We start from the raw sequence: 72,089 nt of genomic DNA, 5'->3' as shown, positions 1-72,089 counted from the left end.
GAATGACCATGCTGGAGTGTGAAGTTGGGATGATAGTATGTAGTATCGCAGGCTATGGAATCCATTACAAGGGACTTCTATCTAAACCAGTCCCATACCTAAATTTGGATAGTCAGACTTGATGTGGTAAATTCCTGATCTCGGGTTAGTTGTGTGCCCCAACCGAAATCCTGGCCATTGCAAAGGTACACATAACAAATAGTTGCGCACTACCAGCCCGAGTGGATAGTGAATGAATGAATGAATGAGTATGCAACTCCTGCTCAATAAGTTCACATATCAGTACTGTTCATCTCTGGGATCATCACCGGGGTTTAGTACACTCTAAATGGTACTGCCGCTCTCCCGGCTACACAGTCCAAGTGAGAGTAAGAAACCTCACTATCCGCCTGGCCAATAGTCTGCCAATACCTATCCGGCACGTCGATAGCGGACCTATTCACGAGCTGGTCAAACTCAGCCTAGTATTGCCCCCTACGCTCGGGCGAGTAAGGCCACACCCCCTCCCAACCGACCACGACACAGTGGGAGACACGGCCTCCTGGTATTCGGCACTCGGGCACTTATGTATCCACTCGGTCTCGACGTTGGGGCGTCCTCTGGTACCAAGAGGGTTTAGGGATTTTCACTCAGGGCCATCTATGGCAGCCCGATGCTAGAACAAATTTTCGGTACCCCGTCTGGCCATCCACGATATGCCTGTGGAGGCTACGGCCCTGATGTCGCTAGGGCGTACAGTAATCATAATGCAAGATGCATGAGTTATACAATCCAGTCATGCATCAATCCTGCGCATACCGTGCGCTCATGTGAGATAACCTCCGCCTATCAGGGAGTCTCATAACAACATGCTCAATGACATATGCAATGATCAACCTCATCTCATAACAAACATGCAGATGATGCGTATGGGCATGTATCATGATGTTATGCTGTCACATACTCATAATCGGTATCAATAACCGGCATTGACAATCGATCTCGACAATGTGGACATTTAATCAGCATTGCCCTCAAGGAATGACCCACATAAAGCCTAATATATAGTAGACTCATAACCTCACATAAGGACCTAATATATAACACCATGGGCCTTACTCAAGGGCCACATATACACAACAGGTGGGCCCTGCTCATGGGCTTCAAATACATGACATGTGGGCCCTACATATGGGTCACGAATACATTAAATGCGTTATACATTATGGGCCTAATACATATCACAATGGCCTTGCCCATAGGCCACAAATACACCACAAAGGGCCTTGCCCATGGGTCATGAATACATCACAGTAGGCCTCGACTACGGTTCGCATATACATCATAAAGGTCTTGACAATCAGAATCGGCTTCGATACTCGGCCTCGACAATCGAGATTGATCGATAATCAAAATCGGTAAATCGGTCACGATAGTCAGCCTCGATCACTAATCAGAATCGGCAAATCAGTCACGACAATCAGATCGATCGATAATCAGAATCGACAAATCGGTCATGACAATTAGGATCGATCGATAATCAGAGTCGGCAAATCGGTCACGACAATCAGATCGATCGATAATCAGAATCGGCAAATCGGTCACGACAATCGGATCAATCGATAATTAGAATCGGTAAATCGGTCACGACAATCAGATCGATCGATAGTCAGAATCGGCAAATTGGTCCCGACAATCGGATCGATCGATAATCAGAATCGACAATTTGGTCACGACAATCGGATCGATCGATAATCAGAATTGGCAAATCGGTCACGACAATCGGGATCGATCGATAATCAGAGTCGGCAAATCGGTCACGACAATCGGATCGATCGATAATCAGAATCGGCAAATCGGTCATGACAATCGGATCGATCGATAATCAGAATCGGCAAATCGGTCACGACAATCGGGATCGATCGATAATCAGAGTCGGCAAATCGGTCACGACAATCGGATCGATCGATAATCAGAATCGGTAAATCGGTCATGAAAATCAGATCGATCGATAATCAGAATCGGTAAATCGGTCATGACAATCGGATCGATCGATAATCAGAATCGGCAAATCGGTCACGATAATCGGGATCGATCAATAATTAGAGTCGGCAAATCGGTCATGACAATCGAATCGATTGATAATCAGAATCAGTATATCGGTCAAGACAATCGGATCGATCGATAATCAGAATCGTAAATCGGTCACGACAATCGGATCGATCGATAATCAAAATCGACAAATCGGTCACGACAATCAGAATCGTTCGATAATCAGAGTCGGCAAATCGATCACGACAATCGGATCGATCAATAATCAGAATCGGCAAATCGGTCACGACAATTGGATTGATTAATAATCAGAATCGTAAATCGATCATGACAATCGGATCGATCGATAATCAGAATCAATAAATCGGTCACGATAATCGGATTGATCAATAGTCAGAATCGGCAAATCGGTCACGACAATCGGGATCGATCGATAATCAGAGTTGGCAAATCGGTCACGACAATCAGATCGATCGATAATTAGAGTCGGCAAATTGGTCACGACAATCGGATCGATTGATAATCAGAATCGGCAAATCGGTCACAACAATCGAATCGATCGATAATCAGAATCATAAATCGGTCACGACAATCGGATCAATCGATAATCAGAATCGGCAAATCGGTCACGACAATCAGAATCAATCGATAATCAGAGTCGGCAAATCGGTCACGACAATCGGATCGATCAATAATCAGAATCAGCAAATCGGTCACGACAATCGGATCGATCGATAATCAGAATCGTAAATTGGTCACGATAATCGGATCGATCGATAATCAGAATCGGCAAATCGGTCACGACAATCGGATCGATCGATAATCAAAATCGGCAAATCGGTCACAACAATCGGGATCGATCGATAATCCAAATCAGCAAATCGATCATGACGATTGGAATCAATCGATAATCAGAATCGGCAAATCGGTCACGACAATCAGATCGATCGATAATCAGAATCGGTAAATCGGTCACGACAATCGGGATCGATCGATAATCAAAGTCGCCAAATCGGTCACGACAATTGGATCGATCGATAATCAGAATCGGCAAATTGGTCACGACAATCGGGATCGATCAATAATCAGAGTTGGCAAATCGATCACAACAAACGGATCGATCGATAATTAGAATCGGCAAATCGGTATTAATGAGATGGCCTAACAAGGCCTAAGGGAAAGTCACAATGTGGATATTTAACCAACATTGCTCCCAAGGAGTGGCCCACATAAACATCATTACATACATCATGGCAAAAATCACATATCTCAGCGGGCCTTGAATATATAACAGGTGGGCCCTGCACCTGGGCCTCAAATACATAACAGGTGGGTCCCACTACATGGGCCTCAAATATATTACATGGGCCTCGAACATGGGCCGTATAAACATCACAATGGACCTTACACAAGGGCCTTATATACATCAAGTGGGCCACATAGCACGGGCCTCATAGACATCACAATGGGCTGGAGATCTATGCCGCATATACATCACTATGGGCCTCATCATATGGGTCGCAATTGCATCAAGGTGGGCTTTAATGGATGGGCTACACCAATGGGCCACAAATACATCTAGATGGGCCCGAAATTTACATCATAGGTTATGCAGCAAGTACATAACTGGTGTGAGGGTATTTAGCCCACACATGCATCAAGGCAAGTCCTACCGTCCAAGGCCTGGACGGTGGAGATACATGCATTACGTGGGGTCCACATACATGGCAAGTATATCAAGGTGGAACCCATACAGATGGACGGTTGATACAAACATCAAGGTGAGCCCCACCCCTAACACACATGCAGGGTGGTCCCACACGAGCCATGAGCTCTTCAAATCGCAGGACTTATGGATTCAATGCACGTATCATGACAGGGCCCACAGGCCCTGCTGACATCAATATGGCCAACTATATAGCTACCATGGAATGCACCAACCAATCTACATTAAGATAGGTGGGTCCCACTTGGGGTCCACCATATCGTTGATTTTCCATCCAACCTGCTCATAAGGTCACAGAGACCTATTCAAAGAAGAAAAACAAATATCATAATTATCTAAAACGCCTGGGAGCAAAAAATTTCAATGGTAGACGTTCAATCCTTGCTGTTTCTTGGTGTGGACCAAATGAGCTCCGTGCACGGCTGATTTTTAGGGTGCCCAAATAATTAAAGGGGGCCCATCAAATGGGCGGTGTTGATGTTCAAAACGCATCATGGTGGGGCCCACAGCTGGGGCCGTGGGTCTCTGCCTACCCAGCGTCCACGCAGACACTGATGTGTCTCTGGTCAGCGGCACCTGCAGCTGCTGCCTCACCTAATGTTTTAATTTTTTTTTTTGGATTTTACTAAGTGGGGCCCACATCCGAAGAATATGACCCAGCCATTACATCCCAAGCTCAAGACCGACCAAACAAGCCCAATTTTCGCTATATTTTGGCCCATCAAAACATTAGGGTGGATTTCAATGGTAGACACACTACTTGTTATGCTATGGACCGCTTGAGAGTCAGATTAACCTCATTTTTCGGCTCAACTCCTAAAATGATATAAGAAATAGGATGGATGGCATGGATTAAACTTATACATCGAGGTGGGGCCTGCATGGACAGCCCTTCTCAAAAGCTTTGAATCCAAAGCTAATATTTGTGTTTTCAGTGAATGTCCAGCGTCCAGGGACGCTGGACGGTTTGGGTTATAAGGTGGGCCCTGCTCACGTGAGCCACCAAATGGTGGATGGTGTGAATACAACACATATATAAAGTGGGCCCCACTTACAACTGGCTTGGAATCAAATACATGCTTCATGGTGGGGTCCATCTGGGTGGCCACACAGCCATATTATCACACAAAATGATAGAGAAAGGGAGAGAGAGGGAGAGAAAGAAGCACCCACCTTTGATCATGGACTCTTCCTTCCACCGCCAACATGATCTAGGGCTCCAAGGGGATGATTTCAACGGTCGAGATGTTCTTAGGATTGTTGAGATATGAGGTGGGAAGTGGGCCACACATGGCTTCTCATGGAGGGTTGAGACGTGGGGTGCTTGTAAGGCCCGTATCTTAGATCGTATCGTTCCTTAGGCTTCCGAGGCCCTCCCCGTCGAATTTTGACGACCCGCGATCTATTACTGGCTTTTGCACGCAACCTTGAGTGTCACCCTGTAATTTCGAGTCGGCTTGACCTAAGACCTATGTCATTGCGACCGCATCGTCGCTACGGTTCCAATGCTGTGTCTCATATGACAATCCGAGTTGTACATCAAAAGATGTAGGCCATGCTTTATTTGGACCTTGATCGCATTTGTGGGACCCACCTATGGCATGGCATGCCACCCTATGCGTGCTTGACATCATCATCTTCATAATTTTCTACCCACCTATGGCTAGTCTAAACCCCTAACTACCTATCGCTAGTCTAGACCCCTAGCCACCTATAACTAGTCTAGACCCTTAACCCCTCCCTTACATTCATTATGACATACATTTATTACATCTTTCTCTCTCTTATCTCTCTCTCTCCCTCTTTCTTTCTTATTTCCTAGCAAGAGAGAGCTCCTAACGTCCATTAGAGCTCTCCATTTTCAACCCTTTTGCAAGCTCTCCACCCCTAAATCCAACCCTCCAAAATCAATCCTAACCATTGAATCTTGTTCCCTTGGAGCTCTAGATCACATTGGTGGAAGAAGAAGTCCAAGATCTGAGGTGGGTGCTTCTCTCTCTCTCTCTCTCTCTCTCTCTCTCTCTTTCATTGTTGATGGCCCACCTGAAGATGTACATATTGAATCCATGCTGGCCATTTAGTGGACCACACTACAACCTATTGGTGGAGCCCACCTTGCTGTCCAAACTTGGATGGATGGAAAATAAAAATAAAAATGTCATACTCATCAGGTGGGCCACGTACATGTGGGACCCACCATGATGTCCACGTTCATCTATGCTGTCCAGCGTCCAGAGATGCTGGACGTGATAGGGATGGCTAACATGGAGTGCGTGCACTGACTGGGGTATGTACTAACAAGCTAACAAAAAAGAAAATAATAAAATAATATTTAATACATATGAGTGAGATTTTGGGGTGGGCTGTTCATGCAGGCCCCACCTTGATATATTAATTTAATCCAAGCCGTGCATTCTATTCCCCAGATTATTTTAAGCGTTGAGCCAAAAAATGAGGTTAATCTGACTCTCAGACGGGCCCTAGCATAGCAAACAGTGTGTCTACCACTGAAATCCACCCTGTTGTTTTGATGCACCAAAAATATAGTGAATATTGGACTTGTTTGGTTCGTCTCAGGCCATGGAATACAATGGGTGGTGTGGATTTGCCTGATGTGGGCCCTACATGCAAAAAACCACACAAAAACCACTTTTTTTTTTAAAAAAAAATAATGGCAGTAGCAGCAGCGTCAGAGGACACCAGCGACGTCTTGTTGCGTAGGCGGACGGGCCAGGGACCATGGTTCCAGCCGTGGGCCCCACTATGATGTGTGTTGTATATCCACAACGTCCATTTTGTAGGCCCCCTCCAGGTAGTGGGCCACCCCAAGAATCATCCATATACAAAGCTCAGGTGGCCCACATCATAGGAAACAACAGTGATTGAACGACTGCCATTGAAACCCATTTTTTTGGGTTCACAGAAGTTTCGGAACATCATGAAATTTGTTTTTCCTATTCATATGGGTCCATGTGACCTTTTCAACGGATTGGATGGAAAGTAAACATTATGGTGGGCCCCATATGGGACCCACAGTGATGTACGTGTTTTATTCACACCGTCCACGGACACCACATGTTTGTGTTGTATCAATGCTGTCCAGGCATTCGCTGGACGGCCAGTAGGCCCCACCATGTCTGTGTTATATCCAACCGTCCTTCTATCTAGTGGGCCACACATGTGGACCCCACCATGAGGTATGCCGTCCATTTCTATGGGACCTACCATGATGCATGTGTTGCATCCAAACCGTCCAATCCTTTGACAAGCTCTTCCTACAAGCTTGAGACTAAAAATAAGTCAGATCTAATGTTCAAGTGGACCCCACCTTACTGTATGTATTCTATAATCACACCGTCCGTGGAATGAGTGTCCAGAGGCTGGTGTTTGATTATATATATAATAATATATAATAATACCTAATATAAGTAATAGTAGTATATAATATTATATAAATATTATATGATGTTATATAGTGGACCCCACTTGGGACCCACCTGTGATGGGATTAGATTGGCAGGTGTACCACACACTAGCCTATAGCTACTATTAAAGCAACAGGTTATGTGGAGCCCACCTTGGTGGCGTGTGCACCCCATGTGTGGGACCCTCTTTGACACATGTGTTATATCCAAACCATCCATCTAATTGGCAAGCCATCTTAGGCACTAAGAATGAGGCTGATTTATCAGGTGGACCACACCACAAAAAACAGTGGAGAGACGAACGCTTACCATTGAAGTCATTTTTGGACCATAGTAGTCTTGGGTTATTGATATTTATTTTTCCTCCCAACCAAGTCTTTGTAACCTTACTAACAGACTAGATGAGAAATAAATTTGATGGTGGGCCTTGGAATTGTAAACGGTGAAAATCATTATCTCCACTGCTATTTGTGGAATGGTCCAGATCCTTCAATATGATCTTTTTTTTGGGAATGTATGAGGTCCACCTTGGTATATACATAAGGCCCATTTGAGGAGGTTCACCTTTGAGGTGTTTATGGCCCATCTATGAGGCCCACCTTTGATGTGTTTGTGGCTCATCCGTCAGGCCCACTTTGATATACTTGTGGCCCATTAGTGCGGCCCATTGATACGGCCCACTTGTTGTATATGAGGCCCATCGGTGCGGCCCAATGATGTAACCCATCGTGATGTGTATGCTATATAGGCCGTTCTTTGGCTGGACCACTGGTAGGCCCAGCTGTGATTTGTGGGCCCACTTGTTACATGTGCAAGGCCCACCTCTGATGAATATTCAAGGCCCACCTGTTGGCTATTTAAGGCCCACTTGTTGGATTTTTGAGGCCCACCTGTTATGTATTTTCGGCCCATATGGCATGGCCATTTAATGTTTTGCAACCCATTTAACGAGGCCCATTATGATGTGCATTGGGCCCATGGGTTGTGGTCATGCGATGTATCTGAAGCCCATGTGCGGGGCCCACTTGTTGTGTATGTAGCTCTTATATGAGGCCCATTGTGATGTATTCGTGGCCTAAGGGCAAGACTCATTGTGATGTATATTAGGCCCATAGGTTATAGCCCAATGTGATGTATTTGAGGCCCATGGGCGAGGCCCATTGAGATGTATCTGAGGCTCATTGTGACATGTTCGTGGCCTATGGGCAAGGCCTACTGAGATGTATTTTCTGCCCATATGTCATGGTCCATTGTAATATGTATAAGGCTCATGTAACGCAACCCGTTGTGGTGTATATTTGGCCCTTGAGCGAGGTCTATGGTGATGCATATTAGGCCCTTGTGTGAGGCTGCGGGCCCACTATATGTTTCTATGTAGGCCACTCCTTGGGAGCAATGTTGGTTAGATATCCACATTGATGGGCAATGATGGCCTTGTTAGGCCCATTCTCATCATTCCCTTAGTGGGTTAACCCAAATAAGTGGGCCCCATTCACCGTAGACAGATGGCTCCTTGCTATCGGATTTGATATAACCATGGCCGAGTGCCGATCTTTATATTATGGTTGATCGGCTGATCATTTATGGACCCCGCTTTGTTTATCTGTCGATTATTGGTGCCATTACCGTGACTGAATTGCCGATTTCGATTATTGACCGATTCCGATTGTTGTGGACGATTGCCGATTAGCGATCGAGGCCGTTTATCATAACCGATTGCCGATTCCGATTGACGTGACCGATTTACCGACTCTGATTATCGATCAATCCCGATTGTCGTGGCCGATTGCCGATTCCGATTATCGAAGCCGATTATCGATCGATCCCGATTGTTATGGCCGATTATCGATTTCGATCGTCGATGCCGATTATTGATCGATTCCGATTGTTGTGGCCAATTGCCGATTCCGATTGTTGAGGCCTAATGAGATGTACATGCAGGCCATATTTGAGGCCCATTGTAATGTACATTCGGCATGTGCTTAAGGCCCAATGTGATGTATATTAGGCCTATGTGATGAGGCTCATTGTGGTGCATTTGAGGGCCAGGCGATGGAGCCCATTGTGTTGTATTTTAGACCCATGTGAGAGGCCCATCATGATGTGTATTGAGCTCTTGAGTAAGGCCCATGGCGTTGTATATTAGGACCCTGTGCAAAGCCATGAGTCCACTATATATTAGGCTCTATGACGGCCATTCCTTGGGGCAATGTTGGTTAAATGTCCACATTGTCGAGGCTGATTGTTGATGTCAATTATTGATACTAATTATGAGTATGTGACAACATAGCATCATGATACATGCCCATACGCATCATTTGCATGTTTGTTATAAGATGTGGTTGACCATTGCATAAGCCATTGGGTACGTTGTTATAAGACTCCCTGATAGGCGGAGGTTGTCTCACATGAGCATACGGTATGCGCAGGATTGATGTATGACTGGATTGTATAACTCATGCATCTTGCATTGTGTGTTGTGATTACTATACGCCCTAACGACATCAGGGTCGTAGCCTCCACAGGTATGCCGTGGATGACTAGATGGGACACCAAAAATGTTTGGTTTTAGCATACGCACGCTATAGATGTCTCTGGGTGAAAATTCCTAAACCTTCGGGCTAGGAGACGCCCCAACGTCGAGATCTAGTGGATACATGAGCGCCCGAGTGCCGAATCCAGGAGGCCGCGTCTCCCACTGTGTCGTGGTCGGTTGGGAGGGGGTGTGGCCTTACCCGCCCGAGGGTAGGGGGTAATACTAGGCTGAGTTTGACTAGCTCGTGAATGGGTTCGCTATCGACGTGCCGGATAGGTATTGACACTGGTCAGGCGATAGTGAGGTCTCTTCCACTTGCATGGTTGCGCGTCAGTGGGCGGCGATTTGCATGTAGAGTGTACTAGACCCCGGTAATGATCACAGAGATATATAGTACAGATTTGTGGAGTAGGCGTTATATGCATTCATTCATTCACTATCCACTCGGGTTGGTGGTGCGCAACTATTTGTTACATGTGCCTTCGCAATGGCTAGGATTTCGGTTGGGGCGCGCGACTAACATGAGATCAGGAGTTTACCACATTGAGTCTGACTATCCAAATTTAGGTATGAGACTGGTTTGGATAGAAGTCCCTTGTGATGGACCCCATAGCCTGCGATACTACGTACTATTATACCGACTTTACACTCCAGCTTAGTCATTTCATTTGCATATCGCATATTGCATTACATTCGCAGGCATATGGCATTTTGGGTTGCTATGTTTCTGCACTTATGTGGCCTAGACGGACTTAGCAAGATTTACATATTGTATTATATCTTCGACATCTTATATTTGGCCCTCTATGACTTATGGACTTGTCAGTATTTCCGCTTATTCTGTTATCTTATGATTTGTGATCTTGTTAGTATTTCTGTTTACTCTGATAATTCATGATCTTGTTAGTATTCCTGCTTATTTCGACATTGTACGATTTATAGATTACCAGTATTTTCGGTATTGTATGACTATGGCATTGTATTGAATACTTGACACTTACCTTGTGCACACACTTACACCACCCTCTAAGCTTTCTATAAGCTTATGCACGATAGATGCGTGCAGTAATGATAGGTTGCAGCAGTGTTGAGCTTAGAGTGTGCAGCGGTCTTTTGGAGCTTGACTTTCGATTTACGTATTTCCCTTTCAGTATTGTATTTAAATGTTTATATTAGTGGATATGTGATGATGATGTTGTCTTTGTAATTTGGGTAATCTTGTGGTTATGCTTATTATGAGTTAAATGTACAAAAAAAATCCTCCTTATAGGATCCTATAATCGGAATCTAGCATATGGACGCTAGGAATCGAGAATGGGGTACTACGGAGGCTATTGGCACGGGATTCGGCGATCGGGATTCTTGTGAATCCGATTTCCGGGTTTGGGGCGTGACATTGCTTGTTTTGGAGAATGAGAGAGATGAGAGAGAGGTGTAAGAGAGAGAGAGGGAGGTGATGTGAGTGATGGAGTGATGGGGAGTGGGATGGTGAGTGATGGGTGAATGTACTTAGTTGTAAGAGAGAGTTGACTTTAAGAGAGGGGTGGTTGTACTTGACATTGATTGGAGTGATGTGATGTGTTGTAGAGATTCCCTTGGTGTTTGCAACATGTGTCGTTTTTCTCGAATTGAACGCGGGCCCACAAATCCTGGCACAAGTATCGCCTCGGCGAGCGAGACGCGGCGTCAGAACCGCGGCGACGGCGCGGTCGCAAGGGTATAAGTCTTGGGTTGAGTTGACTCTGGAATACGAGACATGACTCAGGATCACGCGCTAATGCCGATAACAGATCGTAGGTCGCCAGAATTTGACCGGGAGGACCAAGGAGGCCTATGGAACGATACAGGCTAGGATGCGGGTCTTACAATTTGGCTAACTCAAGTTTTAGTTCAGATAGCCCGAGTTTTTCTCGGGCTAGCCTGAGTTCGCGCTTCACTAGCTGAAGGTTAGGAGATTTTGCGTGGATTACGTAAATTTGAGTCGGTTTCTGGATTTTTCCAACTCAATGCGAAAGTTGGGGTTCCCCAACTATAAATACGAGTTCCTAGAATGCTCCAAAGGATCTTTTAGGGTTTGAAAAGGGAGAGAAGGCCTAGGTGGAGCACCGACAATGTTTTTCCACTTCGATTTTTCATAGTTCCAGTAGATCTTTCTAGTTTTTCTTTTGTTTTTCTTATAGGATGTTAGTATTCTTAGGCTAATCACTTAACTAAGGCTAAGGAATGAAACTTATAATTTATTTTGATGTTTAGTTTATTTTGATTCAAGTATATGTTGAACTTCTATTAAGTTTTGGTTTGAATTAAGATATATTTTCAGTTTTTTATGATTTATTGTGATTGAAATTACAATGGACGCCGTGAAGGCTTTTGACATGATCTTATTGACTTTGGAATTATGTGATGTGTAGAAGTCATTGTCACCATCGCCTCCTAGACATGGTAAGATGATTGAATCCCCTACCATTCAACTAGTTTGGCCGGTTAGGGGACGTGGATTTCCTGCGAAAGCCTTTCGTAGGAAGATCCTGCACTGTGAACTTAGGTGGGGCCCGCTGTGATGTTTGTTAGGAATCCACTTTGTCTATCTGCTTTGTGAGCTAATATTAAGAGATTAGACTAAAATCGAATAGGATCCAAGACTCGAGTGGGCCATACTAAAGGAAAAGGTAGTTAGGAAAATTCCTACCAATGAAACTTCCCTAGGCTTGACAATGATGTTTACATGCCATCAATACCGTTAATAACGTCATTCCTACTTGGATGAACTGAAAACATAAATATTAGCATGATTCAAACTTCCATGACCCCATGAATATTTCAATTGTGGACGTCCACTCATCACATTTTCGGCCCACTTGAGAACTGTATATTGTTCATTTTTGGCCTTATGTCTTAAAATGAACTCAAATAACGTATGGACGGTGAGGATTTATCACAAACATTCCAGTGGGCCCCACCTGCGTTTCCAGCGCAGGAACTTCCTACGAAAGGCTTTCGCAGGACATCCGCGTCCCCGGTCAGGAATCATGTCCTGCGTACTAACAGCTAACACGTGCGAAAAAAGCATGCATACGAAATATCGAATCCGTTCATCAGACCAATCCTCGATATGTAGATACCTCTGATACAAAAACTCATACAGGTATTCTAATCAAGGAATCACACCCATGGAATATAGATGGACGGATAAAGAACATCAACGGTCCACATTCAACGTACGACTACTTCTGCCGGAAGAGATCATCGAGCTAATTTTCAGCCCAGGCCACCTACCCGAGCAGTTCGGATCCCTTCACAGGCGTGCGATGTTGCCACGTATGAGGGGCGAGTAAGAGGGAAGTACACTCGCCCGAGTCCGCTTCAAGTGTTATGTTCTCTTCGCTGCTGCCTCTTCAGAGCATTTCAGCTGAGAAGATCTCGTCTAGGGTTTCTCTTCTGCACACGAGTCGGTTGGAGTCGACTCAGTTTAGAGTTTTTGTTTTCTCTGTAACATGACTCGGATTGACTCGGCCCGAGTTTAGGGTTTTTTCCCTTTCAGTAACATGACTTGGTTGGACTCGGCTCAGATCTCTGCGGAGAAGAAGAATGGCGATCCAGCTTCCATTTCCTCACTTCAGCTTTCCCACAGAGCTCTCTCCGATGTAAGAAAAATCACGATTCCTCCATTTCTCAATCGCTTTCGCTTCAGGTTCGTTGAAATCCCGATTCTGAAAGTTTCTTCTCTCTCCCTCTCTGTCTCTCTGTCTCTCTCTCTGTCTCTCTCTCTCTCTCTCTCTCTCTCTCTTCGATGACAGGTTTCGTGCTTGAAAGATTTCGCTAACTTGGAGAAACTCGATATCAGCTTTAACAATCTCTCTACGCTCGAGGTAAGGGCCTTTCTCCTGTAGGCATTGGATGAGATGGTTAGAATCGTCCAATCGGTGAGGTTTTTGTTCAGTGGCCCCTGAAGTGTGGGGTGGGCCTGATGGATGGTTCAGATTGATTGTCTGGACTGTCACTGTTCTTGTGTCCACCCATGACAGCAATTAGTTGGTCTCGTTTTTGATTGGTGGCCCATGGAGGGTGGGATGGACCTAATGAACGGTTTAGATTGATTGATTGGACTGCCTGTGTGTCCCTATTCAACTGTGACCACTGTAACTCATGGTGCCGCCAGGGCAATGGGTCGGTGTGGTTTTGATAGGTGGCCCATGAGATGTGCGATGGACCTAATGGACGGTTTAGGTTGATTGGTTTGACTTTCCCTGTGTCACTATGCAACTATGACCACTGTAACTTGCAGCGCTGTGGGGGCAGTGAATTGGTGTGATTTTTGCTTGGTGGCCCATAAAGTGTGGGATGGACCTAATGGATGGTTCATATTGATTGGTTGGAGTATCTGTGTGTCCCTATGCAACTATGGCCACTATAAATTGTAGTGTTGTGGGGGCAATGGACTGGTGTGATGTTTGCTTGGTGGGCTATGAAGTGTGGGATAGACCTAATGGGCGGTTCAGATTGATTCATTGGTCTGTCCATTTGTTCATATACAACTAGGAGTACTATAATAATAGGGCTGTTGGAGCAATTGACCATCGTTCCGAAACCTGAAAACTGGACTTGGCTTGAAAGTCCGTTGGGTCGAGTTGACTCGAGGACTTGCCTGAAGACTCAAAAGGATTTTGAATGTGAAAACTTGATAATTAGGAATCATTTTTAATAAAAAAAAGTGTGTGTGTATATATATATATATATATATATATGATATATATATGATATATATGATATATATATATATATATATATATATATATATATATATATATATATATATATATAATGACATGGACCACATGAGAACTTCCCATGAGATCGAGCTGTGTAGGCGTAGTCGTGTTGGAGTAATCCTGGGGAGGGGAATCGAACTCGCATCTGTGGGGAGCACACCCACAACGCCTGCCGTTCGCCCAAACCTCGTACGGGTTAATATAAAAATGTATATAGCATGCATACATTAATAAAGTTATAAAAACTTGGGAAGAACTCAACTCGGACAAACTCGATAAAACTAAATGGAAATGAGTTTCTTATTAAGTTGATTTGAAATCCAATCTCGAAGCCAACTTGGTTTTGAGTCAAATTTGTGAGTTTTTTAACAATGGTTCTTACAATCAATCAATATCTTAACCAACCAACCAAAATCATTCAATCGTTATTTTTCTTGCTCTTCCTAATGCAACCAAATGGCCACACAAACCCATTGATCAAGATTTGAAGAAAATGCCCACATCTCACGCGTGCACGCTCCGCACGTGTGTATAAGAAAAGGACTACCTTCCTTTTTTAGCCCATCACCACTTCCCATTTCTTTCAAATCTCTAGATTAGGAAATCTGCTCTTTCTTTCATATCTTTATTTTAGGCAGGGAATAATTTTAAATATTTTCTTATCTCAGTATCTTCTTATTTTAGGCTTTTTCTTAATTAGAATGCTTTGTATGTAGGTGTTTTCCTATTTTCATGGAATTTTAAATTCCATATCGTTTATTACAAATTGTAAGGTTGATTATAAATAGGATTTATGGCCTATGGAATAAGAAGAAGACTTTTAATATTCTCTTTATGAAATTCTCTTATTTTCTCTATGGTAGCTATTGAGGGGGGGTTGATCTCTAGTTCTAGACTAGAGGACTGTTGAGCTTGCTCACAGTCTTGCATTTGTGATCTCTAGCATTCGGCTAGAGGATTGTTGGAGGTGAAGTGATCTCTAGTTCTAGACTAGAGGACTGTTGAGCTTGCTCACAGTCTTGCATTTGTGATCTCTAGCATTCGGCTAGAGGATTGTTGGGCCTTTTCCTACAATCTCTTTCTTTTCTTATCGATTTATTTGCTTTCCCTTTTGGGTTTGCATCACTTCCCTAATCCATAATTAAGCGATCCCTATTCTTGATACTTTTTTTTTTTTGGCAAAACCATTCTATAACCTTCAATGTTACATCTTATAAAAAATTTAAAATACAATGGTATTTATTTATTTTATTTTGTATCACTCTTTGCAATAAGGACATGGTCATTTTGCGCCTTATTGACACTAGACATGTGGCCGCATCTGTGTTTTCAATACGTCCAAACAGTGTGCATATAAAACTTTTTCATGTTTAGTTATTATTATTATAGTAAATATTTGTGTTACATTTTTATATAAAGACACATAATGTTTAGTTTTATAGTTTCTTTTTTTGGAAGTTTTTACAGTCAACGATTGTAGTGTACTGCTAAAAGAGAACTCATCTTCAAGGAGTTGCATGTTTACTTCAAATATAATGTATGCACACATGCCAACATGTCATGTGCATCGAGCTGTGCAAAAGGTTGGTCCCACCATGAAGATCGCCCAATGCAAAAATTAGGCTGGTCCACTCATCAAGCGGGCCACATGTGTACCATCATTTAATTTTGTACAGGGTTGTCCTAGTGATGAGTGGACTGGTTTGATATATGTCATGCTATCTTCAAATTTTTGTAAGTGCAAATATGGTTTCAAATGCCATCATGCCTGACATCACTACAGATGTTTGGCATGAACTCGAGTGCCTGTCACAACATCCACATTTGTGTCCAAGTTACCCAAGCATCTATCACCATGTTTATTAGGCAGGTGTTCATCAGTAGAGATTTTAGTTTTTGAACTTTGGCTCCACATCACCCAGTAACTAACTCCAGCTCATTGTGCTTTGAACAGGGATTACGATCATGCATCAATTTAAAGTGGTTATCTGTTGTACAAAACAAACTCCAAAGTCTAAGGGGCATCGAAGAGCTTTCCAAGCTGACGGTATTAGTGTGGTTTAAAATATTCTCCGTGATGATACTCTTTGAGATGTGCATAGTGCTAAGTCAAGAATATCTCTTTTTTTATTTTTTATTTTTTAAGTATATCTTCAAATTCACATTATTTATTGTGTATCCAACAATTGTGATAAATGTTGATGTTTAGTACAACATACAAAATGTCCCCTTTCCTTTATCATTTTTCAGATCTATGTCATATCTTTTTAGCATTGCTACAATGCAATAGCCAATACATCTTGCATGTTGTCCAATATAATATGAGCCAATACTATCAGCCAGCCTTGAAGCTGAACCTTATGTCTTAGTGACTGATAATTTGATCCTTGATGAGCAGTCATAGGCATCACTCTTGAATTACTGTTGTATTCTTTTCTCGCTTGTTGGTGGGTTTCTTAATAATTGTTGTTACCGCTCAAAAAAGTAAAAAAAAAATCACTCTTGTTGTCAGTTGCATTTAGAGCGTGTTTTGATTGGGGGTAAACTAGGGGAATGCAAGGGAAAGAAAAATTGTGACATAAGTGGATGGTAAATTGACATTAGCGCTAGGGGAAGGAAACCTTTTGTACTTGTTTGTTTTGTTGAAGAAAAGTCTTGGTTAATGCTTTCCCTTTGCATTTTCCATTGTTTGGATTACAATCCCGAAACCTTTTTTTCCCTCCAATTTTGCCATTTAAAACGTCACATCAAAGGAAAATCTCTTTTACCAACTTTGACTTTTTGGAACAAATGTTGGACTCTCTTATTGAGGTGGGAAAGGTAAAGGCAAACGGCTTGCTGCGGGATCCTCTGCTTCTCAAGCAAAGTGCAAACGTCTTGCCAATATAAATTGAATGCTTCCTCTAGTTTACCCTCAATCCAAACATGCCCTTAATGTAATTTGCCTTTGAAGTTTATATATCCAATTTGGAAACAATTCACAACTTAATAAAATAAGCCTCCAAGGTTTGAAGCGAGTATGGATGGCAAATTATTGCATTTTACGTGCATAATATCAGATTTGCATTGGATAGTCAGTCATGTAATTTTGGAACTAGTCCTGGATTACGACAACTGAATCAGAACTCTAAAATGCGACTTAAACAGGCAGTGGATTAATGGCCTCATGACTGCTGCTTGTATCCTTTTCATAAAAAAACTCATGCTGTTTGTATTCTCCTATTTGTTTCCTCTTCCGTTTTGGTTCCCATCCATGCTGCGGGGTTCATTATACGACCTGTTTGGATAGTGGGAAAAGAAAAGAAGAGAAAATTGCGATGATTATCCAATGATGATTTCCCAAGATTTCTACGAGCACTATTGAAACATGGATTCTCATGGATTCATTTTTTTGTGGCTTTATTTGGATGGCAAGTGAAAATCTTAAAAAGCGCTCATCAGAATCACCTTGTATCTTGTGCGTGAGAATTTGACTATGGTGTTTGGATAATGATTTCTTTATGAAATCCAACATTTCCTATGTTTAGACAATGATGATTTCCCAAGATATCACGAGCACTATTGAAACATGGATTCTCATGGATTCCTTTTTTGGGGGCCTTGTTTGGATAACAAGTAGAAATCTTAAAAAGCTTTTATCATAGTCACCTTGTATCTTGTGCGTGAGAATTTGACTAGGGTGTTGGATAATGTTTGCGTTTTGAAATCCAACATTTCCTTTGCTATCTAACATAGTGGAATGTCCTATCATGGGAAAGTCATCAATTTTCTTTTCTTTCTTTTCTTTCCTGCTCTCCAAACAAAAGTAGGCATTATTTCTATGAATAATATCTACAACCTTCTTTTAGATGTCATTATGCAGGACTACGTTTCTTTGCACTTTTAATTGGCAAAATGTTGTTTCCAAAGTGTACTCAGTTTTATATTCTTTGATCCTCAGGTATTAAATGCTGGCCGAAATAAGCTTAGATCAATGGATGAGGTCATATCTCTCATAAGCTTGCGGGCGTTGATTTTGAATGGTTGGTTTCAGGATGTGCATTTTTTTTTCCCCTCTCAAGTTCTTCACTCAAATCAGGTGTGGAAGAAAATGAAACATACCTAGTTATTTTGCTAACTTCTGCTGGCCACTTTGTTGGCAGATAATGATATTGCTTTCATATGTAACCTTGATCGATTGAAGCACTTGAACACTCTTGGTAAGATTCTCAAGCTGGTTTCTAATACAAACACTTTGATTCATGCTACCATGCTTTCATTCCTGGATCTCCTCAATCCGGTTAGCAAATTTTGAGGGGTAAACCTCTTGAGATTTCTCCCTTTGACATCAAAGAAATCACCTTCTATGAGTTCTATCATCACCATCACCAGGAAAAAATTAGAATAACTCCTTAACCCCCGTCCAAAGAGCTCTCATCTCATGATCTCAGCTATTTGAGTTGCATGACCCAAATAGTCCCGAAATTACTCTAGTAGAAGATGAGGCCTATATTTGGAGAAATAGGCTATGAGAGATATTGGTTGTACTTCATCCTTAAAGAAAAGAGAGGGATTCATCCCTTCTTATCATAAGGCTTATAACAAAAAAAGAAAAAAAGTATGCATGCTCTTTTAGTTAAAAGACTTACCCTAAGTATGGTAGTCCTAAGGTATACTGAATAGTATGGTTTACAAAGAAACAGTATGGTACAACAAAGGATATGAACTTTTGGTGCTCCTTGTCTATTCCTCCAATAAAGATATATCGAGAAACTCCTTGGTTGTTTTGAATGATACCACCATTACCTGCCTGGCCTATGTTACCAGTGAAGCTGCTGTTGAGAGTGTGTTAGAACCCTTGGAGGAGGGCTGATGTAGGACAATTAACCACTTGCTCTAAAAGCTCGAACTGTTAGAGTATGGCGAATTAATCCCTTTATCTCATAGCCCAGGCCCCACATCTCATGGGTTAGGACCTCGGCCGAACCCCCTTCGTGGGCCCCAAATCACATGGGCTGCCCACCCCGAGTGTGTCCCCGCATCCCACGGGCTACCCCACTCGAGCCCGGTGTGAAATGCGCATTACTCACCTCTGGTAACGAGTTTCGAACACGAGACATCCCCCGTGGGCCCTAAATCGCATGGGTCACCCACCCTGAGTGTGCCCCTGCATCCAACAGGCGACCCTACTCGAGCCCAGTGTGAAAATGCCCCTGCATTAAGGGCCCCATCTAGCATGCATATAACTCGAGCCGTACACGAACCGAGTTAGCTCGGTTAACTCGCTCGACTCGACTCGGTTCGAAACTGAGTTTAAGCCGAGTTGAGCTGATTTTTGGAGATTGAAAAAATTTCAAGCCGAGTTCAAGCTTGTCCGAGCTCGAATCAACTCGGATCGAACCTCAACTCGAATCGAACTTGGATTGAACTAGTTCGGTGACTCGATTATTTTGATATTGATGTTGCTCACCAAATGTTCGATGAAATGACTCAACGAAGTGTTGTTTCGGGTGCGGGAGTGGCTGGTGGCGAGGAAGGTATGGATATGAAACAACTACAAAAAAAAAAACATTACATTATAAAACTACTTTTGTATCTTGATTTTGATGCTGCCCACTGAGTATTTGATGAAATATCTATAAACCGTTGCTGGTGTTTTGCACACTGTGAGAAACTGAAGGTGCACTCCATGTGTTTGAGAAAATGCCGCACAAGCTCGAACTGGCCTGAGCTGCTAACCAAACCGAGCCGAGCCGGTCAGTCAGGCTCAAGGACCGAGCCGAGCTGAGTTCGAGCTGGGGTCAGAGCCGAGTCGAGCTGTGCCAAGCTCGACTCGGTTCGACTTGTGTACAGCTTTATATATAACATGGATTAATGTTTTAAATAGTGGATAACATGTAGCGTAGCATTCACCCCTCTCAAGCACGAGGCATAAGCTTCATTGCATATAGTGTAAGCTACACATTACTTCTAAACTTTTAATTAATGTTATGATTGGTTGCACTGGTTATCATAAAATTCATGATATTTTGCACCAAATTAGACTAATTAATCATGAAATTTCATGATATTTGGCGTAACCAAACACAACCTACAATAATAAAAAAACTAGAGTAACTATTAAGTATAAAGAAAAAGAAAGAGCAACGGAACTGATTTAGTACTATTACTTACGTTATTTTACTAAGGTCATTGAAAAGATAAACCAACTTCTACTGAAAATAGAAAAATGTAACAAATCATTGAAACCATTTTCAATGTTTTAGTGAAAAATAACTTTTAGTGTAAGCTACGTAGCATATAACGCAGGCTATGTAACATGTAGCGTAGGCTATGCACGACTTGAGCTATTTTCATGATCTACATTATAGCATTAATGCTAAACTATGCTACAAGAGTTTCAACACTGGGTCAAGGGTTTGACTACCCTTAGGCGGTGAAATCCTACTATGGCGTGAGTGTGTGGGGTGGGTGTGCGTGTGAAAAAAAACAGAGGCTAAACTATGCTACAGTGTAAGCTATTTAAAACACCGATATGGACTTTTTTCCAACTTCAATCACTTTCCATGACCGTCTGCTGTTTTCTGGAATTAAATGTACTTGATGAGCGGGTTTCCATCATCTGAGAAGTCTATATTGATCTTATAAAAGTGAATAGAAGGACTACCTAATGCACCTGTTTGAAATGTCCTTGGCATGATTTATATATTGTAAAATCAATTCAAGACTTTACATATGTTTCTGTAAAGAATGTATTTAAACAAGAACAATGGGTGTTTCCATGATGCTTTCTGTAGGCTTCTAGCAAAGAGGTTTATTACAGAAGCTGCAGTTGTTTTTTGAATATAAGTGAATATATCACAATAATATTGTTGAATAGGGTTTTCTAATGTCCACCACCTGGGTGAACCATGTTAAAATTTGCAAGACGAGAACGGTGCATGTGCTTGCGTATCTAGACCATTCAGTGGGTGGGATACCTCTTGTATTGGATATAACCCAAAATCTCATCAAGTACCCGGTCCCTAATGCCAAATTAATTGCTTAATATTTTTGTTGTGATCAACAGTCATAATAGGCTGACCCCAATTAGTTGGGATAAGGCTTAGATGATGATGATCAATAGCCATAATTGGTTTCTATAGATTTCGCAAATTGATCATTGTTTTGATGTCATTTTTGGAATGTGGCCGATCCAAGGGTTGGATATCAGTTGAATGGTTTGGATTGAGTTCCATATGCATGGATGAGGTAGAGATGGGGCACACAATACATGTTGGTGGTGTGATGCATCATGCTACGTCTTTTCCAAGAGCAAACGTATATTGGATGGTCAAGTTGAATGAATACATTTGCCAATGAGCTACATAATTCACCCATGCAGTGACATGAGAACCTGATTGAAATTGAATAATTAATCCAATCTTTATTAATTTCTAATACTTCAATCCTTCTCTTCTGGCTCCTATGTATTCCATTCTGCAGTTCTTTCTCGAAATCCAATTCAAGACATCGGTGACTCTTTGGTGAAAATGAAATCGATAACAAAAGTAAGAAGAATTTCAAGGATTTGCTTCTTTACTTTTCCACTCCTTTTCCTATTTTACTTACAGCCTATGGCTCATATCTAAGCCATTTCATCTAATCTCATAGTATATTGTTGTGAATTGTGACTATTCTAGCTTTCTCTCTCCAATTGTCAACTTCAAGCCATTGGTTCTTCCCTCACAAACTGTGTGGATTTGAAGGAGGTCCGCCTTGCTCACAATGAGATCATGGTATATTCTACTTGCAAACTCAATCTTTCTTGAAGGAGTTACTCCACAAATACTGAATTCTGCAAATATTGAATCCATCATTCTTTTTAATGATTGGTTTGTCGTGCCTTGATCTTGGAATTTCCATTTGTCATCAAATTGCACTGATGCTAGTAAGAATTTCTTTCAAGTGTTCTTTGCGAATCCCATTCTCTTGGTTCTGGTTGACTGTAGATGTTTAGGTTTCAGAAAATCATGCTTTTGTAATATGTATCACATTATCATTTTTGGGTAAGAGGATCCATACCATGCGGTTCTAGAGTGTCGTATCATACTCTTGCATTGCTTCAATACAAATCCCTCAAATTGTGGGTCCACTGTTTATGGGGCAGAACGCAAAGGTCACATTGAATGGGCAATAGCAACGATCTGTTTGGTAGCCATAAAAAAGCCAATGGACCTAAATGCAGCAAGCAAATGTCATTAGTCAGACAGGATCTTCCACACGATGATTATTATTACTATTTAGATGTACCCCATCCACGGCAGAGCTCATGATCTGGAGATACGGATTGAAACATAGTTCAAAAACCTAAAAAGTTGACCCGATGTTTAGCCGGATCAGGTTGAATCAAAGACTCGACCTGATTGAACTCAATGTTTAATTATTGTAAATTGAAAATATTAGGAATGTAAATACCAATGTTGTTAAATCGCATATGCGATCGTGTGCGATTGCATATGCCTGCGCACATATGCGATCACACATTTTTTTTTAATTATAAAATTTTTCAAATTTTTTTTCAAAAATTCAAAAAAATAGGGATAAATTAAGAAAAAATAAAAAAATGAATAAATTATTATATGCCATTGGCCCTTGCAATACATTTAATTTAAGTAAAATAAAACCAATTACATAGCGAATTAAATATTAAGTCATCATTCATCAACTTACATTTAACAAATATGAAATATTAACATTCAACATTCAACACTACATCAACAATTAACATCAACACACTTAGTAAACAAAATGAAGAAGTTATTTATTTATTATTCATCTAATCATATACTATATACAATGATCTATTTGCCATTGTGGCATATCACCACCACCACCATCATCACCATCATCATCCGAGTCATCTTCTTCTTCCACATACACTTTTTCTTCTTTCGTTTCTTCATTATCTGTATATACTAATACTTCATTAACATCTAATGGTGGATCTTTAGCTTGATCATTATCACCATTTCCTTCTTCCATCTCCTCAATCTCTTCGAAGGGTTGACGGCTACTACTCGTCCCCGGCTCCCCCCCATCCTTCGCCTTCGAGTGGTACCTTCACCAGGTGTTGATCCATATGCGGCATCTTCAACTTGCGCCCATGTTAGGTCTTCTCTAGCAAATACTGGGTCCTCCGTCTCTACGAGCCACTTGTTATCTGCATCCAACTCATCTAAGCAGATAAGGTCAAAGAAATCAGGCTTTTCTTTCCTAGTTTGGAATCGTTTTTACAATTTTTGATTATATTGAACGAAAACCAATTCATTGAGCTTTTTTGGCTCAAGGCGATTCCTTTTCTTGGTATGAATCTGCATGAAAGAAAGCGCATTTGACATTAACTATTTAGGTAATTAATTTAGTTTAGGCTTTACACAGTTACACTAAAAAATTGAAGTTTACAATTACTAAACTTACCGCCTTGAACATGCTCCAATTGCGCTCGCAACCACTGACAGAACACGTGAGTCCGAGAATCCTCATAGCCAGCTTCTTTAGAGCTGGATCCTTCCTGTTCGGGTCCACTGTATAGGCAGCTCACCAGTCAGCTGAGAAAAATAATTTAAGTAGCTTAGAGACACTTTGTAGAAAAACTATTTGTAAGACACTAAGACTGACATTCATAGTAGTACTTACTGGGTTATTTCATTGTCTGATGCCTGATTACGATATCCCTTGAGAATATTCCCTCACTCTTTGTATAGAAGTCCAACAAAGTTAAGATCTTATCATGTTCTTCTTTATCCGGAGTCATTCTTTTCAAGACATTAATAAATCCAACCATATGCATATTAAGTGCTTTTGCTAGATCGGCATAAGCGAATAAACAGGCTGGGTTAAGGATGTAAGCAGCCGAATACAATGGAGATGACATTTGGCTGCCCCGTCTTCTATCTATAATCTGCGAAAGGATTGTTTGTTGAACCTGTTTCCCTTTAGCCTTCTTTGACCAAGGCCCACTTGTAAAATTAGACGACACTACAAAACTTCTAAGTTCTGATTTTTTTGCATGTAATTTTTGTAGTGTTAAAAAGGCTGTAGCAAAACGGGTGACTGCTGGACATATCAAGTTACCCCCAATATGTTTTCTCATTTGACTAAGAAGAAGAGCATGTTTGTACATAAATACCGTGATTCTTCTAGCCCTTCCAATCACACTTATAAATAAACTTACCTATATTTTCTAACATAAGATTAATATAATGGGCCGCACAAGGGGTCTAAAATAAACGACGCCTCTTCTCCATAAGAAGACGTCTGGCCATTACATGCGAGGCTGCGTTGTCTGTTATTACTTGTATAACATATTCCTCACATATTTCCTCAACTACATTATCTAGTAAACTAAATAAATATTCTCCTGTGTGTAAATGACCCGATGCATCCACGGACTTAAAGAACATTGTCTTAATTGGACAATTTACCAAAAAGTTAATGAGAGACCGACCAAATCTATCGGTCCATCCATCGGCCATTAGTGAACACCCATATGTTTTCCACGATTCCTTATATTCAGTTATGAAGGATCGTGTATATTCAACTTCAGTTTTTAGGCATGTCTCCCTCATTTCATGATATGAAGGAGGTTTAAGCCCAGGTCCAAATTGACCTATAGCCTCAACCATTACTTTGAAGCTTGTCGATTTAACGGCGTTGAAAGCAATGCCAGTTTGGTGAAACCACTTAGTAATATATGGAATAGTGGTTTTCATATCTTTTTGTTTATCCGGTTCTCTAAAGTTGTTTGAGCCGGCCCTTTGCCTTGACCCTTTTGGTCGATCACATCTTCGGGGTGTGGTCTACACCATCTATACATGGGCCCATGCCTTCAGGCTCTTTTTGAGACCGTTGGTTGTACTTGTGGTCTTGACCAGCCTGTCGAAGTATGGGGAGTGGGACTAGCTTCATTTACATTAACTACGTTTATGTCTTTATATGCATCTTGTTCCAAATATTCCTCTTGACGTAGGGCACTATCGCATCTCTTTCTTGACTGTTTTTCTATATACTCCATGATCTCCCTTTGGATTTCTGGACTAATTTTGTCGCATGTTTTTGCATTTGACCTCGGTAAATGTGCAAGGTGTTTCTTGTGCCTTGCAATGCCATCGGAACCCACATACCCACATAACTCACATACTACATGAGTCTTATTTGAAACACTGTGGTAGTGTCCATACTTTCAACCCGGGTCATTCGACTTGGGTTTCAAAGAGGAAGATTGGGAAGAAGACATTCTATTAGTGGTGTGTGTATTGATTGCTAGTAGCCTAGTAGTAGAAACTAGAAAGGGGGGGAGAGAGAGAGCGAGTTACACACACACACACACTTACACACTTACACTAGTAGTAGAAACTGGAAAGGGAGAGGGAAAAGAAAAGGGAGAGAGAGAGAGAGAGAGAGAGAGAGAGAGAGAGAGAGAGAGAGAGAGAGAGAGAGAGAGAGTTACACTTGTAGACTTGTATTAAAAGAGAAGGGAGAGAGAGAGATTTACACACAAACAAAATTACAATCACAAATTTAAAAAGAGGTTCCAAATTATTCAATCTTCACTTATTGTCTAAGTTGTCTTCACTTTTGCCTTGAGTCCTTGACCCTGGAGTCTTGATCTTGATTCTAGAATTATGTAGAATGTAGACTTGTAAAGTTGTGTTGTTGTAACTTGTAAGTTGTTAGTTGTAACACTAAGTTACTAACACAATACTAACTTGTAACTTGTAACAAAGTAACAAACTAAAAAAAAATGTTAGAAAAGAAAACTTAGAACTTGGATATGATTATGAAACTTTAAGAGAGAATGAGATAGAAAGAGAGAGTGGTGGGTATGTTGTGTGAATATTTATCACTTGAAAAAATTAGAAACTAGAAAGAGAGTTCAATTTAATGGATGATGGAGAGCTTGGTTGTATTGTAATGTCTTTTGAATCTTGATTCTTGAATCCTCGTAGATGTATGTATTTCTCCCTTGATTGAAACTTCAATCTTGACAGAAATATGGATGGAGGAGTGGAGTTTGGGGCTTGAAATTGTGTAAGAGAGCAAAATATAGATAAAGAGAGAGTTTGAGCTTTGAGTGTATATAGGAGTGCTTAGAATCCCTTTTTATAGAGGAAAAAAAAAATCAGTATTTAAAAAATAAAATAAAATTTCTAACTATCAGAAAATGGTCAGATTTCTGACCGTTGGCAACTATGCGATGGCATATGCTGTATGCGATCGCATATCATCATCGCACATGTGGCATATGCGATCACATATGTGCCGTGATCGCATATGCCACTGTCGCATATGCGATCTGTGCACATGTGTGCGCATATGCGAATGTGCGATCGCACATGACAACGTTGGTAAATACTAAATAGATACTAAAATGGCGAAATGTAGTGTGAGCAATATAAAATGTAACTCAAATCAACAAAAACATGGTTGCCACAGTTTAAGTATGTTGCTTTGCTTAGTTGAGGTTGGGAGGTTCAATTTCCACTCCTACCAAATTTATTTTATTTTATAAAAATCTCCTTGGCGAGTGAATCGGTTTTATTCTCATCAAGCTGTGTCAAGTTGACCAAGGCATTGAGTCAACTCGATGAACCTCTCCGATACCAGGCCAAGTCAGGCTCAGTACCAAGTATCCCAACGATTTGGCTCAAAATCTCACTGAATTGAGTCGGCAAGTTTTGGATCCAAGGATTGATATACATGCTTCCACATGTACAGTTCATAGTGCATGTGTATGATCTGCCAGATTCTGATTTTGTGCATGTCTCTTGTCCCAAGACCAAGTGTCAAGAGCAGCTATTAGTTGAAATTACCTTCTTCTCATGATCACATGTGCTATCATGTTCTATAAATATTCATTATCTACCAGTCTTTCTTACATGTAGGAAATTGTGCTTATTTATGTACTTACAAAGAAAAGGTAATTATTTATGCGCGGCATTTATATATAAATTCCATTTGGATGCGTCACACAAGCTAGTACCTAGCCTGGGTAAAGGAGAAAGGTTGATGTTAAGCGGGCACTAGGCAGCCAGTCTCAAACTTTTACCCCACAATCCTGAGAATCCGCTGAGCAGGCCCCCAAATAGCTGGTACAAGGTCCAAATAGCTGGTACAAGGTTATGAACTTCAGATGATGGTATGTGAAACCTTCATATCAAGTGAGCTAACTTTGACACTTGCACCTAGCTATGAAGAAATTTACCAAAACTGGATTTTAAACATTGAGAAATGATCAGATACAATGGTTATCTTGTGACTTACGCTACAGCGTTGAAGTATGTACAATATCATCATCATCTAGGCATTGCCCCAGCCACATTGAGGTCAGCTACACGCGTCCTGTTCCACCATTTCACTCTATCACGGACCATGTCCTATTGTTAGGATTCATGATAAAAGTCATGACAAAAGCTTCATGGTGGCTGCCAACCTGATGCAACCCTCCTTTATCAGGATTTGGGACTGGCAATGATAGCACAAAACTCCCACAGGCGTTATTTCAAGTACGTAGAATACCCTGTCTGTAACAAAGTGGGCCATCCCATATGATGGTCACCTGGTATGATAAAAGTAGATCAGTCTACTAATTGGGTAGGCCACGCCAGTACAATGTCAGACCATCAGCTCTCCATTGATACTGATGTTGTGTCCCACTGTACGTGGATCGGCATGATTTTTACCAAGTTATCATCGTGGTGTGGCCCACTTTTTGTACATATAGGATATTCTACATCTGTGACATGTTGACCTGTTCCTCACCAAATTGACATGACACTTAATATTGTAACTTTTCAGTTCTTTGATTAATGGGCTGCTGCTGGCTTCTTTATGCAGACTCTTCCAACTGAGCTAGCTCACAATGTCAAGATCCAAAACTTGGACATTGGAAACAACTTGATACAAAAGTGGTCAGATTTAAAGGTCACTAGATACCCTTACTCTCGGCATAAGTCATTTACAGATTTTGGAATATTATTTGTGAGGAAATATTTGGGTCCCAATCCTCATCAGACAGTCGCAGTGGGGTCTGTGGTTTGGTGATCCAGTGTACTGATTTGTTGGGCCTCACGTTGGATAGTAGATGCTCCATAAGTCTCCCAGTTTGGAAGATCCAAACCCTTTGATCAGTTGGTAGAGATCCACATTTAAGGCAGAAAGAGGCCAAAGGTTGAAGGGTTAGGATATTCCAATCTGATATCCTTGGCTGTCTGGATCACTGCACTAGCCCCATATGTTCGGAACTGAGAGCTTCAGAAAACTGGACCTTTGCTGAGGCTCCAGACCCAATAATTCCTCATTATCCTGTCTTGAAGTTGCTGATGGGTTTATACTATGCTGACATGATAGGTTCTTTCCTTTTTGCACAACCTGAAGAACTTGAATTTACAAGGAAATCCTATTGCTGAAAAGGAGAATTTGCCTACAAAGGTGACACGAATTCTTTCTTGCTCTTGGTTCGGTGCTCCGCTTGCACCATACGACATGCATTTGCGACCATTTACTGACAGTGGCAACTCATCCACTGTGCATGAGGCATATATCATCCATACCATAATTCCCATTATGGATGCCGTAGCCTGAATCACACCGATTGAAAGATCTTAACCATCCAATTACTGACCGCCAGGATTGACGGTCGGAAGGAAGATGGTCAGAGATTCAAATTCAACAAGTGAGACAAGATGGTGAATATTGTCCCAGCAGTCACGTTTTCAGGCTATGCTTCATTCACAATCGGCCCCACAACTTAGATGGTTCTCATTATGGATGGTGTAGACTGAATCGCACTGATTGAATGATGCTATTGCTCACCATCTGAATTGACGATCTGAAGGAAGATGGTCAGGGATTCAAAATCAACTGGTGAGAATCAGATGGTAAATATTGTCAGATCAGTCACATTTTCAGGCTATGCTTTGTCCACAATTGCATCGATTCAACAATCCTGAAAATCCAATTGCTGGCCATTGGAACCGGCCCCACAACATAGATGGTTGCCCTTATGGATGGCATAGCCCGAATTGCATTGACTGAACGATCCTAACTATTTAATTAATGGCCGTCAGAATTGTTGCTCAAGAAGAAAATTGTCAGGGATTCAAATTCAACAGGTGAAATCAGATGGTAAAAATTGTCCAACTGGCCATATTTTCAGTCTATGCTCCATCCACAATTAGCCCTACAGCCTAGATGGTCTGGATACATGCACGTGCATGCCACATCTTGGTGGATCAACCACTTCCATTTAGTAAAAGGTCCATAATACGTAACATGGCCCACCTATTTCAACATACATCTGACATCTAATATGTTCCTTGGTTAAAAAAAATAAAAAATAAAATAAAAATTGCAGATTGGAAAAGTGGTGCCGAATTTGCAGATATTCAATGGTAAGCCTACGGTAAGAGGCAGCATGGATGAGAAGATCTCCAAGAAAGAAGTCTCAGCTGACAGCAAGGACGATTATTCTCACAAGAATGCTGCTGATCTTGAAGCAGTAAAGGAAGAAAAGAGAAGAAAGCCCAAAACCAGCAAAGGTTCCAAGAAAAACGCCTCCCTTCGGAGCAGCGATGATGATGGTTCTCCACATAATGCAGCTGAACCCGATAAGTTAAAGGTGGAAAAGGATTCTAAGAGAAGGAAGCCCAAGAAAGTTGAAGAGAGCAAGCTTGAGGTAATTGATGATGGGGAGACGCCTTTTATGGAAATCATCTCTGGCAATGTGATGGGGAGCAGTGGGAAGAAGAGAGACCGTGAAGCTGTTCAGGATAAAACATCACTTACTGGGGTGGTTTCAGTCTATTCTAAGAAGAAGAATGCAGGCATAGGGACGGGCCATCCGGCACTTCAGTTCTTGGCGCTGACATCGGAAGTGGGAATGGGTGGGCCATCAACATGGGATGATGCTTAACATCAAAAGCGATCTATGGCTTCTGTGCTTAAGGTACCAAAAGCCAAAATCACTTCTCTTCCATTCATTTGGATGGGTCTTCCAGGATGAGCTGTTGGGGATATTATGGCCCACTTGAGTGATGTACAATCATGGATAGATGTGGCATAAGTTCACCTGAGGTTTTGGAATGGCTTGATTTTTGGCATCCCTTTATACTGGTGGGGTGCACCTTATCACTGGGTTGTGGCATATGAACAATGCCGTGCACCCCAAATTCCATCTTGAAGTTTCTATGATGGCCATCACCCTCCCCCGTGTCCTCTTATTGGTCCCTTTGGTTTGTAGCCCACCTGAGTTACGGAGGAGGATCGAGGCATCTAAAGAATGGTTTGGATTCAACTCACACATCAGAGTGGCCCCCATGCAGCTTGAGCTTATGGTAATTACTAGTTCAAACATATGCGAACATTCCTCTTCCAACAGTATCAAAATGTTTCTGGCTAGGCATCTCAGTATCTGACTGGGTTTTGGAATCTTGGCCTAACATATGCGATGATTGGATTGGATTCGCTTCACACATCCTGGTGGGTACTACACAGCTCGACCATATGCGATGATTCTGCTTCCAACATTGTCATGTATGTAGCCACCATTTGGGTTTTTATGTATTTCTAACCCAGATCCCATGTGTTTAGTTATCGGGCCTTGGAATGCATGCAGAGTCTCATGGGCCTTGTTCCAACAAACGTGAAGGAGATCCAAAGCTCAAAGTGAGCTACACCTCTGCCTCGCTGTGGGTCAGCACCTCCGAAAGTGGGGATTAAACGCCCACCGTTGAAACCTTCTTGGGGATTAGGAAAAAAAGTTTTGAATCAGGCTGATATTGTGTTTTGCGTGGATGGCATATAAATATCATAGTGGTTCCTAGATATGAGTGTATCCATCTCCACCTTTTGCTATGGTGTGGCCCACCTGAGTTTTGGTTCCCGCTCGTGTTTGTGTTTGTGACCAGGGTGTTTCGGCTGTTCCTGCGCTAGGTGCGCGAGCTTGCTAGAATTGAAATTGCGGCTTCAATTCAAACCGAACAACAATGACCCCAAGCGCCAATAGGCAGACACGTAGTGTGTAGTTATCATTGAGATATGGTGAGATCCACTCGCTCAATCCGTAAAATTGGATTAGGTGATATTCAGATAGTGAGGCTCATCCTCTGATGATGGATTGCACCTTTGCCTTCCGCACGAAAGGACTTTTTGATATACATTAAATGAAAATGAGAAAATAATTCTTATAGTTGGTCGTGAAGAGCAGCTGCAAGGCACCATTCCGATCGATGAATTGAATCCAATGTGTGAGCGTAGGTTTAAATTACAGCTAGAAAGTACTGCCTACTGAGTTACCGCTACGGATTATACTATGGAATGTAAATGGCATGTTTGAAAAGTAATGATTACATTATGAAAGGGAAGTAAATGATTACACTATAGAATGTAATTTTGACATGATAAGATAGATTTGGTTTGTTTGGGTTGGTATGAGATGATTTTCATTGCTGCTTTGCTTTGCTATTTATATTTTTGATCCAACCATTTGGACCCTTCTCATGTTCCGACGGTTTCCATAATCGCTCTCCACCATTGCTCTCTAAATGCTTCTCCTCATGCCCCCTGTCTTGTAACCGTTCGCGCATGACTGCTCCTTCATTGGCAACTCGAGCAATACACAACATCATCTAATATGTTCCATCTATAGTTATCTGAAAGTGCATTTGTTTGTCAATTAACGTGACGTTTGAGTCAAAAAGTCGAGTGAGCTCCACATTGAAGATTACAAGATTGAAGACTCAACATGGTGAAGATGTTCAAGGTATTTAACATGTAAAATAAACCTCACATGCTATGACCAAAACACACTAGGTAATAATCCCTTTAAAAGTGGTCCAATCTTACCTAAAACCAACTAGGAAAACATCTTGGTAAGGTTAGAAAAAGAAAAATCAAGTTGTAAGCTAAACCAAATAGGAACATGTATTTTCTGCAACAATCGCTGACATCGAGAACCACTTGATGACATCGAAACTGTTCGATAACATAAAAAAAGTTCCCCAAATTGTCAAGTAACAAAACCTATATTTCTGGAGAAATTCTCGATGAAATTGAATAGGTTTCGATGACATCGAACATACGTTCGATGACATCAAACACATCTCGATGACATCGAAAAATGGGCACACAATGTTCTAGCAAGCTCAAAAGGAAAATCAGTAAAATTCTCGATGAATCGAACGATGTTCAATGACATTAAATTTCAAAATTCGATGACATTGAATGATCGTTCGATGACATTGAAAATGGACCAGCTTTGTCTAGTAAATTTTTAAAGAAAAATCTTGAAATTTTTTATGACATCAAAATTCAAATTTCAAAGACATCGAAATATGTTCGATGACATCGAGAAAGTGAACCAAATTGTCTAGCAAGCTCCAAGTGTTTTTAAAGAAAATCCCAATGTCATCGAGCCAGCATTCGATGACATCAAAGGTCACCCTTGATGGAATCGAACGCCACTTGATGACATCGAGCGGATCTATACAACACTTTATATGAAGAGCTTAGTGCAAGGATTCGATAACATCGAATTAGATATGATGGCATCGAATCCTGTCTAGGGTTGTACATCGAGCTGAGCCGAGTCGAGGTGGGCCAAGCTCGGCTTGACTCGTCCATGCTATACTTGAGTTCGAGCTCGAGCTTGAGCTCGCCCTTGAGCTCAACATTGAAGCTTGGCTTGTTTGCCAAAGATTTCGAGTTGAGTCGAGTTTATCTCGAGTCAAGTTAAGTTTGCCTCAGTAGGGTAAGGGAAAGAAAAAGAGGGAATGGAGACGGGTAGGGTCGGGTAGAGTTTTTTAGTAAAAACTTTTAAGTTTTAACTTCTTTTTTTAAAACTTAAATATATATATATATATATATATTATATTTAATATTAATATAATATATATAATATATATTATTAAAATATATTAGTCGAGCCGAGTCAAGCTCGAGCTCGAGCTTCGAGTCGAGTCGAGTTGAAATACACTATGGTCGAACTTGGCTTGAACTCAACTCAAGCTTTAGTAAACAAGCTTAACTTGCCTTGAGTCGGCCTTTCAAGCCGAGTCAATCCGAGCTGAGTTGAGCCGAGTCGAGCGAGCTTTTTGAGCTAGCTTGACTCATGTATAGCCTTAATCCTGTTTAAAATTTGCCCGTTTTTTTACCGTTGAGATTTTTGTCTATTTATTTGGGGGCTTGTTTTCTTGGTTCATAATGAGAAAAATAGTGAAGTTTAAGAGAGTTATTGCTACAGGAATATCACCTACCATCTTAAATTCCTTTTCTCATGGGAGTTCATCCTTCAACCCTATATTAAATGCAATCATTGGAAAATCAATAGATTGGTTTGAATAATGAACACCATTTAAGGTTCTTCTAGCAACTCATTCATTGGTAAATCATTGAGATAGAATCCTGCGAATGCTTAATATTGGGGAATCTCATCCACACTTAAAGACCCACATTCAATAAATAAGATTCACCAAAATACCTTGACCCAACACCGGTGACTTGCATTTGAGTATCTATAGCTGTTGTAGATCAAGGGAGTTGAAGATTCTTCACCATAAAGAAGATCATCATCTGCATGTGTTAAAAACAGGGCTTACTCACTTTCAAGTAAGTATGAAGAGTCTATTGAGTAGGAACCCCTTTCCTTGTATAGGATTGGGTTTCAGATTTTGATTATACAAACATGCTAAGACCTTTCGTAGGCCTCTGATGAGAGAGTGTTCTTGTGTATGACCCATTGCCTTGTATAGGCATAAGTTGCCTGTGTAGGCTCCTACTTGTGTCCTTTTGTAGGACCCATTGCCTTGTGTAGGCTCCTAGTTGTGTCTTTGTGTAGGACCTGTTGCCTTGTGTAGGCACCTAAGGATGTCTTGTGTAGGCTCCTTAGTTTAACCTTGTGTAGATTGTAAATTTTCATGGTTAACCTAATTTAAAATCATTGGATAGTGAAATTTGGTACACTCATGGGTTGAGTGCATTCACCGGGAGTGGAGTAGGCATGCAGCCGAACCACTATATATTGCTGTGTTTGAGATTGTCGTTGAGCATTTGTTTAATTATGCTTATATGCTTTGAATGCTTAGTAATGATGCATGAATAGAAAGATTGTTTGAGATTGAAATGAAACATATCCCACACACTCTTATACACTATATCTCTAAGCTAGTTATTCTATATGCAAATCATTTGTAGCCTATGTGATTGAATCCTTTGAGGCTTGGAAGCCTTAGTGTTACTTTGCCTTAGTTTAATTTGTTAATTATTTTAAGTCAGGCACTGTTTGTTCTTAATAAGTAAATATTATTGAGAAGTCCTATTCACCCTCCTCTAGGACACTTGGACAGTATTCCATACTTTGATTAGTGGTCTTAACCGCAATTTCATTATCGAGAAATCTCCTCCGTGCATATTTACAGATCTTCAAATACACCATATGTATCTATACAGATCACATGTAACTCTTCTTGATTAGTTATTGTAGGGCATGATGATAATGGGGATGAACATTGCCTCCCACATCGCTTTGCCTTTGGAAAAAGGTAAAGGAGACATGTGACTCCTCATTAATGCAGCATTTATTGTATACACGTGTTGTTCAGGCGTTAAACGAATTTGGCTAACTCTTCATAACATGTCAGGGACAATCGCACTTTATTAAAACAAGGGATGAACCCCGTGTCAACACGTGTACTTACCTCATTCTTGATAAAACTATAATGATGCCCTAATAAATGCTTCATTCCCTCGGCCGATATAAGCGCCATTTCAAACCTTTTTTCTCCTTATGCTTCTTGTTCTTCTTCTCCTTCTACACTTTTATGGTTGCTCTTCTCGATCTACTCCTTTAAGCAATGACTGCTTCTTCCTCTTCCGCTCTAGCCTTCCTCCAAACAGATCTGATGACTGTGATGGACACACTTGCCGATAAGTGTGTTGAGAAAACTGTGTTTCAATCGCCCCTGGGCGATTATCTATGCTTGGGTCCTTCATTCTCTCCTGCGACGGAAATGGAGGAGGTTCAAGCAATGTATCTGCTATTCTCTATCTGCCCAAGGGAGATGCTGCTGATTCAATCCGATTCCCTTCCTGATGCTGCAAATGCTCTGAAGAGCCTTAAGGAGTGGCCAAAACCACTTCCGGAATGGGAATCCTGGTTTGCTCGCGTGTCTTCCCAGCATGAAGTGACTTGGAATAATCGGGCATCTATGAATGCATCAAAGTTTCTGTCCACGAGTATCTAACAAACCCAACCCTTCTTCTTGCTGCTTCAGCTTTCTGGAGCACATCGACCAACACCTTCTTCTTTGGTTGTGGTCCTATGAGCCCGATTATCCTAGATGTCTTGACTCTGACGCAATTACCTTCATTTGGCACGGTCGTTTATCCAAGGTTTGCACCTAGGCATAACAAAGATTTTCCCAGTAGGAATGCAATGGCCTATTCTCACTTCATGAAGGCCTACCATAATGTTAGTGGCCCAACCGATGAAGAGGAGCATGTGCCTTCTTATTGCTATGGATTTGTACACATATGCTCTGTGTGAATGCACATCAAATCACCAGAGAGTACATTACCCTAGCCAAAGTACTCGCCCAAGGCTTTAGGCTTGCCCTAGCACCTTTCATGCTCGGCCACCTGTATAGGGGGATTTATGAAGTCACCCACAAGAGTTTGTATTTTAGAGGACTATTGTGGCTCATACAGATGTGTCTTAATGAGTATTTCCGCCAACCTTGTACATTATCCCACTCATTCTGATGTTACTTACACTTTGTACGGTGTGCGAGTTCTCCACTCTTTTCAAGAACATCACTCATGTGGAGTCTCACTATTCTTTCCTCTGAATAAGACCAAGAAGAACCGGTCCTTCATGCTTTTCTCCGATGGAGAATATGGCCTTGACTGGCTTACCGGCTGATTTTCATCAGACGATGATGAGGCAGTAACCCAATCGCATCAAGCTTGGAAAAGTTATCTCATCGACTGAGATCTGCCATATGGGGGGTTAGTCGAATAAGACAAGAACGCCAAGGTTGGGGTTGAACAATACTATGTTGTATTTTGTTTTAAAATTTATATTAAAATTGGAATTTTAAATATTTTGGTTTCCCTCCATATGTGAAATTTCTGATGCTTTTGAGTTGTGGATTTTGTTCCACATCGGATTTATCAAAGAAAATCTTCTTGTATATAAGATAGGCTTTTTTGCCTTAGGGCTTGAGCCCCATTCAGGGGGCATGTGAATTTGGTCCTGTGGGGGGCTATGCTAATAGTTATAATCTGTGCCATTGACCACTCACGCGCACGTGCCGAGCTGAGTCTATGTCCGTGTCCATGTGCACGAGTGTGTGTATGGGTACTCACAGGACTTTTTTTGCGAGAGTGTACTTGTATTTGCACCTTTTTATTTTAAACTAGAGAGATATGACCATTCAGTTGGTCGCTCCTGTTGGGTTTAAACTCGACGGACCAAACCCTTTCGAAAGGGTGCTTAATGCACAACTTTAGAGTTTATATAAAGACTTCCAATTCATTTTCTAAGCAATGAAAACTCCTTTCTCCTCTTATAAAACTCTCTCTATTTTGGTTTATGATTTTTTTGGTTGCTGAATTCGTCGTTGAGTTAACTCAGTACTTTTGGGTTAAACTGTAAGTGGTTTGAACCCGCGTACAGTGAGTGCACCGCTAGGACCGGGTCATAGTCGTTGTAACCTAGAGGTTGATTGCTCTGGAAACCTGTTACACGTGGCACACTGTCCAAGGGGAGCAAATTCGATTTCAAGCTGAGTGACTCACGTCACGCATTGACTCAAATCTATAAGTCTTCTATCTCAAATTTAATTTTCTTTTTTGGTTCTCGATTTTAAATAGTTTATTTGATTCAAAGAAATATTCCAACAATCTTGAAATCGAATTGTTGAATTAAATAGATTATGACTACCGTAATAGTAAATGCTTTTACCGAGTTAGCCAAAATTGAACCGTTCGCTCGACAATACTTTAAACGGTGGAAACAAAAACTTATGTTCGCACTATTCACTCTTAAAGTTTCATACATACTATCTGAATCATTTAGTATAGATCCAACAAATTAAACTGAAGTAGCAGATGAAAAGAATTGCAAAAATTATATTCTGAACTTTGTCCAACAAATTATATGATGTGTATGCTTCTTACGAGTTTGATAAAGATATATGGACCACTTTAGAAAAGAAGTACATTTTGGAAGATGCAAGCGCTGAGAAACATATAATTGATAATTTCCTTCATTGTGAAATGACAGATGATAAACCTGTCACAAATCAGATTTATAATTTTCAAAATCTAGTTCATGAACTATCGTTAGAAGGAATTAAGTTGGATAAAATGTTTCTATTAGGAGCATTGATAGAAAAGCTACCGTCCTCCTGGGAAAAAGTATAAGAACAAAATGAAACATAAAAAGAACGGTGTTTCATTAGAAACTACAATTGTCCACATTCGAATAGAGGAGACTAATAGAAATAGGGACCCAAAAGAAAATGTAAATGAGGTAGATTTAAAGACGAATATTGTGGAATTAAGTCGAGAAAACAGTAAGAAGAAAAAAAAGGCAAATGTCTCAACTATGGCAAGCCTAGACATTATGCTAATAAATACAGGTTAAAAAAGAATGTAAACAATCAATTCAAGAAAAAATGAAACTATTATAACTGTGGAAAGCCTGGGCATCACATTAAAACCTGCAGGCTTAAGAAAAACAAAGATAAGCTGCAGGATAATCTTACAGAAATAGGTAATGAGTCTGATATAGTAGTAGCTGTGGTATCAGAAGTCTTTCTCATAAACAACTTAGAGTGGGTGCTAGACACTAGTGCAACTCGGCACGTGTGTAAGGATCGTAACATATTTACCTCCTACCAAGTATCAGAAGATGATGAACAAGTGTTCATGGGTAATACTAGAACATCTCCAGTTGTAGGGAAAAAGTACTTCCAAAACTCACTTCTAAAAAGACTCTGATGTTGAATGATGTACTACATGTGCCTGACATTAGAAAAAACTTGGTCTCTAGTTCGCTCCTCAATAAGGATGGTATCAAGTTAGTATTTAATTCAGATAAACTTCTAATGACTAAGAATAAAAATTTTGTTGGTAAGGGATACTATAGTGATGGTCTATTTCTTGTAAATGTATCCAATGATAATAATAAGAAGACATCAAGTTCTGTTTATATCATTGAACCATTTTATCTATGATATAGTAGATTAGGTCATGTGAACGTAGCATATTTGAAGAAAATGAAAAGATTAGGTTTATTACCTAATATATCTAATGAAGAATTTGATAAATGTGAAACATGTGTAGAATCAAAATTTATTAGAAAATCTTTTAAACAAATATAACAATCCTATGTTCTATTAGAGTTAATACATAGTGACTTATGTGATTTTAGAAATCATATATCTAGACGTAGGAAAAGATATTACATAACTTTTATAGATAATTACTCTAGATTCATTAGATTCTATTTGTTAAGAAACAAAGATGAAGCTTTAGATACTTTCTCTAAGTATAAAATTGAAGTTGAAAATCAGTTAAATATAAAAATTAAAAGACTTAGAACAGATAAAGTAGGTGAGTATGAATCTTCTCAATTTAGAAAATTATGTGAAAAAGTGGGATAGTTTATGAAACTACAGCTCCTTGTACACCAGAACAGAATGAAATATCAGAGCGTAAGAATAAAACTCTTAAGGAGATGATGAATGCTATGCTAAACAGTTCAGGCTTACCCTTAAATATGTGAGGAGAAGCAATTCTGTCTACTTTTTATATCCTAAATAGGATTCCTTCTAAGTCTTATGAACAAACATCATACGAACTTTCGAAGAACCATGTTTATAATTATAAATATATTAAAGTGTGGGGGTGTCTTCCTAAAGTAGGATTGCCTGAAACTAAGAAAAGAAAGTAAGGTCCTAAAACGAATGAATATATATTTAAAGGGTACGCACAAAATAGTGCAACCTATAGGTTTCTAATTTTAAAGACTAATGATAATATTCTACATCCTAATACAATTATAGAAGCTAGGGATGTAGAGTTTTTTTTTAGAACGTATTCCCTATGAAATCTAAATATATAAGAATAAAGGAAGTTAATGAATCAGATATCGTGTTTATTAGTAAAAATGCTTATGAGAAAGTAATATAAGAGATATAACCAAGAAAAAGTAATAGAGTTAGAAGAGAAACTAATCTAGGAGATGCAGTTTTCACCTTCTTAGTAGAAGATGATCCTATAACTTATACAAAAGTGATTAACTCTCCAGATGCAACCCTTTGGAAGGAAGTAATAAATAATGAGTTGGAATATATTATATCTAATAATACTTGGGAACTTGTAGACTTACCACCCGGTAGGGGTGTACACTGAGTTGAGCTAGCCTCAACTTGACTCGGCTCGGTCAGCAGACACACCTAAATCATGTTCAACTCGGCTCAGTGACCGAGCCATCATGTCCATCTCGACTTGGCTTGGTCAGTAGATCAGACTAGTTTGAGCCGAGTTCGAGTTTTAGAGTTATGTAATTTGAGTTCGAGTTTAGTTTTTGAGATGAGATCAAGTTCGATGTCGGAACTTGGAAGTATCGAGTTAAAATTATAATTGTACGTAACATTTAATAACACAATAAAGCAGAAAATAAAAAATAAAATATAATTTGAAGACTAATTACTACTGGAGAGGAGATTTGTTTGTCGCGCTCGAGTTACTATCCAATTCTTCATATACATACTCATTCACCTCTCCCAAATCAGAAGGTGGAGATAACTTTTTATCGTTCTCTTGTATAATTTGAATTAGATTTTTCAAACTTTCTTTGTGAGCAAATTTATATGTAGTTCCCAATGCCCTGTAAAATGCACCAAGACTAGAGAGAAACTTGGATGATTTGTTACTCTTCTCCTTTTTATTTGTGTAGCTTGAACGTACTTCATATTGTCTTGGATGACATCGTTGATGTGTAGAAGCCTCTTCCATACTATGCTTTAAGGCAAGTTAAAATTTTTCTTCTTCTAATACTAATAATTTAACTTCCTCTTCTGCCTTAGAAAGTTCGGATGGGGGAGTGAATGGTTTTTTATTTGAATCAATAAGTACTTGAAAAAGAAGTTGGATTTCTTTTGGGGCTTTAAGACACGGTTTTGCATCTCCACCCCGATATAATAAGTGTAACATAAGCTGATTAGTTTTGTTAACAAACTTGGCCTCATACAAATGACACAAAATCTTCAATTTTTCAAACTTTGGAGAATGGACTAAGGAACCATAGTCTCAAATGTTGGTCAATGATTCACTTGAAGACACATCTACATATTGTGTTAGAAAAATTAGCATTTTAAGAATAATGAAGTATAAAAACAGATGATAAAATAAATATTTATATGAGATATAAAAGCAATAATGAAATATGCCATATAAAAGCAATAATAACATATGCCATAAAACAAAAGCATTATATGAATGAAATTAAAAAAAAGCCATTGATGCATTGTACTTATAACATCCATCAACATAACATAAAATAAAATGTACACATTATAACATTTTCATATTTCAATAAATTAATAAGAAATGTTAACCTAACTCCATTCATGTTATTGTTGTTGCATGTGTTGTGTCTTGAAAATCATCTCTTCTTCATTTTCATCATAAATATCAGAACTATTACCTCCTCAACTCAGACGCAATCAATCTTGTGTATGAATTAATGCTTCAACTGTATTTGGTGCGAGTCTTGCTCACGATCCTACTCCTTGTGTTAAAAGTAGATTCTGATGCCACCATTGAAATAAGAATTGACAATATATCTCGTGCCACCGCCGATAGTATAAGGTATTTTCCTTCACCAACTCTCATTCTCCACCACTCCAAAACATCGAAGTTTGAACCTTACCGCATTATAACTGACTCTTTGAGATACAAGTCTAACTCCGATCCTTTCGTTTTAGTGTTTATATTTTCTTTTGTTAAGAAAGACATGTATTCATCGTCAAACATAGTGTCAGAGCTTATAACAGCATGAGATCCAACTTCTTTATCACTTGGTATGGATCTTATGGTTTTATATGTATTGTACAATGCTTCGATTGCGTCACGAACATTTGAGGTTTCAGTTACTACCTTTTCATCATAATGAATCTTGATAAAGATAAACTTAACATAGCTCATCTTATATCGAGGATCAAGAACAGTTGCAAAGGATATTAATAAATGACATTCATCCCAGTACTTATCGAATTTCATTTGCACACCAAGTGTCATAAGTTGCACAAAATCTGGACCTTCACTAGCACTTTTTCTTTGGGCTTCCTTGATCTTCCAAATAGTTGGAAGAAACATATTTTCATTAGGAAACTTATTTTCAGAAGATATCTTCGTGTAGTTAAAAAAAACTTTTAAAAACTTGTAAACTTCTTTTACTTTATTCCAATCTTCTTTAGTAGGTAACTACGCATACGTTCTATTACGTGCTGTATATTTTGAAAATGCAAGTTCCAATTTTCCGGACAAATCTAGCATTTCAAAAGTCAATTTCCAACATGTGCATGCATCTAACTTCAACGTTTTTTGAGATTTCACATTCAAACGTTGGACTATGTTATTCCATATACTCAATCTTTAAGGTGAGCCCCTTATGTGTTATACACTCTTCCTCACATTCTCTATAGTTTGGTCAATTATTTTAAACTCTTCTGGTATAATTTGGTTTAATATACCGGCACAACACCGAACTTGAAATATTTTTTTTTCAAAAAATAAATTTTCTGTTGTCTTGAATTAGTTATGTAAGAATGATATTACACTGTCATTTGTTAAAGCATTGTCTACAATTAATGAAGAAACTTTATTTTCAATGCCCCAATCTCGTAGACAGTTATAAATGCAATCTGAAATATCCAAACCGGTATGAGGAAGTGTAATGTAGCGGAAGTTCAATATTCTCTTGTGAAGTTTTCAATTTTCATCAACATAGTGTGCAGTCAATGAAATGTATCCATTTATTTGATTAGACACCATCCACATATTAAAAGTCATACTTATCCTTGAGACCGATGCCAAAACTGCTTTTAGTTTCATTTTCTCACTTGTATACATCTTCATGTACTCCCTCTTCATAGTAACACGGGAGACCTTCTTAACACGAGGATTAAGGAATTTACCGTATCCTATGAAAATTTTACTCTCTATATTTTAAATGGTTGTTCATCAACGATCAAAAGTCTTATATACCACTCCTTTAGCTTCTCTTTTTCAAACTTATGAGTAAAAAATTTACCTTGAGAAGTATCTCCATCAGACTTTGTAAATGATAACAACTGTTGGCCTGGAAGTGAAATTCTTGGTCTCTTTAAACAACTTTGCCCATGTCTGTTTAGATGAGTAGTTGACCCCTTGAAATTTTTGCCATACAAAGCTTTGTAATGCACACATCTGATCTTAGCCATATCATTAACTAGAATTTCTTTAAAATCATCCCATATAGCTGATTGTTTCTTTCCTTTATTTGCAGTTGCAGCTGAAGACCCCTCTCCCTCAACAATAAGAGGAGATGTGGTCGACGCACTAGCACAGGGGTAGTTGAGACTTCATCCTCACTAGCCATATCTAAATAATTAAATATATAGATATGAAACTAACTTTTAGGCACTTATTAACACAAGTGGTGTGTCATATGTGTATAATGTCCTTTAAAATTTTAACAATTTTCTAAGTGTTTAAATCAGTCACTCATTCAATGTCGAATATAGTGTAATGCTTTCATTATTCAATTTAAATTTCACGCCAAAATTTCGACAGCATCTCTCTTTGTCTCTTAAGAATATGTTAATCTTGTATTTGATTCCCACGTCAACTATCCACACAAAGTATGGATATTTGATGAGGAAATAAATGCAAGAAATATATCCAGAGAGAATTAGGAGAGACGAACCGAACCAGCATGTGCATTTAAATTATAATAAATGAAAACATTATTATCTATCTAACATTGAACTGTCCAAAAATGGATAATTTGAGAATTTCTATGCATCCAAAAACACACTAAATCTATATCTGGCAACATAAAAATCCTCAAATGGGCAACTGATTATTATATACTACAACAATAAAACATTTAAAAAATGATGCTACTGCCTACTGATTAAATAATAAGAAATTAACAATAACAATAACATTAATTAAATTAACAATAACAATAACATTAATATTAATGTTAAATTAATTTAATATTAATATTAATATTAAAAACCTAACATTAACAATAACAAATTAACAATAATCAATAACAATGAACAATAATAATAAAATAACACTAAAATGAACATTACTTTACTATGGGGATTGGACAACATTTAAAATCAAATAATTGTAATTGATAACTAGTCTAATAATAAAATTAAGTCATATGATTACCAATTTAACATTAATTTAATATATATAATAATATTGATATATTATAATATATTTATTATTCATGATTCAACCATCTAACCAAACCAATCATCCATCCATCCATCCATTAATCCCTCCTATCCATTCATCAATACCTCCAATCCATCAAAACATCCAACCAATCATCCATCCATCCACCCATCCATCCCTCCCAATTTTCATCCATCCATCCATTCATCCATCTAAGAAATCATCCATCCATCCACATATTTATATGTAATATATAAATATAATATAAGATTTTCATAATATAATATTATAATATAATCTATATACTATACAATATTATATATATATATATATATGTTATTGTTATGGGAGAATTTGAGTCGACCCCAATTGAAGTCAGCTCGGCTCGGCTACATCTTTGGATGGGTCAACCGAGCTTTGTTCAAGGTCTGCTCGGCTAAACAAGTGGCCGCGTCGAATACTTCATCAGGCAAGATAGCAAAGCTATAAAGGTCTGACCAGTGACTAGGGCGTTCCTGTCTATAGCTGACTTGATGTGATCTGAGCCTAGTTAGGGATAGTCGTGCTCGGCTTATCTACTCTTCCTAAGTCCAGATGATCAGTTGAGATAGTGCCTGGCTGCCAAGTTCTTTTATAGAGCTTTCACATCAGCGTGAAACCCAGAAGAAGCTATTACACATGTCCGTTCTACCGTCAACTCTGACCAGATCCTCGTTAGCGAGCAATTGGGCTTGGTCCGTTTTATGTTAGACTCAGACTATAGGATCGGCTCGGACGAGAGGTAATCTACAATCGCGCGTGTAGACCGATTCCAGTAACGCATGATAGCATTAACTGTTGCACCACGATCATGGAGTAACCGACGACATCAACGCATGCACAGTTACTGCTTAATGGCAGAGATCGTGTCGAGAATGAAGGACACGCTCACTCTAATCAAATGGTATAAATAAGGGACTCATTGACATGAACAGGTACGTAAAATCTCTCACCTGAAACCCACCTACACTACTTAGACCTAGATTCCTAGCCTGACTTTGGCATTGGAGGTTCCCCTTCTCTAGCCAGGGTCTCCTTTGTTTTCCTCCTGTGTAGGCTTACAGGGCTTAGCACATCTGCTCGGAGCTTGACGAGGGTGAGTCACAATTCTGCATCAACATTTTGACGCTGTCTATGGGAAACTTACATAAAAACCACTCCTACTCTATTGGAGAAAATGACAAGAGGGAAGCAAGCACATACACCAATAATTGCGGCTAATCCTGAGCCGACCAGAGAATGAAACTCGACCTCTAGGTTGCAGGTGGAATCCACGTTTACGGAACCAACTTAGCGATCTAGTAATTAAGGAGGTAGATACCAAGCACTACAGAGCCAAGTGAAAATGCTGGTCAATGAGATCGGCCAAATGAAACAACAGATAACTAGATAACACCCACCCCTTGATTAGGAGGAGAACGCTCCGACTGTTGCGGAACATCCCGCCCCCGTGGCTTCTCGAGGAGGTGCATCACGAGGCTCATCTGCTCAGGTCTTGGCACGAGCTTAGGTGATGTCGAACCAAGCCCCGATGCATGTTTCTGAGACCGCAGCATTAGCTTCAACCGACCTCCGCCACGAACTGGAAAGGAGGAGGCGCGGGAAGACTCTCGAACCCAATCATACTGACGCAGGGGAGGACGTGAGGTCAAGTACCGTCTTCCTCAAGAGGATAACTATTCCAAATCTACGGAACTTCTCTGGACTCCTCATAGAGACTTCTCGAATCCATGAGGAAAGAAAGCAGGAAATAGAAAGAAATTCTAATAAATTTGAATTTGATCAATGAATGAATAAAAATGAGTTTACAACCCTTTAAATAGGGGTACCAAGCAATGAGAAAGAAATCAGAATCAAACTACAACTAAAACTCCTAGAATTCGTGACTTACTATAAATAGTAAACTTACTATTTATAGATGGTCGTGATGTCTACTAGTATGCAAGGTTTTTAGTCAAAAATAGTAAGTGTCCTATTTGTCTTCACCAAACCATTCTCCTAATTATTCTAAGCTCTTTTCACGTTGGGCGCAACTCGTAAAGCCCGACGGATGAAGAGTTATAATCAAACTAAACTTACTATTTATAGTAAAAATGAAATTAAAACAGGGAAACGACCATCGATCTAGGGGTTTTTTGCAATTTCGGGCTGCACAACCTGGCATAGCAGGGTTGGTTGGCTAAAGTAGCTCGTTCTACCCCAAAATCATATATTTTATATTAGGTAACTCATTCCGGATTGCGAGATACGCTCGATCTAAGGTCCGATGGTCCGGATCACTTCTGTCATCGACCGGGCCTTTTTTGATCCATCTTGGCCTTGAAACTGTCTGCGACCCACTCTACATCACATACTTAGGAAGCTGTAGCCGAGAACAGGGATCCTTGGGAGGCTCAGCTTGAGGAGGTGCGAGGGCAGATCAGCACGATGCGCCGGGTGTATCAAATGCAGGCTTCGGCCACCATAAAAGCAATGATGGAGGAATCGGAGCCCCCATTCACCGCGAGATAATGAGTGCAGTAATGCCTCCGAGGTTCCGAATGCCCCTCATCACATCGTATTCAGGTTCTGAAGATCCAACCGTGCACATAGAATCCTATTGGTCCTGGATGCAGCTTGAATCAACTTCCGGACCGATCATGTGCCACGCCTTCTCCCTAACTCTCACAGGAGTCACGCGAAGTTAGTATCGACAGGTGAAACCAAATTCGATCAGCTCATTCGTCGAGCTCAACAAAGTATTCATAACTCAATTCATTGTCATGAAATAGTTCCGCAAGTCGTCCACCCACCTATTGACTATCAAGCAAAAGGAGGGAGAGGCACCGAAAGACTACATCATCCGATTCAAGAAAGAGGCAATGCAAGTCGACGACTACTCCAACAAGATAGCACTTGCCAGGCTCAGGGAAGGAAAGTTCCTTTTTTCCATAGGAACGAACCCTTCAACTACACTGGGGTAACTTATGAATCGAGCTCAGAAGTACTCAAATGCCGAAGAGTTCTTCAGTTCCTAAAAAAGTTCCTAGAGCTCGAGACACCCCCCACGGGATAAGAAGCGCAAGGATGAAGCCCCACAACAGTTGAATAAGGGGAGGTCAGATGAAGACACCTCACATAGTAATAGGCTGGGCAGAAGGCCAGAGAGTAAGTTCAACTCATATACTCCCCTCAACACATCTCTAGAGCAGATTCTCTTGGAGATCCAAGACAAGAAGTCGTTGATGTGGCTGAGTTGTATGAAAACGGACGTGAGCCAGCCAGACAAGCACAAATACTTTCGCTTCCACTGCGACTACGGACATAACACCAGCGATTATGTCGACCTAAAAGAAGAGATCGAGACTCTCATTTGCAAGGGGCACTTGCTCTTGTACATAAAGGAGGAAAAATAAGCTTGAAAGGATGAGTCACCAAGCAGAGCAGTTGATGAAGGCCCTGGGGGGCGGAGACTCAAACCAAGCCCGAAAGACTCATGCTCGGAGCATTGACCCCGAGCACTACATCTACTTGACTAATAGGCGGAGCAAAGAACCACGAATGAGTCTGTGTAGCTTGACGTCCACAGTGGATGACGCGTGCGAAATTCAGCACCCTCATGATGATGCTCTGGTAGTAGCCATGACGATAGCCAATCAGAAGGTATACTGCATTTTGGTTAATACAGGGAGCTCGGCTGATATCTTGTACTCTAAGGCATTCAACAAGATGGGCATCAACAGGTCACACCTCTGACCCATTTGGACCCCACTGCATGGCTTTGCAGGTGATAAAGTCATCTTAGAAGGGGCGATCCTCCTCCCAATCACGGCCAGAGAAGGGCAGAACCAAGTTACCCTGCTGGTGGACTTTTTGGCGGTAAACACACCATCGACATACAATGTCATCCTTGGGCAACCATCACTCAATTCTATGAGGACGGTGGTATCCACATACCACCTGATGATGAAGTTTCCTGCTGTTGGAGGAGTCGGCTATCTCTGAGGAGATTAGCGGGAGGCTCGGTGTTGCTACTCGATAGCCGTGACAAAGGGCACAACAAAGTAATCTCTAACGATCAATGTGCTCGACCCTAGGGAGGATACCTCGAAGGGAACCTCCCCTATGGAAGATCTCCTGACGATCCCGCTCGATGACACTGACCCGAGCAGAACGGTTTAACTCGGATCAACATTGACCACTAACCAGAGGGCGTAGATGGTGGAGTTCCTATGACAGCACAAGGACATCTTCGCGTGGTCTCATCGGGACATGCTAGGCATCGCCCCTGAGGTGATGGTCCATAGGCTGAATGTGGACCAGAGCACAAGCCGGTCAAGTAGAAGAGAAGGGCTTTCGAGCCCGAGAGATACGTAGCTATCGCTGAGGAGGTTGATAAGTTGCTCGATGCAGGTTTCATTGAGGAAACCCATTATTCACACTGGATCGCAAATGTCATACTTGTTAAAAAGGCTAACGGGAAATGGCAGGTCTGGATGGATTACTCTGTCCTGAAAAGCCTGTCCCAAAGATAGCTTTCCTCTCCCAGGATTGACCAACTGGTCGACAGTACATCCAGGCACGAACTTCTCACATTCATGGATGCATACACTGGTTACAATCAGAAAGCAATGCACTCCTCGGACAAGTAGAAGATGACGTTCGTCACGGATAAAGGGCTCTACAACTATCGATTCATGCCCTTCGGCCTGAAGAATGTAGGAGCAACCTATCAGGGACTAGTGAACAAGATGTTCGCTCGTCAGATTGGCCAGACTATGGAGGTCTACGTCGATGACATGCTAGTGAAGAGCGTTAAAGCAACTGACCACATATCAGACCTCAACAAGACCTTCTCCATCTTGCGGAAATATCAGATGAAGTTGAACCTGACCAAGTGCGCGTTTGGTGTGGGCTTGGGTAAATTCCTCAGCTTTCAAGTCAGCTAAAGGAGGATCAAGGTGAATTCGGACAAGATCAAAGCCCTCAACATGAGCTCTCCTCAGACCTTGAAAGAAATCCAGTGCCTCACTAGAGAGTGGCTGCCCTCAGCCGGTTCGTCTCCAGGGTAACCGATAAGTGCCTCCCCTTCTTCCAGCAGTTGAAGGTTAATAAGAAGGCAGATTGGACCTCAGACTATGAACAAGCGTTCCAAAAGCTGAAGCAATATCTAGGGTCACATCCATTGCTGTCTAAGCTAGAAAAAGGGGAGCTACTATTCCTCTACTTGGCGGTCTCAGCTTCGGCTGTGAGCTCGACCCTTATCAGGGAATCCAAGGGGAAACAACATCCTATGTATTACGTTAGCAAAGCGATGGTCCCAGCAGAAATAAGATATTCGAGCTTAGAGAAGCTCGCCCTGGCATTGGTTGTATCTGCTCGATGACTCTGCCCATATTTCTAAGCGCACTCTATAGTCGTCCTCACCGACCAACCCCTTCGTTAGGTGCTCTAGAAACTCAAAGTGTCCCGGAGCCTACCTAAGTGGGCAGTCGAGCTTGGAGAGTTCGACATTGAATATCAGCCGAGATCAGCCATCAAGAGCTAGGCCGTGGCCAATTTTATAGCGGAGGTCACTTCTTCGAATAGCGAAGTTGGGACATCCGACACGGACGCACCTACCAATTTGACAGAGAACCTCATGATCCTCTAGGCCAGTCCGCCTACTGAGGACACCAACGAGGAGACAGTAATTGCGGATAAGTGGACCCTGTTCGTGGATGGGTTCTCGAACTCAAAACGTGAGGGAGCAGGAATTGTCCTTGTAACACCTGACTCAACGACTGTCGATTACTCCATAAGGCTCGATTTTCGAGCCTCGAATAATGAAGCAGAATATGAGGCTCTACTGGCCAGACTCAGGTTGGCGATTGCCTTGGGAGTCTGCGCTCTCGACAATCAGTGCGATTCCCAGCTTGTCATGAATCAAATATCAGCAGAATATGAGGCCAAGGAAGCCAAGATGATAGCCTACCCAGGCCAGGCTTGGAAACTCATGAATAAATTCCAGAAGTGCGACATGAACTAGATACCAAGGGTCGAGAACTCTTGGGCCAACGCTCTGGCAAAATTAGCATCAGCCACCAAAGGGAGTTTTTCGAGGATTGTCCCGGTGAAATTCCTCAGCGAGCCGAGCATTGATCGTTTTGACCATGGAGTTGTTCACCTAGTGCAGACGATGACGAGCTGGATGGATCTAATAGTTGAATGTGTAAGTGCTATGTTGTAAATATAATACCCTGCATTGTCAAATTTTCTTGTGCCACAACACTTTGAAATGTTTGACTTGTTTTGATAGATGGAAAGTTCACCTTCAAGTTCAAATAGATGGAAAGTTCACCTTCATTTGAAGATGAGCGTCGTGTTATCTACATCAACATTGAGTGTGTTACAATTGTGCATGTTCAACTACGAGAATAAGTTGAAGTACTCAAGTTAAAGCTCAAGTACATTTGCTCAAGCTTAAGTTTCAAGACACAAGTTCGAGACACAAGTTCAAGTGTACAAAGTCAAGCTTCATGTGCTTGAAAGTGACCTATCTACTGAAGCGCCTGATGTTTTAATTTCAATACTCACATTTAAGGTATACATGACCCTAGAAAGACCTTAGGATTAGGTCATTAACATTGTATGTTTAATTTGGGTCATATTACTTACTTTAGGCTTTGCTTCGACTAGCCCTAATCATTGTTCGACTAGTCCAGGCACTGGCTCGACCAGTCTAGAATTTTACTAAAAAAACAGATAAGGTTGTTTGGTCTTCGACCAGTCGAGTACCCTGCTCGACCGGTCATGGAGACCTGCTCGACTAGTCGAGCAACGCAATTTTTATTTACTCAACCAGTCGAGCGTTATGCTCGACTAGTCGAACTAGCCACTCGACCAGTCGAGAGTCTATTTTATCCGATCGCATCAGAAAATTTGAAAATTGGTTTTACTAGGACCAGTTGAGCCGAACCCAAGACTAGTCGAGGGAACCGAATTGCAGCCTATAAATTGAAGATATTTCTCAAATTTTTTCTTTCATTCCAAGCCAATTCTAGTCACCACTCTGAGAGATTAGTCCCCACTATTGTGAAGCTATTTTAAGGTATTTATAAATCATTTTAATAGTTTTTTGGTTTCTTAATTTCTTGATCTCTTGATTCCATTCTACTTAATATAAAGGGGAGTTTGATTTAACCCTTTGTGAGATCCAAGATATTGAATCCAAGTAGCCTAAGGTTGAATTTAATTTAAAATCTATCTAGACCTAGAACCCCTTCTTTTGTGAGATTGAACATTGAACATCTTCACCTACAAAGAGGCAGTTCTACTGGCTACATTGAAGATCATTCGTCAGATAAGTATATTTCATTTATTACATTGTGGTTTGTAAGATTATCAAAAAATCTTTCATTTTGGTTTTGTATGAGATAGCCAGAAAATCTCATGTGGGGTTTTTAATTGTGATAGCCCATTGAAAACACAATTGTAAAGGTTTTAAGGTGAACCTTGGAAAACCTTCTTTCTTAGTGAAAGCCGATATCCCATGGGTTGTGGATATTGGGAGTGGAGTAGGGTGGCTGTTTGAGAATAGTTGGTGTACACCCGAACCACTATAATTCTCGGAGTTTGGATGATGATGATGATGATAGTGATGTATGTGATGTGCTGAATGTTGTATTTATTTTCATGTACATGTGGTGAATGTTGTAATAGCCTAATTCATTTCCTTTGCCTCTGTATCAGTCTGAGTTTTCGATACTTACCAACGTTCTAGAAATCAGGTTGTCCTACTATAAGCCATTGGTTTTTGGTGTAAGATTGTCCTTAGAATAACGTTTGTATCAACCTCTCAATACTTGTGCATTTGAGGTTGCTTTAAATTTCTGCTATCTGTGTTATCTTTTTGTATTTTATTTTTATTTGGCATACTCCTATTCACCCCCCCTCTAGGACTTGGGGCTAGCCATTTTCAAGTGGTATTAGAGCCTAATATCTCATTCCATTGGATTAATTTTCTGAGCTAAGCGATCTCGAGCTTCTAATATGTCAAATTTTGATAGCCTCTCTATTAGTAGGCCACCACCATTTGATGGCTCTAATTATGCTTATTGGAAAGCCAGGATGAGGATCTTTTTGAGGTCCATCGATGAGAGCTTGTGGTAAGCCACAGTGACTAGATGGAACCCACTTACGTCTGAAATTCTAGGCACCGATGGAACTAAGTCCGTTAAAGAAACACCATATTATATGTGGATTACTCTTCATAAAAATGAGAGCAGTGCCAATACCAAAGCTTTAAATGTAATCACTTATGCATTATCACCAGATGAGTTCAAAAGAATTATATCTTGTGATACTGTAAAACAAGCTTGGGATATCTTAGAAATGATACACGAGGGTACGACTATTGTCAAGAAGTTAAAACTTCAAATCCTCACCACTAGGTTTGAGGAAATACGTATGGAAGAAAGTGAATCATTCATGGACTTCTATACAAAACTGAATGACATAGTCAACTCAATGTGGGGTCTTGGAGATAGCATTCCAGAAAGTAAAGTTTGTGTAAAGATATTGCGCTCACTTCCCGAGAGATTGAATTCCATGGTGACAACCATTCTAGACATGGATAATATGAGGGTGGAAGAGCTTGTTGGTTCCCTACAATCCTATGAGTTGAATTTCAAGGCTCCTAAAGGTAAGTCTATAGCCCTTAAATCTTCTAAATGTATTTCTCAAGATAATAGTAGTAATTCTAATTGTGAAAATTTAGAGAATGATATGGCCTTATTAGCTAAGAAGTTTTATAAGATTTTTAAAATCAAAAGAGAGTTGATTTTCAAAAACCCTCTGAGAAGAAAAAGGGTAAAACTAAAAATTGAAAATCACTAAAAGACAGCCAATGCTTCAACTGCCATGAATATGGGCATCTGGCAAACAAGTGTCCAAAAAGGGACAAATCAAAGAAGAAAGGCATGTTGGCCACATGGGATGAATCGTCTTGCTCTGAAGTCTCTTCTGAGTCAGATGATTCAGAACTTGAATCTACTAGTCAGGTTAAGGCCTTAATGACTTTAGTCAGAGTCACTTCCACAGATAGTTGTAATACATCTGAATATGAAAATCTGAGGAGCGATCCTGAAAACAAAGACGATCTTCAAGATGCTTACAATGCCCTATACAGGGAGAGTTGTAAGATTGTTGTCAAACTTAAACTTAAAAAAACTTAAAAAAGAAAAGTTTCTAAAATTAAAAGAGGATTTTGAAAACTTAGTTTTAGAAAAATCGCATATTTTTGATTGTTTTAAAAAAAATAAATGTGATTTAGACTTCAAAACATCTCAACTTGAAAACCTAAAATCAGAAAATGAGAAACTAAAACTTGAAGTCTCTTCCCTCTTGAGTTCAAAGGATACTTGGAGGTATGCCCAGGGAGACCCTAAACTAGAAAAATTACTAACCAGATTAAGAAAGTGTGGAGATAGATCGGGTTTGGGCTATGATAAAAACATGCCTCTGAAAAATTTGATTACAACTCCTAAGTTTGTTAAAGGAGAGTCCTCTAACTCAAAGGGGAAAAGCTTGAATCAAAATAGTTTTAAAAATCCTAAAACTTTTCAAGCTACCAAACCTAATATCAACCATATCAATCTTAGAAATCAGAATTATAACCCCTTAGCTGAGAAGATTGTCAATTTACTTAAGGAGCTTCTGAAATCTAACTTGAATGTGAGAGTTAATAACAATTTCAAGCGAAGAAAAACCAACAGCACTCTAAAACCCAAAATGATAATAAAATGGGTCCCTAAGGTTACATGTTTGGTTGCCCACACTGCCTTCAAGGCTTCGAGTCAATCAAAGTGGTACCTAGACAATGGTTGCTCTAGAGACATGACAGGTGACAGAGATTTGTTCACTAAATATAAGAAATGACTGATGGGTCAGTCACATTTGGTGATGGGAACAATTGCAAAATAATTGGCCAAGGTACAGTTCAACTTTTTAATCTTCCTCCTTTTGAAATGTTTTATTCATAGGTCTTAAGCATAATCTTTTTAGTATTTCACAAATCTGCGATAATAAACATAGTGTCAAATTCACTAATCAAGGATGTGATATCTCTAATGAGAAAGGTTGTGTGATATTGAATGGTCAAAGAATATCTGAAAATTGCTATATTGTAAGTGATTCTAGCGCGTTTAAATTATCATATTACATGGTCCAAACCCATGAGACCAAATTATGGCATAAACGACTTAGACATGTAAACTACCAGAATCTTTATAGACTGAGTAAAGCTGATCTAATAAGATGTCTACCCAAATTGAAGTAAATGGATGAAATTTGTAGCGAATGTCAAATCGAGAAATAAATAAGGAGTAGTCACAAGAAAGTGAACTGCTTTGCCACATCTAAACCCCTTGAACTCTTCCACATGGATCTTGTTGGACCAACTAGAACGGAGAGTCGAGGCGGAAAGAAATACTTTCTGGTAATTGTGGATGACTTTACCAGATATAGATGGGTACCTTTCATGAGAGAGAAGTCTAAAACTCTCGATGAAGTGAAAAGGATACTTAAGCATATCCAAATTGAAAGGGAAACGAATATCTCTAAAATTCGAAGTGACCATGGATCGAAATTTGAGAATAACAATTTTGAAAAGTTCTGTAGCGATCACGGAATATCGCATGAATTTTTTGCACCTAAGACACCTCAACAAAATGGGTTGTTGAAAGGAAAAACTGTTTGCTTATGAATGGTTGAAGCTGTGAACACTGCATGCCATATAATAAACTGTGTGGCTAATGTAATGTTGAATAGCATGAAATTACCTAAAAATCTATGGGCTAAAGATGTGAACACTGCATGCTATATAATAAACAGTGTTTATATCAGAAAATCAAAAGATAAGATAACTTATGAACTGTGGTTTAACAAGAAGCCCACCGTTAAATACATTTGAGTTTTTGGTAGTATGTGTTATATTTTACATGACCGTAAAAATTGAGGGAAGTTCGACACTAAAAGTGACGAAGGGATTTTCCTCGGGTATGCTCTAAATAGTAGTGTATTGAATTCTCAATAAGAGAATAGGTGTTATTCAGGAGTCCATAAATGTGATTATTGATGATCAATTAAATACTCCAACCACAAGTTCAGAAGATGTAAGACCCGTATCCTAGTTCGTACTGTTCCGTCGACTGCCGTGATCCTTCCTGTCGAATTTCAGCAACATTTGACCTATAATCGATGTTTGCATGCGATCAAAGTCATATCTTGTAGATTTGAGTCAGCTTAATCTGAGACTTGTACTATTGTGACCGCACCGTCACCGCGGTTCCAATGCCGCGTCTTGTATACCGATTCGATACCCTAGCCGGGAGATATGGACCGGCATTTATTTTGAAGAAACACCGTGCTTTTACGAACCCAAGAGAATCTCTACATCTCATCCCATCAATCAATCAATCAATCAAAGTACACACCCATGCTTTCTTTCTCCCCAAGTCAAGCAACCACTAAGTTAACTCTCATGTCAAGTATACTATCACCTCACATCCATCACTCACATCCATCACCTCTCTCTTACAACCATCCTTCTCTTTCTCTTTCTCAACACACTTTCCAAATCTCAAGCAAAAGTGGTGGACGTCCAAGCATCCCAAGTGAGAGAAAAGTGTGTTGTGTGGCCCACTTCCTCTCTTAAAATCCTTCATCTTAGCCCTTCATTTCTCATCACCCTCCATCAAAGTGAGACACAAGGAGATCGGTGTTCCATCGGACCAAGAAGATCGAATGGTGGGTGTTTTTATAGGCCTAGATTTCTTGTTTTGATGATGGGCCAAGTGAGGCCTACCGATCGATGGTATGGATCTCACTTTGGACCCTAGATGTGGCCGATGGCCCACTTTGATTCTCATGATCATTCCATGATGGGACCATTCTCCATGGACCCCATCATGATGTTTATTTTCCTTGCATAAATAGGGTCATCTAGACCTTACATTTCGGTGGAGAAAGGATCTCCACCATTGATTTTGATCGGTGGGCCCATATGTAATGAGACCTACTTGATGTATGTTGTAAATCATGGAAGGGAGGGCCCATAGTGCCGGGGTCCCTCCATCACTCGATCTCTCTCTTTCTCTCTCTCTCTTTTCCCTTGTTGTTGGCCCCTTGATGTATGCATTCTATCCAAGTCATCCACCTTCGTGGGACCCACTTGATGGATGTGTAGGATCTACACCGTCCAAACCATGTGGGCCCTACCTTAGGGAGATGGGAAAACACAAATATCAGATTTATCCAAATCAGGTGGGCCACGTCCACGTGGGACCCACTAGCCGTGGTCCCCACACTTAGGACTCACGCTGACAATATATGTATACACGCCATCCGTCCAGCGTTCAGGGACGCTGGACGTGTTCTGTAGGCGTGAATAGGCAGTGGGTTGTCCTCACTGCAGTAAAAAAAATATAAAAGAGCTTGGTTATGCTTTTTGGGTGGGCCGCTCATGCAGGCCCCACTTTGATGTATGGGTCCAATCCACGCCGTCCATCCCATTCCCTAGATCATTTTAGGCATTGAGCCGAAAAACGAAGCCAATCCGACTATCTGGCGGGCCATAGTATGGAAAACAACATTTTTACCATTGAAATCCATCGTGATGTTTCTGTACCCCAAAATATATCGAATGTTGGACTTGATGGGTCTGTCTTGAGCAGTAAAAACCAACGGGTGGGGTGGATTTTACTGATGCGGGCCCCACCCTGGAAAAACCTTTGAAAAATAAAAAATATAGCGCCTGCTACTTCAGCAGTGCAGGACGCTGCTGCCTGTTGGTGACAGGTAAGAGAGGCAGGGACCTTGGGTCCCAGCTGTGGGTCCCACCATGATGTGTGTTGTCATCAACACTGTGCATTTGGTTGGCCCCATTTAGGCAGTGGGCCCCCCTATAAATCAGCCGTATATAACTCAGGTGGCCCACGTCATAAGAAACAGTGAGGATTGAACGTCTAACATTGAAACCCATTTGGGTTTTCACAGAAGTTTTGGATCATTACGAAATTTATTTTTCCTTCTCATTCAGGTCTGTGTGACCTTATCAACGTTGGATGGAAAATAAATGTTATGGTGGGCCACACGTGTGGACCCACCTTATGAAGCAGATTGGCTGGAGTGCCACACACTAGCTATATAGCTGGTGTACGTGACATCACCAAGTTATGTGGGCCCCACTTGTTTCACCCTCGTCGTCCATCTACGGGACCCACCATGATGCTTGTGTTGCATCCAAACCTTCCAACCATTTTGAAAGATAATTTTATGGCATGAGACTAAAAATGTGACAGATTTAGGATTAGGTGGACCACATTACAGAAAACAGTGGGATTAAGCGTCCACCATTAAAACCCTTAGACTACAGGGTTTAGATTATTATGATGTTTATTTTCCCTCTTAATCCAGGTCTTTAAGACCTTATGATTAGATTGGGTGGAAAATAAACTTTATGGTGGGCCCTGTGATTTATTTAATAGTGAGAATATCTCCACTGCTATTTGTGGTATGGTCCAAATGATCCTTCAATATGACTCTTTTTGGGTATGTATGAGGCTCATCTTAATATATTGGTGGTTCATCCGTTGAGGCCCACCTTGGTATATATATAAGGCCCATGTGATTAGGCCCATCCTGATGTATTTGTGGCTCGTTGTTTAGGCCCACATGATGCAGCCCATTTGATGTACCTGAGGCCCATGGGTTGAGGCCCAATGGGATGTACACAAGTCCATTACAATGTGTGATTCTACCATGGTTTATGTAATGATGTTTATGGCGGGCTATGCCTTGGGAGTAATGATGGTTTGACGCCCACATTGTAAGTACAATGTTGGTTAAATGTCCACATTGTAACTCTCCTTAGGGCCCACTGATAGGCCCATATTCGTTGATAGTTCATCACTTTATAACATGCTTAGTATAATTCCATGATTCATACCCATTCGCATCATATATATGCTTGGCATGAGGAGTGACTGATCATAGCATATGCCATTGGGCAGACTATTTATGGGACTCACTGATAGGAGTTACCCACATGAGCACGTGGTATACGCAGGATTGTTGCATGATTGGACATGTGATTCATGCATCTTGCATTTGTGTATCATGATCATTGTATGCCCTAGCGACATCAGGGCCGTGGCTCCACAGGCACATCGTGGATGACCGTGTTGGATACCGAAAATATTTGGTTCTAGATTATGGGCACTTAGGATGTCCATGGGTGAGAGTCCCAAAACCTTTTTGGTACCAGGAGATGCTCCAACGTCTAGACTGAGTGGATACACGAGCGCAGGAGTGCCGAATACCAGTAGGCCGCGTCTCCTACTATGTCGTGGTCGGTTGGAAGGGGGTGTGGCCTTATTTGCCCGATTGAGGGGGTTATAAGCTAGGCTGAGTTTGACCAGCTCACAAATGAGTCCACTATCGATGAGCCGGGTAGTTATTGGTAGACTACTGGGCAAGTGGATAGTGTGGTCTCTTCCACTTACTGGGCTGTGCGGCTAGGGAGGCGACAGTCAGTGTGAAGTGTAATAGACCTCGGTGATATCCCAGAGAGAACTGTAATGATATGTGTACTTGATGAGGACTAGCGTGCTTGCTTTGCATCTTGCATATGAAATTTGGCTACATAGGCCTCGCATCGCATGGCCTTGGTATGACCGATAGCATTCATGCCTTGCATCACATAACTTTGGTACAGTTGATAGCATTCATGGACTTATCCGCATATTTTCACATTACTCTGATATTGTATACTTGGCACTCACCTTGAGCACACACTTACACCACCCTCTAAACTTTTGTAAGCTTATGCATGACCATTGCATGCAGGTGTCGTTGGATCGCAGCAACGCTGAGGTAGGAGTGCGTATCGGATTATTTTAGAGCTTTTTGATCACCCTGTATTTCCCTTTCCGTATTGTACTTAAAGTTTTTAATATAGTGAATATGTGGTGATGTTGTTTGTGACTTAGTTATGCTTGTGGTTATGCTCCATTATAAAAAAAATTCATACTGAAAATCCTCCTTGTAGGATCCTAGGATTGGAGCTTGGCATATGAATGCCGGGAGCCGAGAATGGGGCACTACGGAGGTTGTCGGCACCAAATTCGGCGATCGAGAATTTTGTGAACCCGTTTTCCGAGTTTGGGGTGTGACAGAAGATGATGAAGTCAATATAATTGACAAACCTGACTCCACACATAGTCAAATCATCACTGAACTCAGATCAGTTAAAGATCACCCTACTGATAAAATACTAGGTAACCCTCTCCCTGGTGTGCAAACACGAAAATAATTAGAAAACATATGTAATTATGTGTGTTTTACTTCCCAAATTGAGCCGACCATTGTAAAAGAGGAGCTTGCTGATGAAAACTGGATAGTAGCCATGCAAGATGAGCTGAATCAATTCATTAGAAATGATGTGTGGTATTTGATTCCTAGACCAGCTGATAAACATATCATTGGAACCAAGTGAATCTTTAAAAATAAAACTGATGAGTTAGGAAATATAATAAGAAACAAGGCAAGACTGGTTATACAAGGGTACACACAGATAGAAGGGATCAATTATGATGAAACCTTTGCCCTAGTAGCTCATCTTGAATCCATTAGATTATTCATATCCATTACATGTTTTAAAAAGTTTAAAATTTATCAAATGATGTCAAGAGTGCTTTTTTAAATGGTAATTTACATGAAGAACTTTATGTAGAACAACTAAAGGGTTTTGAAGACCCTAATGATCATGTGTATTTCCTGAAAAAGACACTCTATGATTTAAAACAAGCTCCTAGGGCATGGTACGAGAAACTGACTAAGGTTTTACTAATACTAAGTTATAACTTTGTTATGGGGAGTGTTGATAAAACTTTATTTGTTAAGAAAAATAATGAACACATACTTATAGTGCAGATATATGTTGATGACATTATCTATGCCTCTACTTGTTCTAACCTGTCTACTGAGTTTGCAGAGTTGATGAAGTGCAAGTTTGAAATGAGAATGGTTGGAGAACTGAATTATTTCTTAGGTCTACAAGTGAAACAACTTAAAGATTGTATTTTCATTTCTCAAACCAAGTATGCTCTAAACTTGGTTAAGAAGTTTGGATTTGAGAGTGGTAAAAACTTTGATACTCCTATGAGTACAACTCTTAAGGTTTCTAAAGATGCATCAGGTAAGAGCATAAATCCTAGGTTGTATCGTAGTATGATTGGTAGTCTGTTATATTTAACTGCGAGTCGACTAGATATTGCATTCAGTGTAGGTATCTATACAAGATATCAATTAGATCCTAAGGAATCACACCTGATTGCTGTCAAGAGGATTATTAGGTATATCATAAGTACAGTTAATTTAGGTCTATAGTATCCACATGATACTAATGTACAATTAGTTGGATACTCAGATGCTGACTGGGCTGGGAATATAGATGATAAAAAATCCACTAGCAGTGGTTGCTTTTTTGTTAGGAACTGTTTGATTTCCTGGCATAGTAAGAAACAGAGTTCGTATCCCTATCCACAGTTGAGGCTGAATATGTTACAACCGGAAATGCATGTACTCAGCTTGTGTGGATGAAAAGAATGTTAAACGATTACGGCATTGCGCAAGGCACAATGATTCTTTATTGCGATAACACTAGTGCAATCAATATTTCTAAGAATCCCATCCAACATACCTGTACCAAACATATTAACATTAGGTATCACTATATTCAGGAATTAGTAGAAGAAAAAGTTGTTTCATTAGACTATGTGCAGACTGAAAATTAACTTACTGAAATATTACTAAACCACTTGATAGAAACAAGTTTTCTAAATTAAAAATGGATATTGGTATATGTAATTCAATTTGAAAATTTCATGATTACATGCTTGTATTTTTGTATATTTTTCTGTAATTTATTTTTGTTTTAAAAGTATATATGCAATTTTTTTGTGCTCTCACGACCAGTCGAACACATACTCGACCAGTCGTGGTACGACCAGTTGAGCATGTACTCGACCAGTCATGGTGCTCAGGCTTACACCCCTTTTAAAGGTGAAAAATCACTTTTTCTCCAAAATCTCATCTTCCTCTCTTGGCAACCCACTTTCGATTACTACTTGGTATGTGCATTATTTTCATTTTCCTTTCGAATTTGAGTTCTTTGATTGTCATTGTAACACCTGGTCCATTCGGTACTATTTTCCATGTTTATAATGATTGAAGCCCTTAGCTAGAGATGGATTGATCATTCATAGTACACACCCAACTGACCGGAACCCCAAGACCTTGAAACTTATCTCATATCGACCGCCCCATCGCCGCGATCGTAGAGGTACCACCCGTGCATCGGTATGATACTCCGTTAGTGAGATACGCCGTGAAGAATAATAAATATATCATGTGCACATGGCACCATGTATTTTATTCCACACATGTGCACAACACATGTCATGCACACATGTACATGCCACACATGGGTGAGAATCTCTACCCATGTGTGTGATGTCACATACCCATACCTCTTCTCTCTCATGTGCATAAAAAGTCAACCTTTCTCCATGCCATATACTATGCATGACATCACCACACCATGCCATCCCATGCTCCTTTAATCCACCATTAATTACAAAGCATGAATTAAGTACCATAATCCTAGCCTAAGATAATATTAATCACATTAGCTTAACTTAACCAAAAATTTTATCCATTTCTTTATAAATACCCCTCCACCCTTTAGCATTTCACCATTTTTCCATGAGAGAGAGAGAGAGAGAGAGGAGTGATCTTGGTGGGCCATCAACTCCATTAATCCCATACCTTCCATCCATCTCAACCATTAATTTCATCCCTTCCATCCATCTCAACCATCCATCTAATTCATCAAGGTGAGTACACCCACTCCACTCTTGGTTTGTTTGTTTTTTTTAATTATTTGTATGATTATTAGTGAAAATGATTTGAGAATAATGATGTGATCAATGGTGTGGATACATAAGAGAGTACATGTAAATAATAATAATTAATACTTGAGATGATATGATGATAAGGATGTAATTAATGGTATGGATGCATGGAAAAAAATAAAAATAAAACTAATAAAAATAATAATTTATTATAGGCTTTATGTGGGACCCATTGATAGTGGGCCCCACCAGAATTTTGTAGCCATCCAAACTGTTCAAGTATGGCAATTTGGTTAGCCACAGGCTCACACATACACACGTGCATACACACCAAAGAAAAAAAAAAAAAAAGGCAGGCGTTTGGACGCCTGCCGCCGTTTGAAAGAAAAAGAAGGGTAGAGGTGTGGGTCTACAATGAGCCCCACCCATGATGTATGTATTAAATCCACGCCGTCCATTCAATTTTTCAGATCATTTTACGCGTTGAGCCAAAAAATAAAGTCAATCCATTTCTTTGGTAGGCCACACCATCAAAAATCGTGTGAAGATATACTAAAACATATAAAAGTACTTGCTGGGGCCCAATTAAAATTTTTATGCATTTGAAACTTGGATTGGACGCTCCACCATGTGGGACACACACAACAGATGGACTAGATCGTCCTGTTGTGGGCCCCATATATGAGAAACAAAAAAAAAAAACACAAAAAAAAAACAACGTTGACGGTGCAGCATGCAGCATCTCTTTTGACGTTGGAAAGAGGTGGCCCCACCACAGGCCTTAGCTTGATGTATGTCGAACATCAGCACCGTGAATTTGATGGGTCCCCTCTTAAAAATGGGTCACGCCAAAAATTAATTGTACAAAGAACCTAGGTGGCCCACACCATCTAAAATAATGTGCAGACATGGCTAAAACATATAAAAGCACTTGCTGGGCCCCATCTGAAATTTGGATGCATCTGAAACTTGGACCGTCCCCTCCATCAAGTGGGACACACACAATAGATGGACTGGATCATCCTTTTGTGGGCCCCATATATGAAAAAAAAAATAAAATAAAATAAAATAAAAAAACACAACAGCAGTGACGCTGTTGCTGCCAGCGTCTGACGCTGGAAGGATGTGGGCCTCACCACAGGCCCCACCTTAATGTATGTCGAACATCAGCACCCTGCATTTGATGGGTCCTATTTAAAAATAGGTCACCCCCAAATTTCAGCTGTACACAGAACTCAGGCGGCCCACACCATAATAATAATAATAATAATAATAATAATTACTAAAAAAAAGATATGGATCAATTTGATCATGAGGTATGTGTTATATCCAAACCGTCCATCCATTTGGCAAGTTTGTCTTAAGGCTTGAGGAAAAAAAAAAGATAGATCTAACTATCAAGTGGGCCACACTACAAAAGTGGCAGGGGTTGAACGTAAACCATTGGAACCCTTTTTGGGTCAGAAATTTTGGAGCAGTATGAAATTTGTTTTTCCCCTTAATTCAGGTCTTTGTGACCTTATGAACAGATTGGATGGAAAATAAACGGTATGGTGGGCCCCGTAAATTGTTTAACGGTGAAATCATTATCTCCACTACTGTTTGTGGTGAGGTCCAGATAATTCTTTGGATATGATTCATTTTTGGATGGTGCTATAAAATGATCTCAAAAAAAAAAAGAAATAAAAATAATAAAAAAATAAAAATAGATGAACTGTGTATATGCAATAAATACATCTCTCTGCACCCATGTAACTTTGATCTCCTTAACTATCTGTACAACTCGAAGCTCGAGTATGTAAATCACCTGTTAGGTCCACCTGAAATTTGGATGTATCTGAAACTTGGTCTGACCACTCAACCAAGTGGGACACACATAAGGGATGGGCTAGATTTATGAACCACACCTCTGTGGGCCCAACAAATAATTATGAATATTTAAGGGAGGGTAACCCTCTCAACTTGTGTATGGTATGACCCACTTTGATGTAGGTGTGATACCACTTAATCCACCATGGTTATGACATGATTTATATTTAAGATCCTCATTGTTTATCTATTTTATCAACTTTTTGACGATATGTTACCAAGACTTAGGCCCATCCAATGATTAGATAGTCGTACGTTCTGAAATAATGCAAATTAAACTCTCATCATTGAAAATTCATTATGGGCCATCCTGACGATGTATTAGATATCGACCCATATACCGGGTTTCCTTTAGGCCATTATCCCACAGAACAGTCAATCCAACCTGAATTGGACCATACAATACAAGGCTGTGAGGATAAGTACTTAACTATTGAATCCAACTTAAGGCCACCATGGTGTATCTATTTAATCCATGCAGACCATCCACTTCCTCATATCATTTTAGGACTTGGACTAAAATAATCAAAGCAGACCTAAGTCGTAGGTGGGTCACACACAACTCAACCTCATGGGAAATCCCCATGGACTCTACTGCATAGGACCCATTATGAATTCCATTGATATGTGAGCCTAAGAATGTTAAGGCCCATTTTGAGTGAACGCCATGTGGGTCCATCAGTGATAGCCTTGTTTGGGCCAACCATTGGGCCTCTTCGATAAGAGTTTGTAAATTCCATGTGTGAAATGTATGATGAACTGGTATTGTAATTTTTGAAGTAATGATGATTAATCCTTTAAATGGGCTGATTGTGGACATCCCTTGATCACTTGGCACTTTGGTTAGAGTGCGGCCCCAAGTAATAGGATCATGATACTTGTGTTTAAACTCTTAAAAACATGTTTAATTATAACAAATATATAAACTCTAGTGGTGTGAAGGTGTGATATTACCTGTTTGGCCCATTGATCATGTGGGTATTTGATGTATGTATAGCCACCTAATCATAGGCAATGGTGGAGTATATGTAATATACGTAGTCATCTAATTATATGAATGTGAAATACATACAAGGCCACCTAACCGTATGAAATCAAGTGGCATTGATGGCCATTCAATGACGTAGGTTTGTGCTTATCGATATATATACCGCCACTTGAATCACATATAACTAAGTTGTACACTAACCGAATGTGATGTAGAGTTATATTACCCAAGCTAATGCTATTATGGTCCTGGATTCTATACGCTGTGATCGCTAAACCGTAAATGGTATGATGAAACGTGGCTCTTGGCCCTTAACTATGCAGCACCAAATATGAGCCATTAACTATGTGACGTGTGAAGTGGTTGTAATATGAGACTTATCATAATTGGTGTAGCCATGTATTCGTGGCCTATGGGCAAGGCCCATTGAGATATATTTCCGGTCCATATGATGAAGCTCATTGTGATGTATTTGAGGCCCGTGTGTAGGGCTCACCTCTTGAGTATTTGAAGCCCATGGGTCGTACAGCCTGATGTGGTGTATTCATGGCCCATGAGTGAGGCCCAATGCGATGAATGTGCGGCCCTTGTGTGAGACCCGAAGCGATGTATCTGAGGACCGATGTGGTGTGATTTCACCATGATGTATGTATTGATATTTATGTGGGTCATTCCTTGGGGACAATGTTGGTTAAATGTCCACATTGTCGAAGCCGATTGTTGAGGCCGGTTATTGATACTGATTATGAGTATGTGACAGCACAACATTATCATACATGCCCATACACATCATCTGCATGTTTGTTATGAGATGTGGTTGACCATTGCATATGTCGTTGGATAGATTGTTATGAGACTCCCTGATAGGTGGAGGTTATCTCACATGAGTGCACGGTATGCGCAGGATTGATGCATGACTGTATTGCATGACTCATGCATCTTGCATTGTGTGCCCTAGCGACATCAGGGCCGTAGCCTCCACTGGCATATCGTGGATGGCCAGATGGGACACCGAAAATATTTGGTTCTAACATACGGGCGCCATAGATGTCCCTGGGTGAAAATCCCTAAACCTCCGAGGCCAGGAGACGCCCCAACGTCGAGACCGAGTGGATACATGAGCGCCCGAGTGCCAAATACCAGGAGGCCACGTCTCCCACTGTGTCATGGTCGGTTGGGAGGGGGTGTGGCCTTACCCGCCCGAGGGTAGGGGGCATTACTAGGCTGAGTTTGACCAGCTCGTGAATGGGTCCGCTATCGACGTGCCGGATAGGTATTGGCAGACTATTGGCCAGGCGGATAGTGAGGTTTCTTACGCTCACTTGGACTGTGCTGCTAGGAGAGAGACAGTGTCATTTGGAGTGTACTAAACCCCGGTGATGATCCTAGAGATAAACTATACTGATATGTGGACTTATTGAGTAGGAGTTGCATACTCATTCATTCATTCATTCACTATTCACTCGGGCTGGTGGTGTGCAACTATTTGTTGTGTGTACCTTCGCAATGGCCAGGATTTCGGTTGGGGCGCGCGACTAACCTGAGATCAGGAGTTTACCACATTGAGTCTGACTATCCAAATTAGGTATGGGACTATTTTGGATAGAAGTTCCTTGTGATAGACCCCATAGTTTGCGATACTACGTACCACCATCCCGACTTCACTCCAGCATAGTCATTTCATTCGCACCACATATTGCATTGCATCCTCGACATCTGATATTTGGCTCTTTATAACTCCTCATTTACATGCTGATTTATATTGCGTACTCTGATATTGTATGATTCATGGACTTGTCAGTATTTTCGATATTGTATAATTATGGCATGACAATATAATGATGATGATGTGATTACGGATGCATGTAATATGGTTATGACTGTGCTATGATTTCCTTGTAGCATATTTATCTTGCCTACATGTAGGATACACTGCACACACGTGTGTACTCACTAGGCTTTTTGCCTAAGCCCCCTATTTTCCATTTTTTTCAGGGTTGGAGTAGCTTGGAAGACTTAGCTTTCTCGATGCATTGCATCTATTCTTCGATTTGGGCAATGTTGACGTTACGTATCTTTTGTAAAGCATTATACTTATAACCATCGGGACTTATGATGGAGTGTATTGCTTGGTAGTTTGATCATGGATCTTCATGCTCAGGTATTACTATGTATCTATAAAAAAAAAAAAAATTCAGTCAAAAATCTTCCTTGTGGTGTGCCGAACTCGGGACTTGGTGTATGAAAGTCGAGTGTCGAATTCGGGGCATCACGGAAGCTGTCCGTCACCGGGTTTGGGGCGTGACAGTCATTTAGCTTGATTCTTACCTTTATTTCAAGTTTCCTTGTGATTTTCTTGGAGTATTAGGGAAAATTTGTTGGGTTTAAAACCCTTAAATACTTTCTTGCATTTTCTTGTTTACTCTAGCAATGGAAGGTAGATTGAAGAAGAAACCTACTAGAGCATCTTCTTCTCGTTACATTTCGGTGCGTACTCTACGACCACCAGAAGAGGACCCAGATATGTACGGGATATCCATCACTGCAACATAATTGTTGAGCAGACCGTCAATGCAAACCATCTTTTTCAATTCAACATTATTCCCTTCCTTGTTGCTGTTGGATGGGATAACATTCTGCATTGGGGCAGACCGGCATACCGCTCCATTGAGCAAGCAATGTATGCGTGCATAGGTGATGTCTCTATTGAAGATTTGACCTTCACTATCATGTTTAGAGAAGGTTCATATAAAGTAGATAGTCACTTAATTTCTGGGTTGATGGACATTTAAGTGAATGATGAAGGCATTCCTATTCCGACACTGGTTGAAAGATTGAATGAGTCGAAAAAATGCTTATTAACCAGAAATTTATGCAACATGAACTTGGAATGGAGTTCCGAGAATGCACTCCGGGCCAACCAGATTTTGCCTAGATACAGAGTATTACATTGCATCTTTATTTCCAATGTTTACCCTAGATCTGTTAACAAGGCCGAATTGACCACCTTTATGGTGCGTATTCTTCATTCTGTCATGTCTGGCATTCTTATTTGTCTTCTTTCATTAAGTTGTTATTTCATTATCCAATTTTGACTTCATCCGGGCATAATGATATTCCATTCGCTTATTTAATGACTACCCTTGCTTTACACTGTTATGTGGTCATGCCACCTGGAGGAGCTCCTACTTCTCATCTTCCATTCATCAATTCAAATATTAACAAGATGAATTTGAAGTTAGCAGCTGGTCAGATAGATAAGGATACTGAGAAGTTAGAGAAGATGTTGGAGAGGAAGATACACTGTTAATTGACGCTGATATGGAAGATATTTTTAATGCATTGGAATTTGATGACGTTGAGGCTGATCCTGATTTTCAGCCTTCTAATTTCAATGAGAGCCTTCTCTCACTAGAAGAGAAGGTGGATGGATTGACAATATCCCATGCAAATTAAATGAAATATATGCGTAAGTATTTTAGATGCATAAATAAGGGATTACACTAAATTGATCCATCCATTCCACCTCCCTCTTCATCTGGTTCTGATTAGATCTCTTTCTTTTGGTGGACTTGTATTATCTTCTTAACTTTACTCTTCTTGGTGACTCTTATATTTGGACTTGTTTAACTATGTGTGATATAGATACTCTATTCCATTATGTTTTAATTTGCTAACTTTCACACTCTTTCTTACTCTCTTCACATATTTAGATACCACATTCACATATTTTTCATCTTTTCTTCCTTTGTCATTTTGTGACAAAAAGGGGGAGAAATTGGGTATATATGATTATTATTATTATTATTTTTTATGTATTTTATGATGATGTGGTGAGATGTAGAGATATGGATATGCATGTGTGCATGTGGTTTTTTTTATATGTATATGTATATCTTAATAGAGGTCTCTACTGAGTTCAAGTTGAGGGGGAGTTGATTGAGGGGGAGTTGTGATTGTTGGATTTTATATGAAGGATTTTTGAACTTAGTGAATCTATGTATTATAATAGGTTAATCTTCTATAAGTTAGTTTTGTCACAAATTTGACAAAGGGGGAGATTGTAAGTGCTATATTGTAAATCTAGCCCCCTGTATAGTCAAATTTTGTTGTGCCAAAACACTTTGGAATGTTTGACTTGTTTTGATAGATAGAAAGTTCACCTTTAAGTTTAAATAGATGGAAAGTTCACCTTCATTTGAAGATGAGCTTCATGTTATCTATATCAACATTGAGTGTGTTACAATTGTGCATGTTCAACTACGAGAACAAGTTGAAGTACTCAAGTTAAAGCTCAAGTTCAAGCTCAAGTACATTCACTCAAGCTTAAGTCTTAAGACACATGTTCAGGACACAAGTTCGAGACACAAGTTCAAGTGTATGAAGTCAAGCTTCATGTGCTTCAAGGTGACATATTTATCGAAGCGCCCAATGTTTCAATTTCAATACTCACATTTAAGGTATACATGACCCTAGAAAGACCTTAGGATTAGGTCATTAACATTGCATGTTTAATTTGGGTCATATTACTTATTTTAGGCTTTGCCTCGACTAGCCCTAATCGTTGTTCGACTAGTTCAGGCACTGGCTCAACTAGTCTAGGGTTTTTCCCGACCAGTCCAGAATTTTACTAAAAAAACGGATAAGATTGTTTGGTCTTCGACTAGTCGAGTACCCTGCTTGACCAGTCATGGAAACCTGCTCAACCAGTCGAATACGACTTGACTCAAAGTCCAGTAATGGAATTTTTATTCACTCTACCAGTCAAGCGTTGTGTTTGACCAGTCGAACTAGCCACTCGACCAGTCGAGCGAGCCACTCGACCAGTCGAGAGTCTATTTTATCTAATCACAATAGAAAATTTGAAAATTGGTTTTGCTAGGACCAGTTGAGCAGAACCCAAGACCAGTCGAGGGAACCGAATTGCAGCCTATAAATTGAGGACATTTCTTAGATTTTTTAAATTCATTTCAAGCCAATTCTAGTCATCACACTGAGAGATTACTCCCCACTATTATGAAGCTATTTTGAGGTATTTATAAATAATTTTAATAGCTTTTTAGTTTCTTAATTTCTTGATCTCTTGACTTCATTCTACTTAATATAAAGGGGAGTTTGATTTAACCCTTTGTGAGATCTAAGAAATTGAATCCAAGTAGCCTAAGGTTGAATTTAATTTAAAATCTATCTAAACCCAGAACCCCTTCTTCTTTGAGATTGAACATTGAACATCTTCATCTAAAAAGAGACAGTTCTAACAGCTACATCGAAGATCATTCATCAGATAAGATATTTCATTTATTACATTGTGGTTTGTAAGATTGCCAGAAAATCTTTCATTTTGGTTTTATTTGAGATAGCCAGAAAATCTCAGTGTGTGTGGGGTTTTTAATTGTGATAGCCCATTGAAAACACAATTGTAAAGGTTTTAAGGTGAACCTTGGAAAACATTCTTTTGTAGTGAAAGCCGATATCCCATGGGTTATGGATATTGGGAGTGGAGTAGGGTGGCTGTTTGAGTATAGTTGGTGTACACCCGAACCACTATAATTCTCGGAGGTAGGATGATGATGGTGATGTATGTGACGTGTTGAATGTTGTATTTATTTTCATGTACATGTGGTGAATGTTGTAATAGCCTGATTCATTTCCTTTACCTTTGTATCAGTTTGAGTTTTTGATACTTACCAACGTTCTAGAAATCAGGTTGTCCTACCATAAGCTATTGGTTTTTGGTATAAGGTTGTCCTTAGAACAACGTTTGTATCAACCTCTCAATACTTGTGCATTTGAGGTTGTTTTAAATTTCTGCTATCTATGTTATCTTTTCGCATTTTATTTTTATTTGACATAGTCCTATTCACCCCCCCTTTAGGACTTGGGGTTCGCCCTTTTTACAATACCTTAGGGATGGCAAGGTTCTCAAGGATAAATTAGAGGCTCGGCGCCTGAGGATCAGGGTGGCGTGGTATATGATCATAGGGGACACTCTATACAAGAAAGGCTTCTCCCTACCATACTTAAGGTGTTTGTGATCAGAAGAGGCAGAGTACGTGATCCGAGAAACTTATGAAGGAATTTGCAGATATCATTCTGGCTACCGAGCCTTGGCTCAAAAGATTGTTCGCCAAGGATACTTTTGACCGACAATCCAAGAAGACTCCAGGGACTTTGTTCAGAAATGCAAAAAATGCCAAAGGTTTGCGGCTATCCCTAGGCAACCGGCAGAGGAGTTGACCCCCATGAGAGGACATTAGCCATTTGCTTAGTGGGGGATCGACATCATTGGCCCCCTGCCCCAGGAAAAATTACAGACTAAGTATGCGATTGTAGCAGTTGACTACTTCACCAAGTGGGCTGAAGCCGAGCCTGTCACGAGGATCATCGAGTAGAAAGTAACAAACTTCATCTGGAGGAATATCGTTTGGCAGTTCGGCATTTCGCACATCATTGTGTCAGACAATGAGAAGTAGTTCGACAACGATGGATTCAGGGGTATGTGTCGAAAGCTCGGCATCAGGAATGCCTATTCATCACCTTGACATCCTCAATCTAATTGCCAAGTGGAAGCGGTGAACAAAATAATAAAGAACCATCTCAAGACCAAGTTGGAAAAAGCAAAGGGCGCCTGGGCTGAGGAGCTCCCGTTCGTGTTGTGGACGTACAGAACTACAACTCGGTCAGCAACGGGAGAAACCCTGTTCTCCCTCTCTTACGGCACTGAGGGTGTTGTCCCTGTCAAGATAGGACTCCCCACTGCTTGAGTGCGATCCTATCATGACAGCAGAAACACCGAGCAGATGATAGCGAGCCTCGACTTACTCAAGGAATTGAGGAACACAACAGATCTACGGATTCCAGCACGAAAGCAACAGGTCACTTGTTTCTACAACGCCAGGGTCAAGACGAGGTAGTTTCGACGGGGAGACCTCATCCTTCACCGAGTGTTCCAAAACATAGTGGAGCCTGGAGTAGGGTCCCTGGGACCAAATTGGGAGGGACCCTATTGAGTAGTCAACTTGGCCAAACTCGGATCCTACTGTCTCGAGGATCTGAAAGGTCGTCCACTACCATACCCATGGAACGTCGAGCACCTGGAGATCTACTATTCGTAAGGGAATTAATGTAAAGGTCGGTACAATCTACGCTTTGAATAAAAGATGCATTTTTCTGCATGGAATCATCTCATTTTTTTTCTACATGTTCTACATGAGACCTCTAGCACAGGAAAAGAGGTCCCATGGATGAGCCGACCACTTAAAAAAGTGGCTGGCTCGCCATCCCAG

General features: G+C 40.3%; 1 protein-coding gene across 1 annotated transcript; it reads left to right on the top strand.

The window, feature by feature from the left end:
- The first annotated feature begins 12,975 nt into the window (after positions 1-12,975).
- LOC131234501 (uncharacterized) lies at positions 12,976-30,912 on the top strand. Its single transcript, XM_058231431.1, has 10 exons — positions 12,976-13,362; positions 13,516-13,587; positions 16,442-16,534; positions 18,428-18,509; positions 18,630-18,686; positions 21,952-22,016; positions 22,149-22,244; positions 28,345-28,431; positions 28,858-28,938; positions 29,864-30,912. The coding sequence occupies exons 1-10, from the start codon at positions 13,264-13,266 to the stop codon at positions 30,419-30,421; spliced, it is 1,290 nt and encodes a 429-aa protein (XP_058087414.1). The 5' UTR covers positions 12,976-13,263; the 3' UTR covers positions 30,422-30,912.
- The last annotated feature ends 41,177 nt before the right edge of the window (positions 30,913-72,089 follow it).

This window comes from Magnolia sinica, chromosome 19 (genome assembly GCF_029962835.1).
Source record: "Magnolia sinica isolate HGM2019 chromosome 19, MsV1, whole genome shotgun sequence".
Taxonomy (NCBI): domain Eukaryota; kingdom Viridiplantae; phylum Streptophyta; class Magnoliopsida; order Magnoliales; family Magnoliaceae; genus Magnolia; species Magnolia sinica.
This window is presented reverse-complemented; position numbering and strand designations above follow the sequence as displayed.

What these genes read in the sequence shown, in the direction of transcription:
- LOC131234501 (XM_058231431.1), top strand. Translation starts at nt 13,264, where the DNA reads ATGACTTGGTTGGACTCGGCTCAGATCTCTGCGGAGAAGAAGAATGGC. An exon ending in GCGGGCGTTGATTTTGAATG is followed by an intron (nt 18,510 to 18,629) that starts GTTGGTTTCAGG and finishes CTTTGTTGGCAG; the next exon opens with ATAATGATATTGCTTTCATA. An exon ending in AGGAGAATTTGCCTACAAAG is followed by an intron (nt 28,939 to 29,863) that starts GTGACACGAATT and finishes TAAAAATTGCAG; the next exon opens with ATTGGAAAAGTGGTGCCGAA.